The following is a 72,089-nucleotide window of genomic DNA, read 5'->3' as shown; positions in this document are numbered from 1 at the left end:
CACCACGTACGCTATCTTTTGATAGTGTGGGTACCGGGATTTGCATGGAGTTAGGATAGTGGATACGTAGTACACTGGTTTTTGAAGAGGGAATTTGTGCCCTTTTGTTTCTCGTTCGACGACGAGTGCGGCGCTGACAACTTGATGTGTTGCCGTGATGTATAATAACATGGGTTCGCCCAGGTTGGGCGTGGCCAGGACCGGATTTGTTGCCAATACGGTCTTAATTTCTTCGAGTCCGGCAGCGGCAGCATCCGTCCATTCGAAGCGTTCGGTGCGCCGGAGGAGGCGATAGAGGGGCAGTGCCTTTTCTCCCAGACGGGAGATGACACGGCTTAGAGCCGCCACGCATCCAGTTAGTTTTTGTATTTGCTTGAGGTCTTTTGGGATATCCAATTGTGACAGAGCTTGGATCTTGGCTGGGTTTGCTTCAATTCCTCTACCGGATACGATGAAGCCCAAGAGCTTTCCGGCTGGTACGCCGAAAACACATTTTTTCGGGTTGAGCTTAATGTCATATGCTCGGAGGTTGTCGAATGTCACCCTCAAGTCGTCTACTAGAGTTTCGACGTGTTTGGTCTTGACGACCACATCGTCTACGTAAGCCTCTACCGTCTTGCCTATCTGGGTAGCCAGACATGTCTGAATCATGCGCTGATATGTTGCGCCAGCGTTTTTGAGTCCGAAGGGCATTGTGTTGAAGCAGAATGGCCCATATGGAGTAATGAATGCCGTTGCGGCCTGGTCTTTTTCTGCCATCTTGATTTGATGGTATCCGGAGTATGCGTCGAGGAAGCACAATGAATCGTGCCCTGCGTAGCATCGATGATTTGGTCGATGCGAGGGAGAGGGAAAGGGTCCTTTGGACAGGCCTTGTTAAGGTCTTTGAAATCGATGCAAAGGCGCCAGGATTTGTCCTTTTTTGGTACCATTACTAGGTTGGCTAGCCAGTCCGGATTTTTATATCTCTAATGAATCCGGCTTCTAAGAGTTTGGCTAGCTCCTCTCCCATTGCCTGTCTTTTGGGTTCGGAAAATCACCGAAGAGCTTGTTTGACTGGCTTGAATCCTTTTAGGATATTTAGGCTGTGCTCTGCCAGCCTGCGTGGGATTCCTGGCATATCTGAAGGGTGCCAGGCAAAAATGTCCCAATTTTCCTAAAGGAATTCTCGTAGTGCGGCTTCTACATCGGGATTTAATTGTGCCCCAATGGAGGCCGTCTTTGTGGGGTCCGTTGGAAGGACCTGGAATTTGACTATTTCGTCTGCTGGTTTAAAAGAGGTGGACCTGGACCTCTTATCGAGTATCACATCATCCCTATCCACCATGGAGCGCAGCGCAGTTAGTTCCCCTGCCGCTAGGGCTTCGGATAATGCCTCTAGGGCCAGTGCGGCTGTCTTATTTTCAGCGCGGAGTGTTGTATCTGGATCACTGGCGAGAGTGATTATTCCATTGGGTCCGGGCATTTTGAGCTTCATGTACCCGTAATGGGGTATAGCTTGGAAGATTGTGAATGCCTCTCGCCCTAACAAGGCGTGATATCCGCTGCCGAATGGGGCCACTTGGAACATGACCTCTTCGGACCTGTAATTGTCCGGCGAGCCGAACACTACATCTAGTGTGATTTTTCCTGTGCAGCGTACTTCTCGACTAGGGATTATTCCCCTGAAGGTTGTGCTGCTTCGCTCAATGCGGCTCCAGTCAATTTCCATTTTTTGAAGGGTTTCTTCGTAGATGAGGTTTAATCCGCTGCCGCCATCCATGAGTACCTTGGTAAGACGAAAGCCGTCCACTATCGGACTGAGGACCAACGCGGCTGGTGCTCTAGCTGTTCGGAATTTAGGTTCGTCGTTGACATTGAAGGTGATAGCCGTGTCGCTCCATGGATTTGTTATTGCTACTTGGTAGACTTCGGTGAGGCTGCGGGTTGTTCGTTTCCGCATGTTATTTGATGCGAAAGTCTTGAAGACTGTTAATACCGTACTGGTACTGCTGGGCTGGTTGCCCGGGGCTAAAAAGCCTTCGCCACTTTTGGCCACCTGCCATAGTATCCAACATGCTCGAAGGCTATGTGTTGGAGTGGCGCCCTCCGTACTGTGGATTTTGCAGGGTCCGTTGAGCCATCCCTCCAGTACGGTTCCGTACCCTTTAGGGGGGTTTTGCTTTTTGGTTTTTAATCCAGGGGTTGAGTATGACGCACCCTTTTATTTCGGACTGGGGTTGTATTCAGGGCGGGATTGTCCCAAAACCTGGTTTCGGTTTTCTAGGCGCTCTCCATCGCACAGTATTTTTGTACAATGGTCGTTAGGTCGGCGAAGCGTGTAACTTCGCGACGACTTATGGCGTTTATGATTCCCTTGTCCGTGCAATTGTTGCAAAAAATTGAAATCGCGCTTTCTTCACGGCAGTCCTTTATTCTGTTCATGACCAGGAGGAATCTGGCCCAGTAATGATGTACTGTTTCATCGGGCTCTTGCCGTATTTGAGATAGATCGCTTATGTTTGGGTGGGTGGGTGGTATTAAGTTCGGAACCCCGCCCGATCTGAGGCTCAAAGGCCAAGAAGCTTCCGGATTTGGAAGCTTGGTCTGTTGGATGCCTTCCAACGAATCTGGTCTGATACCTGACTTTAGGTTCAGTATTTGATTGACGTCCGTCTCTCCGCGGGAATCCGGCATGGAGGGATCGGGAATCCGTACATAGCTGGTTTTTAACATAGAAGAAGAGTCGCCGCATTGTTCCTCTACCACAACCACGTGGTGGGTAACCTGGGGAGAGTTAATTTCTCTCAGATCGGTTTTAAGCCCAATCTGATCATAGTCGGTAGCGACTCCCAGGGCGGCGATGCGATCCAAGAGCCTGTTTACGGAGGAGAGCTCAATCGGATCTAGCTGCTCGGCGAATTCCGAGCTGACGTGAAGATCGCTTTTAATGACCTGAGAGGTCATTGTCGGAGCGGTGGCCGAACAGGCGGTCATAAGAAAACCGCCTAGACGGATAGTCTGGCCGGCGACCAAAGCTCCCTTAACGACGGCGCCGTCTTTAAAGACGGGAAAAGGCATCCTTCCTGATGGCGACGGCACAGAGGAACTCTCAATGAAAGCACCAATGTCGGTGTCAAAACCGGTGGATCTCGGGTAGGGGGTCCCGAACTGTGCGTCTAGGCGGATGGTAACAGGAGACAAGGGACACAATGTTTTACCCAGGTTCGGGCCCTCTTGATGGAGGTAAAACCCTACGTCCTGCTTGATTAATATTGATGATGTGTGTTACAAGAGTGGATCTACCACGAGATCAAGGAGGCTAAACCCTAGAAGCTAGCCTATGGTATGATTGTTGTTCGTCCTATGGACTAAAGACATCCGGTTTATATAGACACCGGAGAGGGCTAGGGTTACACAGAGTCGGTTACAATGGTAGGAGATCTACATATCCATATCGCCAAGCTTGCCTTCCACGCCAAGGAAAGTCCCATCCGGACACGGGATGAAGTCTTCAATCTTGTATCTTCATAGTCTTGGAGTCCGGCCGATGATGATAGCTCGGCTATCCGGACACCCCCTAGTCCAGGACTCCCTCAATCGTCGCGACAACTGAAGGCGGGAGCACCATCTCGGTATCATTGAGATGGACGAGGAAGCCATGGCGATGTGGTGCCAACGCTTCCTGCAGGACATCATCAACGAGCATGAGTTCTACGCGCAAAGGAGGGCGGAGAGGGAGAAGAGGAGTGCGGAGCGAGCCGCCTATCATGAGGACAAGCGTAGGCAAAAAGCGGATGCTCAATTCAACATGAGGCTAGGAGCAGCGTCACCCTGGGAATCTGTCGACGATCGATATCTTCATGCCTACATTCAGACGTCGGAGGAGGACATCACCGAGGAGGAGTCGGACGACAAGGAGTAGTTGAATTATCTATTTTTTTATCTATCTATGCTGAGAACTATCCTCTACTCTCTAGTCTCTACTCTCTATCTCTACTTCTCGATCTCAGCACTGTAAATGCTTTTTTAAAGCGCTGCGTGTTGCGATTCTGTTTGAGATGATCTAACATGGCAGATGAGTGCTTTAATGTTTCCCACAAGATGCGTGAGTATTACTAGTAGTATATTTTTCTTGCCGTGTTGATATTTTAAAACCACTAGTGCGAACATGCAGAGGAGCAATGAAGACCAAACACGGGATATTGGGGACATCTTCAAGGAGCGTGGCAAGTTAAAGAGGAGTTGCACCGAACCTGTAAAACGAGCTTTGGTAAGTAACACCCTTTCAATTACTTTCGTTTAGCCTCGTGTTTTTCGATGTGTATATGTTGTAGTTTCTGTTTCTCTTAGCCTCGTGATCTTCGATGTGTAACAAAAAGAGTCTTAATCGTCCTAATGCTGTCGTTTTTAGCTTGATGTAGGAAGTGGGTGTTCTCACCTTGTAGTTTGTTTTTATATTTTTTTCCTTTTGAATTCACTTCTCTGAGTCCTATTTATCTGGCTTCTACTAAATGGATCTGGGTTGCTTTGAGTATTGATCTAAAAAAGAAGTAACTTCATGTCAGGATGCAATTCCTGCGAGGAGGGAAGTATGGTCAACCTCGAGATCATGTTTTCAAAATGAGGCTAGATTACACACAAGGTGCTAGTTCCCTAATGATGCTGGATTAGACACAAGGTGCAAATTCCCAGATGATGTTGGGTTACACACAAGCCAGGTGGAGTCGTCAGTTGTTCGTGTCCTCGTGGCTCTAGTAAAGGCTGAAAGAAAGCGTGCAGCAACCCTTGAGAATGTAGTTGAGTTCCTGAAGAAGCAAAAAGAGCAATCAAATGCTCTCTTTACCCAAGCCAAAGAAGAGATGGAAGAAGCCAGAAATAAGCTAGCAGAGGCAGAGCAGGCTAGGCGTCTCCTACTATCTAAAACTGTTGTCAATACAAAATTTCCTTCATAATAGCTAGGTTCAAATGTTTATCCAGTCAGCATGCCTGTCGTGATGTCCATGCATCATGTGGCACAAAATAAAAAAAATCGGGTCATGTAATAACAACAATTACTTTCCAAACAATAAGAGACGAAGCATTGGACATGGTATAGTTCACGCGCAAGCCCAACTTTCCAAGTTCAACTTCCACATCAAACTCATGTTCACAGATATCTGCACATTCGTAGATAATGTCCACAACCATGATTCACTTCAAAGCCAAAAAAATGTGAGGAGATTTATAAATAAAGAAAAACCTCTAGTTCCTGCTACCAGTGCGAGCACAACAAGTCAAGACCATGCGTAATTAATTATATTTTGGCCATTTTTTGTGTTCTAAAATGTCGACCGGCTCGCAGAAGGACGTGTTGTTGGCACACGCGCGGATTCAATGGAGGCAGGCGGGGCAGTCTGAAGCTGGTTGCATGCGGCGAGGAGGAGTGTTCAGCCGGGCCTGCAGCAAGTGGGGCCCTCTTGGCTGGCGCGCCGGTTCAATGCCTGCGCTATGAGAGGTCGCGTCCGTGTCAGAGCAATCACTCCCTCCAGTCCTTTTTGTTTGGGTATAACAAAATCTCGTTTACTATTCACATTTTACAAGTAAAATTCGTGGACAAACTTTGACCCAAAATACGATGGGGACTAGTAAACTAGAATGGAGGTAGTAGTTTTTTTATCAAAGAAGGGTTTCCCCCTTCTGATTTTCATTACTGAAAACCAACATCTAAACCATAGTATTTGCCCTAGAACTACCAGGTTCAACATCTCGCAACATAAACCCATACAACCATATGCCAAGGAGGTACTAGTAGTTATGAATTCCATTTCCGCTCCATACCAATCGTTCTAAAAACTACTTAGTACTTATAATGCGCCATTGATAATCGGAACTCTTAACCCCGCTAAAAAATGATATTTTAAACGTGGCTACTCGATCTGTGGCAACTGGCAAGCCACCGCCTCTAGGTCATTCACCTGTGGTCCCGACCATCAACTCCTATGGATCAAATTATCACGCGAGCTAACTATTCCTACAAAGGTGCGCTCCACCATGTACCCGGTACCCGCGCATGCAGCAATCGTGCACCTAGGTTTTAGGGTTTATTTGTTAACGGTGCCTTTACGTAACTCTCATGTGTGCGAGACAACGAGAGACCGACTGCATGTGTGCGCCTCTTCTCTTCGTATATGTACTCCACCGTTTGTCTGGTGTCCAAAAAATTATACAGTGGTAATAACTACTAGCAATGTGCCAATGCGTTGCCGCACGATCAAAGTAGATTAATACATATTCACCGATTTGATAGAAAAAAGAGTCTAGTTTTGAAATACGTATATCACTAAAAATATGTTATGTTTCACTCAAAAATATTCCTTTGGCGGTTTTGATGAGATAAGGGAGGAAAGTTGTTGGTTTCAAGATTCGAGAAGTGGTATATGTCTAATTTCTACTCTTACTAGCAAGATGCCAGTGTGTTGCACGGAACATCAAGATCTTGTGGGAGAAAAGGATGAATGAGGGAAGGCCTTATCTGCAAATGTGGAGAGGAGTGCGTGTAAATTGCCATAGTTTCCTCCCTATTCGTCAGATATAAATCGGACGACCTATATTGCAGGATGGCAGGCCCACCATCATCACCAACTCTATTTTTTATCTCTACTCTTATAAAAAGCATAGCCAGTGATGATGTTGTGCCCGCCATCCCACAATATAGACCGTCTGATCTATATCTGATGGATAGGAAGGAAATTATGGCAATTTTGCAAAAAGATACCCACACCCCTCTCCACATTTGCAAATAAGGTCTTCCCTCGTTCATCCTTTTCTCCCATAGGATAAACTACTAATACAAATGCATCTTGATGTTCCGTGCAATGCATGGGCATCTTGCTAGTTGTTGCAAAAATCCCATGTGTGTGTGTGAGAGAGAGGGAGAGAGGAGGAGGACGGAGTGCATGTGTGACAAAGACACAAAGAGTGTGTGTGCAAGAGGTATCAGCTTAAAATGAGGTGATAGTGTGTGTGTGCACGATCGAGAGGGCGTGTCTCAAGAAGGGAAGAAAAAACTACATAGATACAAGGAGCGGGAGAGAGACATGTATGCGATAGTGGAAGCATGAGTGTGCGGGTGTATAAACCTATCTAGAGGCTAGTCGATAAATGTTTGTGAGAGAAATACGAGTCAGGGGTACGAAAGCGAGAGTTTTGTGTGTGAGAGAGAGACGGTAGTCGGGAAGGGGAGTGGAAGCAGGAGTTGTGTGTGTGAGAGAGAGAGGGGGAGTTTGTTTGATCGGTAAACAAATGAATAATGTCAGTCTGGGATGGAGACGGAAAGGAGACCGCAACAAATGTTGTGTCTGCAGGAGAGAGAGAGAGAGAGAGTAATTTTAGTGGTATGAGTCATATCTAGAGACATATAGGGTGTGTGAGAGAATCCCATAGAGAAAGATAAAGTGAAAGACGAGTGGAGACTGGGTGTGTGGCGGTGAAAAAGAAAGGTTAGGTACCTAGTGATACTAGAGAACAGTAGAGACGTGAGAGATAATGAAAACCGTGTAATGTATAATGATAGGGAGAGTGTGACACTTCTCAAGGGAGACGTCGAGAGACCATGTTTGCGAGGATAGGAGAAACATGAAGTGAGCGTGCAGGTGAGCTGGAGAAAGAAAGTGATAGCTACATGAAGGAGCATGCATGCGAGAGAGATGGGCGTGAAGGGATTCAAATATTTGAATTCGAGATGATGATACATGTAATCCATACTCGAACCAAAATTGATCTATCAAACATGCATACTCATATGAATTCACGCGCATCTATGTTATTTAATATGTAGATATTACTGATCCATACATTTTAGTAGAACATAATTTGGTTTAAATTTTTTGAATTCAACCTAATGATTTTGAGATCATTGTATTTGTAAATCATATTATACATATAAAGGAGCAGAATTCTTTCTTGTGCTTTTGAAAGTATAATTGTGTATATAGAATTTTATTCCAATCAAACATTGATCCTGCCCGAAAAAATAGAATACAAACGGGATTCGAATTGAGTTGGCACAGTAAATGTGCACTCTGCAAAATTTGAACGAAGCGGGGAAAGTCGCAGTAACCGCCCGAAACCAAAATCTATGAGATGGTCCTTTCAAAAAAATCTATGAGATGGAAATTACTATTGCCTATCCCTACCACGCAAAGCCTATCGGCTCGATTTCTATAGGTTTTGATAGGGGTAGGTTTGTAATTTCACTCAAATGTGACATAACCACCTCTCACCCGGATTCACACATGGTGGGCGCCAAAACACAGTGTCTCCTCGACCGAAATCGACTCCCTCCCCGATTCATACACGGTGGGTGCCAAAAACAAACTCTCGTTGGTAAATATTCGGTGTATGCGAGATTACCGTCCTATCCCCAACTGACTAATATTGTTGTGATGTAGGAAATTTGAAACGGGGGCTAAGTTTGTAAATTTCCTAGCATTTGAGACAAGCGCGCCCTAAGACATGGTTCCCCCCTTCCTCTCTCCCTCCATTTCCCCGTTCGTACTCCGTGAGCGCCAAAACACCCTCTCCACCCCAGCCTCCTCTTCCGCCACCCCATCCACCTCCGTCCTCCTCCACCATGCCGGAGTTGATACCCCGACACCGTCGTCCATTACAAGAGATCGACCTCTCTCATCCACGACTTCGGACCGGGATCCTTGCATCCCGTCCTCTCGCTTCATCCCCGCCGCCGTCCACCTTGCCGGTGCCGCTCCTATGACCGTCTCGTCCACCACGCCTTGCCGCCATCGTCTACCCTCCTAGATCTGCTTCCATGCTGCCGACAGCCATCGCTACCGCAGCACCATCATATTCTCAGCAGATGCATATACGGCACCGCACCAGAGGCGGTACTCTTTCGTATCTGCTCAACTTACTTATCATAGCAAGAAAATAGATCGCCACTGCTTTACTCTGATTTCTTGTCCATCACTTACTTGCTAGTTGAAAGCAAACATTGGTTGCGAAGTTGCCTTTGTCCGATTTGCACCTTCAGATCCGCTATGGCACGCTCAACACTATACTCGCCATGCTTATGGTTTTCCCCTTTTATATCCCACACTAGTCAAATCATAGTAGACTAAATTTCAAAATTGGGTCAGTCGATTTTTCAGAGCTCGCCGAAGTTCACCGGTGCGAAGGAAGGGGATCGGGTGGGGACAGTGGTTGTGGGGGTGGTGGTGGGGCCTTGCCGAACGAAGAAACTCGATGCGGGTGGGGGCGGGGTGGGGGTGGGGGTGGCGAAGGAACGCAGGTGATGGGGGCCGGTGGTCCGGCCGGCGGCCCGTGTGGTGCTCTATATGGGAAGAATCAGAGACGAGGAAGAAGAAGGGTTAGGAGATGTAGGATTTTCATCCAATCGCCTGAAATGGTCGACTGACCCAGATGACAAAAGTCACGCGACTTGCATGCAGACATGCCTTTATATTCAGTACCATCATCGTACCTGCTTAGGACTACTCCTGAATCCATCAAGCTAAACAACGTGCCACTCATAATTCCAAACTTGTTGCTCAAATACGAATTTGATATGATGTTGATATTACTAAAACAGATAACGTTTAATTGGTCAGCTAATGTTCCTACTTTACTTTCGAAAAGCACGTGCACCACATATAGAGCGACATCAGGGAGTTGCATTCTTAATGTGCTCTGGTTCATCATGTGTGGGCATTGCGCAACGAACATTTCATTATCCAAAATCTGCTTGCTCTTCTTTAGCATGTTCCTCTTCCGTTCTTCTTTAATAAGTACTCTCTCCGTTCCTAAATACAAGTCTTTGTATGGATTCCACCATGGACTACATATGGAGCAAAATGAGTGAATCTACACTCTAAAATGTATCTGGATACATCTGTATGTGATCCATAGTGGAAATCTCTACAAAGACTTATATTTTGGAATGGAGGGAGTATGATAGTAGTACAGTATGTTCCTTGTAGTGAAGATGAGCAGGGACATTTGTAGTGTAGAGGTCTATACGGTCGGTTGTGATGGACACTTTGAACTCTTCGGGCCTCTTTGATTCGTAGGATTTCGTAAACATAGGAATAGGATTTGTAGTGGCCTGCCCACTTGAATCCTAGAAGAATAGCAAGGAAATGTGGGGAGCTGTGTTGCCTTTGAGAGTTACACTAATATTAACAGTACCGCACCTTCAGTTGAAGAGAGCTGGTGTCGAAGCCTTTCTAGCCGTACCAGCAATACTAGCACATATATTCCAGCAAGTTCCACTTTGCTGATTTTACTCTGATGCTTATGGTTTTCCCATTATATCTACACTATGATCTTTGTAGCTACTTTGTGTCCCACTAGCAGCAGTCCACTCTTGAAGCCAAACACTACAATGACTTACAAAAGTGGCACCAAGGCATTGAGTGCCATTCGGGATGCAATGAAACTCATACGCTCCCCACCTGTTGATTCTTGTTCAGAATATGATCCTAATGACTATTCTAACCTCGAGGAGTCAAAGGAAGATGGCCTGTCCTGTTCACCCATCAAGGTGCTTGTTCTAATTTGGCAAGGTTTTATTGATTGCACGTATCTTGCATATGTTGTCTTGCATTTCTTCTACTTTGTTGCACCGCCATCTGCTTAGTTTACTCATCATATATGTCGAGATGCCATGCCCATCCATTATCAATACATATTCTATCTGTCATCATACCATGTTTTTTCACTCAAATATTGTTCTTGTGCATCAGACATCAAAATGGAAGAGGGTGATTGCCGAACCTGAAGGAGCACCAGCAAAGTCCTTGAAAAATGTGGTGGTGCCGGAGAAATCAGACAGCACCCCACTTATATTGGTTGTACAACCAGTGACACAAAACGTAGGACCGACTCCAGCAGACTATACCCATAATTCACTGGCCACACCACTAGCCCCACCACACAGGACCTCCACTCCAGCAAAAGGTATGCCGGTTTCAGTTGCCATAGCACCAGCCATACCACAGAAAAATCCCGCCCCAGCAAAAAGTATAGCAAGTCCACCGGCCAAAGACCTATCCCAACTGCAGAGAGGGCCAATTCTTGCAGATTGGAACCCCATTCCAGTTATTCCCAGTTTAAAAGGCAATGCTTTCAATGTTGTTAGGGACTACGTGCATATATTCCCATCATGGGAAGATTATAGTGAAGACAAACACCATTTTCACATCTTCTTGTCCCACTTACGTGTAAGTGCTATTATTCATGGTGATTATTTTCCTATTTTCTGCTGATTGAACACATCAATGATTTACATAACATTGTTGTAAGTAGGCAAGGGTCAATCTAGATAGTCATGACAAGCAAAGCTTGCTTGCACTTTTCAAGGAAGCATTGCAGCAGTATCGGTGTTACCTGAGGGAATCACACTTTAATGGCAAGTCTATAAACGAATTTCCGGTGAAGTCTCCTGTGCTAAATTTAGAAGACATTGAATGGAAAAACCTTGTTATGCACTGGTCTCGTTCCCAGGATGAGGTACTGTCTATGATATCGCATGACAATTTGAACTTCTACTTTTCCGCATGTGCCTTATGGATCTTTTTTGCAGGAAATCTGCTCGAAGAAGAATTCTGGTTTGAAAAGAATGACAAGATATCGCAAATATGTTGCCCGTTGCTTTGCTCTTGTTAGTACCTGTTGTCCTGTATCACTGTACTTGCATACATACCTGGTTCATTATGTGACAGTAGATGCATGATAGCTTGCTTATCAATTGTTCGCTCTAAATTATCTGATCTATATGAATGGTTACATTAGTGTAGAATATATCCAATGCCAATGAAATTTTTTAGCTCTGCATTGTTCTTGTAAGTACCTGTTGTCCTTTATCAGTGTACTTATATTGACATGTAGTTGTTCATGTACCATCACTCTGCAGCTTATTTTCCTTTGCCCTCCATTTTCTACACATCGGATCTATATTTACTCTTACCATAAGGTTGGACAACACCGATGGTACTGAAGAAGTTTAGCTCTGCATTGCTCTTGGTTGTACCTTTTGCCTGTATCGCTGTACTTACATTTATAGCTACTTGGTTATGTAGCATCACTCTTCATCTTATCTTAAATATTCTCTATTCTTTCTTATATTATCACATCTATATTTACTCTTAACAAAATGTAGAATAAAGGCAATGCTTATGAAGAAGATTATGTGGTAAACTTCTTGAATTGCCCCCCCCCCCACATCAGCATGGACAAGGGCTTTATAGAGCCTGTCTTCACCAATAATGTAAGTTTGTCCTTCTCAAGCCTTCAAACTTTGTTGTGTGTATTTGGTTAGGCATGACTGCAACAACTGTTTATTTTTGGTGTTTGCATCAAATTGCATGTTTAAAGTTTATTATGTAGTTCATAAACAAAAGTTTGTCCTTCTCAATTTAAGTTTTCAGTTGTACAACCAAGTTCCTTCTTCATACCATGTAAATTAAACTATACAGAGCAAGTGATCTTCTTTTGCGCTGCATGTATGCTTCTGTTCTTGATCCGTAATCCAGTGGTGTGGTGAAGCTACCCACTACAGCACAATGTCATATTCTGCAATGTCTTAACTATGAACAATGTCATATCATTCTACTATTATTTAAACCGTATCTTTATTTGCTAATCTGAAATGAGATAAATTGACAGCACACTAACCATTGATACTTATGAGTTCTTGATTTGTAATCCAGTGGTGTCGTGAAGCTACTAACTCCTTCACAATGTCATTTCCTGCCATGTCTTGACCTGAACAATACGATATTGTGTTAATGCTATTTTAAACTATGTCACTTTATTCGTTAGTAAGAAATGTGATGAATTGTCAGCACTGATACTTATATGTGCAAAACTTGTCATCTGTCTGCTTGTTTATCTTTCAGAGTGAGGAGGATATAAGTGTCAAACAAGCGCAGTCTCATCAGCTTGCTCAGCTGCTTGTGTTGTAGCTCCCGAGTAGGGCTAACCTTTCTTGAACTCTATTGAAGTGCTGTCAGTTTTGTATATTATTTTGTCAGCATGTTTATTTGCACTGGTGGCGATCTTTGATGCCCAGTGTATGTAATCTGCTATCTGCTTGTGCTTTATTATCATAGTGGCGAACTTTGATGCCCGGTGGATGTAATATGCCGTAATTTCTTTATTGTATAGTCTACATTTTTTCTTATTCATGATGTTGCAGTTATTTACTGTATATATATCTTGTCTTCGTAGTAAACCAGGCAAACCTTAAAATTGCGGTACATAATCGGGTCGTCATGCAAATCACTATGTATGATTCGCATCATGGGTCCCGTCATCTTGGTCCGTTAATAGGCCTAAATGTAAACTGGCCCACTAGTAGATTTGGGCCTTTAATAGGCCGAGTAAACCGTCAGCCCTATTTTCGCAAGAAACTCAATGGGCTTTTAGGAGGCTGAAAAGTAGGTTGGGCCTAAAACGTCTGAACAGCTCATGGGCCAGCAGGAGGCCGAAATAGACCCCGGACGATGATTGTGCCAATCAAATCATGGGCTTTTAACAGGACAAAATTTTCTCGACCCTTGTTTGGCCCAACCAGATTATCGGTTGTGAGCAGGCCGAATGCAAACCGAGTCGTAGTTAGGCCCAACTATATGACGGGCTTTTAATAGGCTGAAATAAATATAGAGCCAAAATGTTAAACGGGCCTTTAACAGGTCGAAACTAATATCAGGCTGAATTACTAAATGGGCCTTTAGCAAGTGGGCCCAAAAGCATAGCGTCCAGTTGACGGGACGAATCTAATATGGGCCATAATTTAGCCCAAAGCCTCTTAAAGGGCCGGACCTGATCTGGGCCGTAATTTGGCTTCGAACGTGGTAGGCTTTTAACGGGCCGGATCTCATATGGGCCTTTATTAGGCCCGGAACATGTTAGGCTGTTAATGGACCGGATCAAATATGGGTCGGCATTTGGCCCAAAACATGGCAGCCTGTTAATGGGTCGGCCTACTGGTGTCCTCAAAATCTTGTGGGCCTTCAGCTAGGCCGGCCCATTATGGTCGGCGAAATCTCGTGGGCCTTTAGCTGGGTCAGCCCATTATGGTTCGCAAAATCTTGTGGGCCTTTAGCTGGGCCAGCCCATTATGGTCCACAAAATCTCGTGGGACTTTAGCTGGGCCGGCCCATTATGGCCCGCAAAATCTTGTGGGCCTTTAGCTGGGCCGGCCCATTATGGTCCGCAAAATCTCGTGGGCCTTTAGCTGGGCTGGCCCATTATGGACCGCAAAATCTTGTGGGCCTTTAGTTGGGCCGGCCCATTTAAACTTTATGGGCCACTTTTTGGCCGATCCACGTGTCAACATATCATAGGCGCATCTTACCCATTGGATGAGTGACACCTATGCCAACGCGGAGCTGACACGTGTTTCCTCCAGCCAATGATGATTTTACACGTGGAAAATCCCCATTGGTCCGGGCTATTAACGGGTTATCGGATCCAAAACCGGACCCGGTAGCTTAACGACGTTCCGTTACGGTGGATTCCATGTGTCAGTCACCCTTGACGAAAGCACTTCTGTGACGCGAGATTTATCATCATGGAAGTGGACACTTCCGTGATGATAATTTTGGTAATGTCATGGAACACTTCTACGATAGCACGGGTATGACTATCTTGATTCTTTCATAAAATCGTCATGGATGTACATGCATGACAGAAAACGTGACCTACTGTGACAAGCATGTATCATCATGGAAGTGTATTTTTTGTAGTGTAATAAGTAATAGGTGTATATAACTTGCAAGATAGGAACAAGAACTCAAATATATTCATTAAAACATAAAAGGTTCAGATCTGAAATAATGGCACTCGGGGCCTAGTGACAAGCATTAAGCATAGCAAAGTCATAGCAACATCAATCTCAGAACATAGTGGATACTAGGGATCAAACCCTAACAAATTGACTCGACTACATGATAAATCTCATCCAGCCCCATCACCGTCCAGCAAGCCTACGAAGTAATTACTCACTTTCGGTGGTGGGCATCATGAAATTGGTAATGAAGAATGGTTGGTGATGATGATGGTGACGAATCCTCCGCTCCGGAGCTCCAAACGGACACCAGATCTGGCCTCCTGATGACGAACAAGAGGTGGCGGCGGCTCTGTATCATAAAATGTGATGAAACTTCTCTTATTTTTCTCTTAGGAAATAAGAATTTATAGGCTTGAGATTAGGGTTAGCGGAGCCATGTGGGCCCCACAAGGTACTTAGGCATGCCCGAGGGTGGTCGCGCCCAAGTGCCTTGCGGGTAGCTGGGTCGTCCCCTCCTGTAGGTCTTTGCTCCAGTATGTTTTATTTATTTCATAAAAAATCTACAAAAAGATTCTTCTGATTTTGAGAACTATTATTTCTGGACAAAACAACACTATGGTAGTTTTGCTAAAAACAGCGTCAGCTCGGGTTAGTTTCATTCAAATCATGCAAATTAGAGTCCAAAACAAGAGTAAAAGTGTTTGAAAAAGTAGATACGATGGATACGTATCACATGCATGCATTCACTAGATGATAAAAGACTGATGTCATCCTAGATTCTCTCTATTTTGAAAATTCAAAATGTTTTGTAAATCAAACCGTCAGTTTGATAGCAAATCTGTTTCACATAAAAATCACCACGATGAGACTTGCGAAACTATATACCATGTCAGCATGCTTCAATGACTTTTTTCTCAAAATTTACCATGCACTGGGCTACATAAGTTAACACGCCTATGGTATAACACTAACATCATATGCACATGCATGTATATATGCAATAGAAGGCAAAAAAGTGATGTCATCCTAAATTCTCTCCATTTAGAAAAATTCAATATATTTTGTAGGTCAAACCGTCAGTCCGATTCAAAAAACGATTTGCCAACAACAACAAATCGTTGTGGTGAGACCTTCTAAACTAGATCTCATGTTGATATGGTTTGCCGTCTTTTTTGGGTTAAATAGTTACCACACTTGGGCTAAGTGAGTTACCATGCATGTGGTGTGTATATTACCATATTATTTACACAAAAGTTACCATAGGTATGTTTTAAAAAAAACTAGGGGGTAAAAGGTTACCACGGTTTTCTTGCACTAGTTATCATATCTGTGGTGTGTGCATTATCAAGGTATTTACAAAGAAGTTACGACGGTGTTTGTACGTGAGTTATCAGCTCTGATGTGCGTATATTATCTTGTTATTCAGACATAAGTTTTTCAAAAATTTGTACCCCAGGTTCAAAATTTACCGCGGTGTCTATACATGTGTTGTCAGCTTTGCTGTGCGTATAGTACCACACTTTGTACACTCAAGTTATTGGGGTTATGTGTTCAACAATGTTTTCCCATGTCAAAAGTTATGTGGTGTTTGTACATAAGTTATGAACTCCATGGTGCGTATATTACAATGTTACTTACATAGTAGTTACCAGTGGCAGAGACAAAGTAGAAGCATTGGGTTTAGCTGAACCCAATGAATTTTTCTTCGTATGTGCGTGTAGGTGTATAGTTACCTGAGGTGGACCCATTAAAAATCGTGGTTAACCCCATCAACAGGAGGTTGTCATGTCAACGACGAAGTAATGGGCCCAAAAGTTAAAAGCCCGCGAAGAGAACCTTGACTCCTTGCCGAAGTCATGGTGATTAGTCACATTGCCGCATGCCTCATCCTATCTTTGTTTCACAATTCACATCTAATCTCTCCTCTTGTCTGTTCGTGTTCCCAGCGCCTCGCGGCCTCGGCCTCCGCACGCCAGCGGCAAGCAGGCCGCTACAGCCTACATATCATCAACAACAATAATAGTAGTCCAAAATTTGTGGTAATTAAATTACATTCCCTCAACTCCTCTCTTTTATGTATGTTCTATCTAGACTAATAACCTAATACGATAGTGATTTTTTTCCTAATTAATTGATTTTTTTGCGGGGGAAAGGAATATTTCATTAACTCGCAGAGGCTTCTCGGCCTCGGAAATGTTTACAATGCAGTCTAAATTGACCTCAACTAGACAGCCGAACAAGGGGTACTACGACCATACGTGGCTAGTGCATGACTGACATTGTTTTTGTGATCTACTAATGTGATAAAATGAAATCTCCCTAGATTCAGCAGTAATCATCCTGCTTATATCCTCTACTAGCGCTCGAACTTGTGATCGGTTCGCTGACTTGGCCGACAGCATTGAAACCGCTTCAGAGCAGTCCAACTCTACCAAGATGAGCAGGTTGGTACGATACAAAGCCAATTGCATTCCCTCCCTCCATGCTTCCAACTCCGCTTGGGGGCTATTATCACATGTGAGCAGCTGCCTACAAGCTGTAAAAATGAGTTCCCCTCTATCATCTCTAAGGACCATCCCTCCCCTTGCTTCTTGATGACCCACAAGTATAGGGGATCTATCGTAGTCCTTTTGATAAGTAAGAGTGTCGAACCCAACGAGGAGCAGAAGGAAATGACAAGCAGTTTTCAGTAAGGTATTCTCTACAAGCACTGATATTATCGGTAACAGATAGTTTTGTGATAAGGTAATTTGTAACGGGTAACAAGTAACAAAAGTAACTAAGGTGCAGCAAGGTGTCCCAATCCTTTTTGCAACAAATGACAAGCCTGGACAAACTCTTATATAAAGGAAAGCGCTCCCGAGGACACATGGGAATTATCATCAAGCTAGTTTTCATCATGCTCATATGATTCGCGTTCGGTACTTTGATAGTTTGATATGTGGGTAGACCAGTGCTTGGGTACTGCCCTTCCTTGGACAAGCATCCCACTTATGATTAACCCCTCTCGCAAGCATCCGCAACTACGAAAGAAAAATTAAGGTAAACCTAACCATAGCATGAAACATATGGATTCAAATCAGCCCCTTACGAAGCAACTCAAAAACTAGGGTTTAAGCTTCTGTCACTCTAGCAACCCATCATCAACTTATTACTTCCCAATGCCTTCCCCTAGGCCCAAATAATGGTGAAGTTTCATGTAGTCGACATTCACATAACACCACTAGAGGAAAGACAACATACATCTCATCAAAATATAGAACGGATACCAAATTCACATGACTACTTATAACAAGACTTCTCCCATGTCCTCATGAACAAACGTAACTACTCACAAATCATATTCATGTTCATAATCAGAGGGATATTAATATGCATAAAGGATCTGAACATATGATCTTTCACCGAATAAACAAACTAGCATCAACTACAAGGAGTAATGAGCACTACTAGCAACCCACATGTACCAATATGAGGTTTTGAGACAAAGATCGGATACAAGAGATGAACTAGGGTTTGAGAGGATATGGTGCTGGTGAAGATGTTGATGGATATTGGCCCCCTCTCGGTGAGAGGATCGCTGGTGATGATGATGGCGATGATTTCCCCCTCCCGCGGGGATGTTTCCCCGGCAGAACAGCTCCGCCAGAGCCCTAGATTGGTTCCGCCAAGGTTCTACCTCGAGACGGCGGCGCTTCGTCCCGAAAGCTTCCTTATGATTTTTTCCAGGGCAAAAGACACCTTATACTAGAAGATGGGCATCGGGGGCCTTCCATGTGGCCCACGAGGCAGGGGGGTACTCCCAGGGGGGTAGGGCGCGCCCCCCACCCTCGTGGATGGTGGGTGGCCCCCCTCTGGTGCTTTCTTCGCCCAATATTTTTAATATATTCCAAAACTGACTTTCGTGGAGTTTCAGGACTTTTGGAGTTGTGCAGGATAGGTCTCTAATATTTGCTCCTTTTCTAGCCCAAGATTCCAGCTACCGGCATTCTCCCTCTTCATGTAAACCTTGTAAAATAAGATAGAAAAGGCATAAGTATTGTGACATAATGTGTAGTAACAACCCATAATGCAATAAATATTAATATAAAAGCATGATGCAAAATGGACGTATCAACTCCCCCAAGCTTAGACCTCGCTTGTCCTCGAGCGGAAGCCGATATCGAAAAATATGTCCACATGTTTAGAGATAGAGGTGTCGATAAAATAAAATACGGACATGAGGGCATCAAGATCATTTTTAGAACAACAACATATATTTTTTCATCTGATTTCTTATGCTAAAGTAACAATCTATTCACAATGTAAAGTATGAATCAGAAACTTCATTGAAAACTCGCAAATTGTAATCTCAGTCATTGAAGCAATTGCAATTTATCATAACATCAGAAAGAGTCTGTCGGGGATATACCCCGCGGTGTAAACCGGCCGGAAGTTAACCCGGCCGGACTTGGCGGTTTATTTGAGACCCCGCTGACACTTGGCAGTTCACCGGCAACCCGTTTGGACCTGGCGGTTCATGACTCATTGGTAATTCAGCAGGCGGGTGCAAGGAGCGACAAGACCTGGTGGCCCAACAGGCGGTTCATGAAGGCCGGTTCATACTATGGTGGGCCGGTTTGAGAGGAAAGGCATAATGAATATTTGTCTTACAAGGAGTTAAGACCTGGACTTGTATCCGGTTTGTATTAGAGATAGACTAGTCCTAATCCTAATAGGACTCTACATGTAACCCGCCCCTTCAACATATATAAGGAGGGGCAGGGCTCCCCAAAGAGGGACAAGCAACAAGCAAGAGAAACAATCTTAGGGCTAGACACAAAGAGGAGAGCCGGTTTACGAAGACTCCCTCGTGATGATAATGAGACCTAGCCTCAAACAACATGTAGGGTTTTTATCGGATGATGTTTCCCGGGGACCGAAGCTGTCTAAATCCCTGTCTTGTGTTGAGTCTCTCGATTCCGCTCAACCCCTCTCAAGCTACCACATAGATGCGTTGGCCTCGCGACTAAGTCCTGACACTAAGGACATCTGACGTGACAACTCCGCGACAGTTGGCGCCCACCATGGGGCCCGCGCACGGTGGTGTTGAGTTCTTGGAGGGATCTTTTCCAAGGTTTGAGAAGATCGCAATTTTTCTGGTGAAGAATAATCAGTTTAGAAGGATCTACATGATCTCCGTGGCAACCAGCCGGAACGACGTACAAGATCGATTAAGAGGTTGCAATTTGCAATTTGTAAAGCCGCCACAGGCACCGTGGTGATCCGCCGAGTCCGATTCGCCAAGGTACAAGTTAATGGACACGAGATTACTGCTGCGGTGTTAGTCTCAAGGAAATTCCGTAGCGGAGGCGTCCAGCAAACCGAAGGAGTTTCGTGGCTGTTACTTTCTATGTGAAGATAAGGTTGACCAGTCAAATCAAAGGAGGGGTAATCCTACGTGGAACCATCCAACATCAAAAACTAAGTGATCACGACCCGGAAAAGGATAAGGCAGCAAACCGAACTCTTCCGCCGTACACACAGCGCCGCGGGTTATTGACTCGCCTCTTCCGCGGTGGCCCGTTTTGGATCCGACATGTCCACTTGCGGCAGGGGTACAGCTGAATCCATAACTGAAGCTCTATTTCTGTCCGCCTCCGCCTGCCTCAAGTCGCCGTGCCATCTCGAGTCGCCGGATCACCCCCATCCTGCCTGTCTGCTCGTGGCCTGTGGTCATCACATATTCGCCATCCCGCCAGCCTCCGCGTTGAGTCGCCGGCCGCCGAGCACAGCGAACCGGTGTCCGCCTCAACATCCGTTGCTGGTGGGCTGTCTCTTCGTCTTCAAACCGGCTCTGTGCATTTTCTGCCGCCTTAAAGCCGCGCCCGGCGGCCGGTGCCGGGCCACTTTGGACTCGCCTACCTTCACCTCCTGTGCCGCGCCTGCCGGTTCCTGAGCGCCTGACGTTAAAACACCGTCGTCCGTCGCCGGATTGTCCGTGGGCCGCTTTGCCACGGCTGCATCTCCGTTCGATCTCCAAAGCACCGCATCAACCGCCGCCTGGCCTTGGGCTCCCTCGCCCTCACGCGCCACTGCAGTCTTGAACCGCTGCAGCCTCGTGCCATCTCGAGTCGCCGCTTCCACACCGTAAGCCGCTGCTGGCCAAGTCGCTGCAGCCGCCTCGCTTGGCAAAAGTTTCAGCATCAACATGGACAGGCAGCAGCATGTGCATCATAAATCAGATCGGGCCCATATTCTACAGGTTGATCTGGTCAGAAAAGCCGCCAGAAAAGAGACCGAGTCCCGTTCCGACGCAAGTTTCCAAACTACCCAAAGCAATCGGTTAGCTAAAAGAGCTCTTGCCTACACAGTCCTCTCAAGTCGATACATCCGTCTGTGCCGTGGCTAAGCTGCAGTCTCCGACGAATTATTTCTCCGACGGCCTGCAGTGGCCCCAAGTCGCTGCCCTCAAGCTAATTCGGTCTCGAGTCACCTCTGCCCTTGCCGGAGTGGCTTCAGGGAACCCATCTCCGAGCCGTCATCGCTGGGGCCTCACTTCGTCCTGCGCGACCCGTACCGTGGTCTTGAGTTGCCGTCTCCAAACCGCCGTGACCCTTGGCCGCCTCAAATCGCCACCATCGTTGCGCTAGGCCGGCCTGGGTCTGTTCTAAACCGCCCGGCTCCAGGCCCCGTGACGGCCACAGTTGCCGCAACATGTTCCAGCATCTGTATTCACCGGACAAAATATACCAGGTGCTATCTTTTTATATACCTTATCAACACATATTAAATTACTTGAGAATAATTACTCTGGCATATATCTTCTTATACAGGACAAGTACTCACTATAAAAGTGATGCCCTACTGCGGACGGCGCGCGCTAGCTGTTCTACCCAGCATCTGCGTATATCACACTGATAAATCGGAACACAAACCGCCGCCCCGTAGTCCGGTTTACATCAACGCGCCGGCCAACTCGCCCGTCCGCACCACGGACGACTCGCCCGTCCGCCCTGGCCACAGGTTCATGCGTCCGCGCCGGTTTACAACACGAAAGACAACTTGCTCGTCCGCACCGGTTTACAACACCACGGCCGGACCATCCGTCTGCTCGTCTGGCCGACTCGGCTGTGATTAATTTTAGCATCACTGTGGTGATGATCAATTCCATGGCGGATAATTTCTGGCCTAACACATCAGGTGATATCCATCTAAAATATATTTTATTAGTGCATATTATTTTTGTCAAAGAACAGTTTATCTTTGCCTTGGTCTGCAATATTGTATGCAGGACAATTATTTATTATAAACGTGGTTTATACCATGGGTACGAAGCACGCGCTGGCAACGTCCTGCCCGGTGTTCGTCTGTGCCACATTACACGGTGGATGGACGCGTGCAAGACGCCGCCCTTACGGCCCGGTTTACATCAGCTTGACGGGACCGTGCCTGCGTTTGACTCGCCCGTCCGAACCGGTTTACAACACCGTGGCCGGTTCATCTGTCCAAGCCACCTCTAATATTGTGGACGTCTCTACCGTCTATTTATTGCGGCCTGGTCTACATCAACATACCAGGCCGCACCTGTCTGCATGAGCAAGTCACAGCTTGGGTAGCCCGATTTTCTTTCAAAATGGAGGCAAATTATCATATACTATCAACCGCCACCCGCACTGGATGGCTCAATGGGCAGGCGCACAAGTCGCCGCCACTACAGTTTGGTTAACTTCAAATCACCAGTTGGAAGGAACCATTGGCCGAGTTGCTGACACGGCTCATACGTGATCATTTATAACCCGCCGCAGTCATCACAACCTTCTGTGGATTCACATCATGCTATCAACACCAATGATATACAAGTTATGTCGGTTTATATCATGGTCAAATATGAAGAATTTCAAGCCAACTCCTCGAGTCACCTTGAGACTCGGGGGCTATGATGACATGACTCAGCAAATCTTGCTAGTTTCAGCAAATTTAAGAACCCCAGGACGATGGAGGGAAAGATAACCCGGTCCAGGAGGCTACTGTTCTTTGAAGGCCGTCAGAAAATTTCCGGCTTAGGAAGTATATGACAGTTACAAAATCCCGGCTCAATGAAGAAGATCCGGGTCATCAGAAAGGATTCCGGTTTAAAATCCGGCTCAAGGGAAGTCAGTCTCATTGAAGCTCTCAAATATCTGGTTTACAATCCGGTTCATGGGAAATCTGTTCTCCCACAAAGCTCTGAAGCGCCCAAATCCGGTTTAACAATGTCCGGTTCAAAAAGGAATTAACTTCTCGCAAGTTTGAGTTTAAAGACCGTCAGAAAATTTTCGGCTGAAAATGAAGATTCCGGTTTAAAACCCGGGTCAAGGGAAAGATGTCTCCCACAAAGCTTTGAAGCTCTCAATATCCGGTTCAAGATCCCGGTTCAAGAAGAATTTATCTCTTGCAAAAAAGTTAAAAATTGCCGAAGAGGACCTGCTGCCATGATGCGCGGTTCAAAACATGGGTATCCTGCCTTATTGGCCTAACATATTATTGATCACATGGGGGCTTCTGCTTCATAAAGCAGGGTCTCTGTTCTTTTTTACATCATGCGTGGTTACACGGAGGTTCTGTCTTAAAGCGGCTTCCGGTTTACCTCTTGGGTTAGCTTTTCAAAGCACCATGTTATGTCACTTGGGGGCTTGGTCGTGTCCGAACCAATGCAACACCTCTTGATAGGCGAAAGCCACCAGATCACTTGGGGACATGATCAAGTCTGAACCAGTCACGCCTCTTGATCGGCCTAAGGCCACAGAGTCACTTGGGGGCTTGGTCGAACCCGAACCATTGCCACGCCACTTGATCGGCATAATGCCACGGTTTCAGTTGGGGACCTGGCTGACTTGAACCATTGCTACACCTTATTGGGAGCTTGGTCGTGTCCGGCCATGGTAACACCATCTGATCGGCTCAGTAAAGCCTCTTTTTGCAAATGGTTTTATTATTGCCTTTGCTTCCATATTTTTTCATAACTTTTATTTGATTTTTGTTGCGTTTTTTTAAACCGACATTGTTAATCCGGTTCGACTGTCAATTGCAAATTGGCGGAACACGGTCAAATCTTAATCCGGAGACTATCTGCCTGGTTTGATTTTATGTTACCATCTTATTATGGAGTAAACCGGTGTTCATTAACCCGGCTTGACTTTCAATTACAAATTGTCAGTACATGATCAAATCATAATCCGGAGACTATCCGCCCGGTCTGGTTTGACTACGAGTCGCCAATATTATATATGGTTAAACCGGTGTTTATCACAACCCTGTACGGTTTTATCATAAACCGACATAGTATGAAAGGAGTTATCATTACTGAAGATTGGGGTTATCACCCTTACTACAAAAAGTTGGTAAACCAATGATGTGATTCAATGTCACAGGTATGATATATTTCATTGATTATTCTTAAGTGCAGCCTTGGTTATAAACCTGGGTTATATGTTGGGCATTATGACCCGTCCGGCGGTAAACCGCCAGGACACTTTAAACTTGTTGTATGCAGAGACAGGTTGAATAAGGCATGATGATAAATTATCCGGTGTTTATTAAACCGGCCTGGCTTTGGACTATAAGTCGCCAGTACATATTTGATTGCGCCATTGGAATCATGCGCTTATAAATCATTGGATTATATTATCTTGAATAGCCAACATGGCTGGATTTTTATTATGGTTTTTAACAACTGGTATTATTGAGGTTTTCAAAGTCGCTTTAGCGCAATGACTATTATTTTATCAAAGGATATGATTTATTTTGCAATGGAAGGAATAGTCCCGAGTCGCTGCAGGCTTACGACCCGGCACTTGGGGGCTACATTATTCAAGTTGAGATTATATCAAATATGCAAGTCTCATGTCGCTGCAAGCATGCACCATGATACTTGGGGGCTAATGCAAAGTCATTTCTATTGGCCTTATTGAAGACCCGACTCATCATATCATAATGAGCCGGCCCTTGGGGGCTACCAATTGCTCCTGTCAACAATTCAAGTTTTATGGGCATCAGTCAATTACAAGTCCCAGGTTGCTGCAAGCATGAGAACCCGGCACTTGGGGGCTACATAGTATGGAGTATTCAGTTTTTACTAGTCACTGGGATGAACAACATGGATTTCTTTGAAAGTGGCAGTATTTATACCGAAGCAAAGTCTTAAGCCACCACTTTGTTCTGCTCAAAGACTTGGGGGCTACAGGTATTATATTATTATCAAAGAAATATTTTCAAATTCTCTGATTGAGCAAAGTAGGTTAACCCGGTGTCACCAATCATTATGACCCTGTGGCTGCAACCCGGCGTCATTAATAATCATGAACTAGCATTGACAACAATCATGAACCGGTGTCTGCAACAATCATGACTCGAAATTATCAAGTTTATATAACCCGACAGTCTTTGGCAATGATAAAACCGGCAAGTTCTGCATCTTCAAACCGGTTGAATGTCAGATGAATATTTCAAGACCAATATTTCTTAAACCGGCGCTTTGGAAGCCGACTCAAGTGGATTATTCTTCACAATATTTTTCTATAAGAAGCCAACATCAGCAATTTGAGTATGAAGCTGGTTATTGACCCGGATTTTCTAGAAGGAGGAAATGACAAAGGACTTAAGGACGATCAGCATAAGTTTACCATAGATAAATCCAAGCTAAACTTGGGGGCTAATGTCGGGGATATACCCCGCGGTGTAAACCGGCCGGAAGTTAACCCGGCCGGACTTGGCGGTTTATTTGAGACCCCGTTGACACTTGGCGGTTCACCGGCGACCCGTTTGGACCTGGCAGTTCACGACTCATTGGTAATCCGGCAGGCGGGTGCGAGGAGCGACAAGACCTGGTGGCCCAACAGGCGGTTCATGAAGGCCGGTTCATACTATGGTGGGCCGGTTTGAGAGGAAAGGCATAATGAATATTTGTCTTACAAGGAGTTAAGACCTGGACTTGTATCCGGTTTGTATTAGAGATAGACTAGTCCTAATCCTAATAGGATTCCACATGTAACCCGCCCCTTCAACATATATAAGGAGGGGCAGGGCTCCCCAAAGAGGGACAAGCAACAAGCAAGAGAAACAATCTTAGGGCTAGACACAAAGAGGAGAGCCGGTTTACGGCGACTCCCTCGTGATGATAATGAGACCTAGCCTCAAACAGCATGTAGGGTTTTTACCGGATGATGTTTCCCGGGGCCCGAAGCTGTCTAAATCCCTGTCTTGTGTTGCGTCTCTCGATTCCGCTCAACCCCTCTCAAGCTACCACATAGATGCGTTGGCCTCGCGACTAAGTCCTGACACTAAGGACATCTGACATGACAATTCCGCGACAGAGTCAATATAAGAGCTTTTCAGCAAGTCCACATACTCAACTATCATTCAGTCTTTCACAATTGCTAACACTCATGCAATACTTATGGGTATGAAGTTTCAATCGGACACAGAGAAAGATAGGGGCTTATAGTTTTGCCTCCCAACCTTTTACCTCAAGGGTAATGTCAACAATAATGCTTTATGAAAACCCACATCCAATTGGATATATATATATATATACATAAACACTATTCTGATCACGGGATCAGAATAATATTCTGATCACAACCTGACCTGCCCCGCTAGTAGTACGTTGAACTTCCCTGTGAACTAGGTTGAACTTCCACCAACATTGTCGAAATGGGGCTTGCGATATACCGTTGGAAAGCTATGGACACCAATATCATGGCCCAACTTAATTTTTTGGCAAAATATAAGCGGTTTAAGAGCAGTTTTGAAAATCGTTTTTTCTTCGCGCAAAAAACATGAATCGTATTTTTGATCGCATTTCTAAACCGTTTATCGGAATGAGGCATATAATATGGCGTTGGAAATATTCTGCAAAACCGCTCCTTCCACATGTTGAAAGTTTTCTCTAATTCCCTATGGCTAAAGAGTAATTTGAAAAAACGTAAAATTTCATAAACCGAACAGCTGAGTTCGTTTTTTCAATGTCATTTCTAAACGGCTAATCCAATGGAGGCATATGATATGGCGTTGGAAAGCTTATGAAAATGTTCTACTTTTTCAGCTTGAAAGTTTTTTTCTAATTTTGAATGATTTAAGAGTAATTTAGAAAATGATTCAAGTCCTACCGAGTCCGTATTTTCGAGCTAATTTTTTAACCGTGCGTCCGAATGCAGCAAATGATATGGCGTTGGAAAGCTTGAACAAATGCGAAACTTTTTGGTATGTATTGTTTCTCCCAATTCTTTACGGTTTTAAGTCAGTTTTGAAAATGGCGAAAAACATATTTTGGCCGTGATTTCTACAAACTTTATCGGAATTGGGAAAATAATATACCGTTGAAAATCTACGGAAAATGCGAAACTTTTTCATGTTAATGGTTTTCTCTGATTCTTAGCCGTTTTCAAGTAATTTCGAAAACAGCGGGATCATTCGTTCTGCCTCTATCGTGAAACAGATTCTTCGAAAATGCACCGCGTGAAGAACCTGAACTTCCCGGCGCGTGTACCTGAACTTCACTCTGTTTTTCACATGATTTTTTTTCTTGTAGGTCTCCATCCACTGCTCGTAACTCTCCATCCACTCACCGGAATTGAGCAAGTGATATACCGGTGGAAAGCTGCTGTAAGCACATAACTTTCCCGTGTTGATCGTTTTTTCATACTCGCGATGGTTTTAAAAGTTTTTCATCTGAAATTCATTCAGCGTAGTAGTTGAACTTCATGCTGTTTTCACGTTGAACTTCTGTGACGTATTTTCCTTTGTAATTTTCTCATCCATTTCGTTAGTGCTACACAAATAATATTCCTTTTGTACAAACCCCTCTCACAATAATTTTTTTAACTTTATCCGACCGAGGACTTGAACTTACACAAATGATATTCCTGTCATTTTGAAGTAAATTAGAAAATGACGAGATCATGATTTCTGCCTTCATCACGAATGGAAATGCACTGCGTGAAGTAGTTGAACTTCTCAGGCATGTCTGTTTGAACTTCACTCTATTTTTGACGTGTTGTTTTTTGACGTGCTATTTTTTGCACTGTGTGAAGTAGTTGAACTTCTGGGGTATGTATGTTTGAACTTCACTCTGTTTCACTTTATTGTAATTTTATTATATGAAACACACACCATGCAGTACGTGAACTTCCGGTTATTTTGATTTTTCAACTTCTCTCTGGTTTGAGAGAATTAATTTAAAACACAAAAAACAGCATCTTTTTATGTATTTTGGACATCTAAATACATGGTAAACCTCTCTCACAAGATTTTTTGAACTTTTCCTTGCCGAGCACTTGAACTTCTAGCAACCATTTTTTCATTTATGAGTTGTTTTTAAATGTGCAAAAAATGGCGTTGTGTTTTTTATTTTTTTGAACAGATAAATCCTAGGTTTTAATAAACTGCGAACTTCTCTGTTATTTCAATTTGAACTTCACCTTTTTTATATTTTGAAAAAAGAATTGTTTTTTTAAATAATCATCAAATTTGACTACCTTCTCAATTTGAACTTCATAGTTGATAATTTAACAAAAACAGATATCTGTGAAAATCCTAGATTTTTTAATAAACATCAACACTGTGTAAACATGAAATTTTTGATTTTTCTATGACCTTCTCCGCTAGTCATCTTTGAACTTCTATGAAACTAAATTTGGTTGGAGCTGGAGACTAGTATATAAGCAAAGAAAGGGTACAATTCTCAAAAAGAAGTAAAGAAAGGTATGGTGCAAAATAAACTACATTACACCAAACATGAGTCTTAGCTCACGTACAAGAAGTACAAGAAGTACTGTACTAGTCAAGCTCACACAGACATTTCACCGAACATGAGTCGTGCATGTAGAAAATTGTTTTGCACAAAGCCAATGTTTTGCTCTTTTCATGGTCGGCGCTCAGGTCAACATCGCCATGCAATCCTGTGCTGACGCGCATCATATAAGGAGCAATCTTTTTTTAGAGTAGACGCATCTGGCTTGTACACAGCCATGGCGAGCAATCTAGCTTGTACAGACCTGTGCTGACCATTATGAGCTCACTCACGGCAGTGGAGTGCACGAGCCGCCACACGCACAAGTAGCAGCGGTGGAGGATGCATCTTTCTGGCCGGCACACTGCGACCAACAGCACAGCCGCATGGGACGACGCCTCCGCGCGGCAGGTGGAGCTGGCCAGTGAAATAGCAGTTCAGGCATCCTGGATGGTGGCCCACGCGCAGGGGAAGCTATGGCTCGCGGACGGAGATTAGCCGTGGCGATGGGTGCGGAACGTTGCGGGGTGGTGCAGGCGAGAGCAGGGAGAGGCGAGCTCAACGATGGTGGAGGGGATGGGAGCAGTTGTTCCAGGGACGAGCCATCCTCGGGAAGGTCGAGTTGGCCCTCTCCAGAAGGCCAATTAGTCCTCGGCGGTGGCGAAGCCGCGGGGGCTGCTCACGAAGATTCAGGGGAAGGAAGCGATCGGGGAGGTGGAAGTCCAGATTGAGGTGTAGGCGCCGTCCGTCTCCGGGAGATCTGAGTGGTGGAATGCGGCAGGGGCGAGCACGCCATTAGCGCCTGAGCTCGGGGCAGTGAGACGCATGAGCTTGGGAGCAGGCGGCGGCGCACAAGCTCTGGAACAGAGGCGGCGGCGCATGATCTCTCGAACAACCGCGGGGGCGCGCTGGATCGGGAAGTGGGCGGCGGGGGTGGATCTGGGGAGTGGGCGGTTGGTGGCGGTGGCGGTCGGCAGCGGTTGCTGGCAGGGCCGCGGCGGCGTCTCTGGTCGCCGGTTGGGGGCGGGGTGGTGGCGCGTCGCCCATTGGAGGTGGGTGAGTGAGTTGTGCGGGGAGCGGGGGAACGGGCTTTTTTTTTGAACGAGTTCGGGAGGATCTGTCGGCTCCTATACTGGTTGATTATGATCAGAATAGTTATTTTAATCCTGGAATTAGAATAGTGTGTGCGTGAGCGTAGAGGGCTAATTCTACAATCCGGCCAAAAAAGCGCACCCAACCAATGAACCAACATGTGTGCGGCTGGTGTGTTTGGTCTCCACTTAATGGTAAACTCCTAAGTAACTGATAGTAAAGCATGTTAACCGTTTTACTACACATGCCTGGACGCCTGGTCATGCACTATATGGTAACACCCCATCTAACATCTATTAATACAAGTTATGCTCTTTACTACGCATTCATGCAAGAACAATCAACGGTGACCATAGTAGCCTTAGTAACATCTTTACTGCAGGATGCATTTTTTATTACACATGCCTTGTCAATAGTTCGTCGTAACAGCCCATGCAACATCTAGTAAAACATGGTAACCTCTTTACTACACATTCCTGGGAATGTAATTGGCAGTAGAAAATGTAGTAGAATTACTAACCTCTTTACTATCGATGCATGGACATAAATTATTAGTAAAGACTCGGGTGAAATGTAGGAAATACGTGACATCTCTAGTAAATTAGATTTCAAATCGATCATAAAATTAAGTAAGCGTGTGAAAACAAATTATGACCATGATCTAGTTATACAAAATATAGTTATTATAGATAGATTTTACCACATGCTATAGCGATAGTAAAAGAATGCTACATATAGTAATTTGCCAGTATGTTTTACTAGTTGAAGGGACTTGTGTGTCAGAATAGTAATGCCATGGTCATGTGTGGTAATGTACACAAAAGAATTACTATCAGGTGGGAAGCGGTGTGTTGGTACGTCGTTGATGAATTAGCGAGTTCGATCGTGGGTTGGATGGCCGGAGCGCAGAATAAGTAATTATGCGCTCAGGCTTAGTTTAGCAACCTATATATATATATATATATATATATATATATATATATATATATATATATATATATATATATATATATATATATCAGGATCTTTCAAACACATAGTGTTTGCCAAAGGATAAAGTGTAAAAAGGAAAGATGAAGATCACCATGACTCTTGTATAAGGTATAAGACAATAAAAAAATATAGGACCTTCACAGAGGGAAGCAGAGGTTGTCATGTGCTTTTATGGTTGGATGCACAAAATCTTAATGCAAAAGAATGTCACTTTATATTGCCACTTGTGATTGGGACCTTTATTATGCAGTCCGTCGCTTTTATTTCTTCCATATCACAAGCTCATATAAAGCTTATTTTCTCCACACTAATAGATCATACATATTTAGAGAGCAATTTTTATTGCTTGCAACAATGACAACTTACTTGAAGGATCTTACTCGATCCCTAAGTAGATATGCTGGACTCTCATGGCAAAACTGAGTTTAGGGATATTTGCAAGCACAAATGTATCTCTACTTGGTGCAAACAATTTGGCTAGCATGAGGGGGAAAGGCAAGCTCAACATGTTGGATGATCCATGACTATAATTTATTTCGGGTATAAGAAGACATAACCCATTACGTTGTCTTCCTTGTCCAACATCAACTTTTTAGCATGTCATATTTTAATGAGTGCTCACAATCATAAAAGATGTCCAAGATAGTATATTTATATGTGAAAACCTCTCTTTATTTATTACTTCCTATTAATTGCAACGATGACCAAAACTATGTTTGTCAACTCTCAACAACTTTTATTCATCATACTCTTTATATGTGAAGTCATTACTCTCCATAAGATCAATATGATCTTTTTGTTTCTTTTTGTTCTTTCATTTTCTTTTATTCCCTCAAGATCATAGCAAGATAGCAAAGCCCTCAACTCAAAACTAATCTTCATTATATATAGCTCTCGGACCCGATTACATAGATAGGGAGCAACACAAAAACTCAAAGCTAGATCATACTAAACTTTATTCTACTAGATCAAGATATAACCAAAAGGATAGAACTAAGGATAGAAGTGTGATGGTGATACGATACCGGGGCACCTCCCCCAAGCTTGGCAGTTTCCAAGGGGGGTGCCCATACCCATGTGTTCATGTCTCTTTCTTCATAGGTGATGATGATGGAGTGTCTCACATCGAGCGTAGGAGATCCTCCATCTTGCGGATAATGCCCTTGAGTGCGATGATATGCTCTTGCAACAAAATATTTTCACGTGTGAGATACTTGTTTTGTATGCGAACTAGCTCAATCATCTTGAAAGATTCAATTTCAGTAGGGGTGAGATGATTGTAGTAGGTTTGGAAGAAGCCTTCTTCTACTAATGCCGGGACTTGCTCCTCTGCGGCTTCCTTGATCTTGTCGCCTTCCTTGATTTCCCTGATTTCTTCTCGCTTCGTCTCTATCTTCATTAGCCAAGCATCGTCGCCCACGTTGTTGGAGGAGGGAGACGACATGATGCCTGGCCTTAGGAAACTCTGACAGAAAACAGATCAAAACAAAAACAGAGGATTTCGTCGTGGTACCATGGTCAAAACCTTCGGGAGATTATATAATGAATTTTTACCGACCAAAAGAAGTATCATGCAAGAAAACGGAGTCCGGAGGGCACACGAGGTGCCCATGAGGCAGGGGGCGCGCCCTCCCCCCTCGTGGATGCCTCGTGTCCTTCCCGTACTACTTCTTATTTTCCTATTTTCTTAAATATTCCAAAACGGAGAAAAAATGCTATTAGAACTGTTTTGGAGTTGGTTTACTTACCGTACCACATACCTATTCCTTTTCGGAGTCTGAAACGTTCTCGAAAGTGTCCCTTATGTACTCCTCCGGGGTTACGGTGTCAATAACATTGGTTTCAACATTTATGGGATTACCTGAGATATAATGTTTGATTCTTTGAATGTTCACCACCTTCGAATTCGTGCCTTCGAAGTTGTTGATTTTTATGGCACCGGAATGATAGACCTCCTCGATAACGTATGGCCTTCCCATTTAGAGAGAAGTTTTCCTGCAAAAAATCTTAAACGAGAGTTGTATAGCAAAACATAATCACCTACACTAAGCTCACGCTTTTGTATCCTTTTGGCATTGCCATCTTTTAACTTTTTCTTTAAACAGTTTGGCGTTCTCATAGGCCTGGGTTCTCCATTCATCAAGTGAGCTAATATCAAATAGCCTCTTCTCACCAGCAAATTTGAAATCATAATTGAGCTCTTTAATAGCCCAATATGTCTTATGTTCTAGTTTGAGAGGTAAGTGACATGATTTTCCGTAAACCGTTTTATATGGAGACATACCCATAGGATTTTTATATGCAGTTCTATAGGCCCATAATGCATCATCAAGTTTCTTGGACCAATTCTTTCTAGATCTTTTGCAAAATTAATTTAATCTCTCTATTACTCAATTCTACCTGACCACTAGATTGTGGATGGTATGGAGATGCAATTCTATGATTAATATCATACTTAGCAAGCATTTTATGAGAAGCACCATGAATAAAATGTGAACCACCATTAATCATTAAGTATCTAGGAACTCCAAACCTCAGAAAAATAACTTCTTTAAGGATCTTAATAGAGGTGTTATGATCGACACAACTAGCTGGAATAGTTTCTAACCACTTAGTAACGTAATGAACAACGACTAAAATATGTGTATACCTATTAGAGGAAGGAAAAGGTCCCATATAATCAAAGCCCCAAACATCAAATGGTTCAATAACAAGTGAATAGTTCATAGGCATTTCTTAACGTCTACTAATATTACCAATTATTTGACATTCATTGCAAGACAAGACAAACTTACGGGCATCCTTGAAGAGAGTAGTCCAATAAAAACCGGATTACAATACCTTATGTGCAGTTCTATCTCCCGCGTGATGTCCTCCATATGCCTCGGAGTGACACTTGCGTAGGATCTGTTCCTGTTCATGCTCAGGTACACAACGTCTAATAACACCATCTACTCCTTCTTTATAAAGTTGTGGGTCATCCCAGAAGTAATGTCTTAAATCATAGAAAAACTTTTTCTTTTGCTGTTATATGAAACTAGGTGGTATAAATTTAGCAACAATGTAATTGGCATAATCAGCATACCATGGAGCAGTACGAGAAGCATTTATGACAACTAATTGTTCATCAGGAAAGCTATCATCAATAGGTAGTGGGTCATCAAGAACATTTTCTAACATAGACAAGTTATCTGCAACGGGGTTCTCAGCTCCCTTTCTATCAATAATATGCAAATCAAATTCTTGTAGCAAGAGAACCCATCTAATAAGTGTAGGTTTAGCATCTTTCTTTTCCATAAGTTATTTAATAGCAGCATGATCAGTGTGAACAGTTACTTTTGAATCAACAATATAAGGTCTGAACTTATCACAAGAAAATACAACTGCTAAAAATTCTTTTTTAGAAGTAGCATGATTTCTTGGGGCACTGTCTAGAGTTTTACTAGCATATTGGATAAAGTTTAATTTCTTATCAACTCTTTGTCCTGGAAAAACACCTACATCATAATCACTAGCATCACGCATAATTTCAATGGGTAAATTCCAATCAGGTGGCTGAACAATAGGTGCAGAAATCAAGGCTTTCTTAAGTATTTCAAATGCTTCTACACAATCATCATCAAAGAAAAAAGGAACATCTTTTTGTAAGAGATTAGTCAGAGGCCTAGAAATTTTTGAGAAGTCTTTAATGAACCTCCTATAAAAACCGACATGACCAAGGAAACTTCTTATACCTTTGATGTTCTTGGGACACGGCATCATTTCAATAGCATCAACTTTAGCTTTATCAACTTAATTACCTCTTTCAGAAATCTTATACCCCAAGACAATACCTTCATTAACCATAAAGTGGCACTTCTCCCAATTCAAGACAAGATTAGTTTCTTCACATCTCTGCAAGACTCGATCAAGGTTGCTTAAGCAATCATCAAAAGAAGTTCCATACACGGAAAAATCATCCATGAAAATCTCAACAATCTTTTCACGAAAGTCAGAGAATATAATAGTCATACATCTTTGAAAGGTAGCAGGTGCATTACATAAACCAAAAGGCATACGTCTATAAGCAAAGGTACTGAAAGGGCAAGTAAAAGTGGTCTTATCCTGATCCTCTTTTGACACAGGTATTTGAGAGAAACCATAATAACCATCTAGAAAGCAAAAATGTGTATGTTTGGTTAATCTTTCTAGCATTTAATCAATAAAAGATAGAGGGTAATGATCTTTTCTAGTAGCTTTATTTAATTTGGGAAATCAATTACCATTTCATAACCTGTAACAATTCTTTGTGGGATCAATTCATCCTTGCCATTAGGAACAACATTAATACCTCCCTTCTTAGGGACACAATGGACAAGACTTACCCACTGACTATCAGCAACAAGATAAATTATACCTGCCTCTAGAAGCTTTAGTATTTCATTTCGTACCAGTTCTTTCATCTTAGGATTTAACCTTCGTTGGTGATCAACAACTGGTTTAGCGTCTTTCTCCAATTTTAGTTTGTGCTGGCATAGAGTGGGATTAATGCCCTTAAGATCATCAAGAGTATATCCGATAGCAGCACGGTGCTTCTTCAGAGTTTTCAATAATTTTTCTTCTTCCTGCTTTGAAAGGTTAGCACTAATAATAACAGGATATATCTTCTTTTCATCAAGATAAGCATATTTAAGAGTATCAGGTAAAGGTTTAAGCTCAAACACGGAATCACCCTTGGGTGGAGGAGGATCCCCTAGGATTTCAACAGGCAAGTTGTGTTTCAATATAGGTCCCTATTTAAAGAATACTTCATGTATTTCCCTTCTTTCATTCATAAACATATCAGTTTCATGGTCTAGAAAATATTGTTCTAAAGGAACATTAGGAGGCACGACAATAGAAGCAAGACCAATGATTTCATCTTTACTAGGCAATTATTTATCATGGGGTTGTCTACGGAATTTAGCAAAATTAAAATCATGAGACATATCCCTAAACCAGAAGTAACAATATCCTTTTTGCAGTATATCTTAGCATTAACAGTATTCAAGAAGGATCTACCAAATATAATGGGACAAAAGTAATCTTGTGGGGAACCAAGAACAAGAAAATCAGTAGGATATTTATTTTTCCCACACAAGACTTCAACATCTCTAACAATCCCAATTGGTGAAATAGTATCTCTATTGGCAAGCTTAATTGTAACATCAATATCTTCTATCTCAGCAAGTGCAATATCATGCAGAATTTCTTTGTATAAGGAATGAGGTATTGCACTCACACTAGCACCCATATCACATAAGCCATGATAACAATGATCTCCTATTTTAACAGGAACAACATGCATGCCAACAACACGTCTATGTTTATTTTTAGTATCGGGTCTAGCAATTCTAGCAACTTCATCACAGAAGTAAATAACATGCCCATCAATATTATCGATCAAGAGATCCTTAACCATAGCAATGCTAGGTTCAACTTTAATTTGCTCAGGGGGTGTAGGTGTTCTAGCATTACTCTTATGAACCACAGTTGAAGCTTTAGAATGATCCTTTATTCTAACAGGGAAAGGTGGTTTCTCAATATAAGCGGTAGGAACAATAGGATCAACATTATAAGTGATAGTCTTTTTTTCAACTTTAATAGGTTCTACTACTTTTACTTCAATGGGAGGATGATATTTAAACCACTTCTCCTTAAGGAGATCAACATGAGTAGCAAATGATTCACAGAAATAAGCTACTATCTCAGAGTCAAGTCCATATTTAGTGCTAAATTCACGAAAAACATCGATATCCATAAAAGATTTAACACAATAAAACTTAGGTGTTATACCTGACTCCTTACCTTCGTCAAGTTCCCAATCTTCGGAGTTGCGTTTAATTACTTCCAATAAATCCCATATGAATTCAATAGTCTTTATCATAAAAGAACCAATATAAGAAGTATCGAGCATGGAGCGATTATTGAGAGAAAGTCGAGCATAAATTTTTTGAATAATAATTTCTCTTGAGAGCTCATGATTGGGGCATGAATATAACATTGACTTAAGACTCCCCTAAGCTTGAGCGATACTTTCTCCTTCGCGAGGCCAAAAATTATATATACAATTACAATCACGATGAACCAGATGCATATGATAAAACTTATGATGAAATTCCAATTTCAATCGGTTGTAGTTCCATGATCCAATATCATCACATAGCCTAAACCATGTCAATGCCTTTCCCTTCAAAGATAAAGGGAAGACCTTCTTGATAACATCCTTGGGCATACCTGCAAGCTTAAATAATCCACAAATTTCATTCACATAGATTAGGTGCATATCGGGATGTAATGTTTCGTCTCCTGTAAAAGGATTAGCTAGCAGTTTCTCTATCATACCTGAAGGAATTTCAAAGTAAACATTTTTAGTAGGTTCAGTAGGTTGAGGAGCAACTCTTTTCTCTACCGGTCGGGGTGAAGATACTCTGAACAAGCCCCTCAAAGGATTATTTTCCATAGTAACAAGTGATAGTAAATTTCAGCACACTATATAAATTTTTCCTTACCAAATTCCACCTACCAAAGGCGCTTCACTCCCCGGCAACGGCGCCAGAAAAGAGTCTTGATGACCCACTAGTATAGGGGATACATAGTAGTCCTTTCGATAAGTAAGAGTGTCGAACCCAACGAGGAGCAGAAGGAAATGACAAGCGGTTTTCAGTAAGGTGTAGCAAGCATTGAAATTATCGATAACAGATAGTTTTGTGATAAGGTAATTCGTAACGGGTAACAAGTAACAAAAGTAAATAAGGTGTAGCAAGGTGGCCCAATCCTTTTTGTAAGAAAGGACAAGCCTGGACAAACTCTTATATAAAGGAAAGCGCTCCCGAGGACACATGGGAATTATCGTCAAGCTAGTTTTCATCATGCTCATATGATTCACGTTCAGTACTTTGATAGTTTGATATGTGGGTAGACCGGTTCTTGGGTACTACCCTTCCTTGGACAAGCATCCCACTTATGATTAACCCCTCTCGCAAGCATCCGCGACTACAAAAGAAGAATTAATGTAAACCTAACCATAGCATGAAACATATGGATCCAAATCAGCCCCTTACAAAGCAACGCATAAACTAGGGTTTAAGCTTCTGTCACTCTAGCAACCCATCATCTACTTATTACTTTCCAATGCCTTCCCCTAGGCCCAAATAATGGTGAAGTGTCATGTAGTCGACGTTCACATAACACCACTAGAGGAAAGACAACATACATCTCATCAAAATTCGAACGAATATCAAATTCACATGACTACTTATAACAAGACTTCTCCCATGTCCTCATGAACAAATGTAACTACTCACAAATCATACTCATGTTCATAATCAGAGGGATACTAATATGCATAAAGGATCTGAACATATGGTACTACTATGAGGTTTTGAAACAAAGATCGGATACAAGAGATGAACTAGGGTTTGAGAGGAGATGGTACTGGTGAAGATGTTGATGGAGATTGACCCCCTCTCGATGAGAGGATCAATGGTGATGATGATGGCGACCGTTTCCCCCTCCCGGAGGGATGTTTCCCCGACAGAACAGCTCTGCCAGAGCCCTAGATTGGTTCCGCCAAGGTTCCGCCTCGAGATGGCGGCGCTTCATCCCGAAAACTTCCTTATGATTTTTTCCAGGGCAAAAGACACCTTATACTAGAAGATGGGCATCGGGGGGCTTCCAGGTGGCCCATGAGGCAGGGAGGCGCAGGGGTAGGGCGCGCCCCCACCCTTGTGGACGGTGGGTGGCCCTCCTCTAGTGCTTTCTTCGCCCAATATTTTTAATATATTTCAAAACTGATTTTCTTGGAGTTTCAGGACTTTTTGAGTTGTGCAGAATAGGTGTCTAATATTTGCTCCTTTTCCAGCCCAGGATTCCAGCTGCCGGCATTCACCCTCTTCATATAAACCTTGTAAAATAAGAGAGAAAAGACATAAGTATTATTGTGTAGTAACAACCCATAATGCAATAAATATTGATATAAAAGCATGATGCAAAATGGACATATCACTGCTCCTATGGCCTGTACAAAGCTACCATCGTTATTCAGCTTTGTCCAGCCAGCTGGGGGAGGTATCCAATGGAGCAGTTGTGCCTTCCTCTTACTGGCATAGTCAGCCGGGCCTCCCTCTTGCACCACCATTTTCCTTTCTCCAAATCTGCATCACCATTGATTTGTTTTTGTCCATGGACTTTGGTTGATCTAGGCTATGGAGTGGTATTTTTCGAAGAGAACTCACTCACCAGATCCAGATAATGATATAAGTACATCAAGATCAGCCATTAGACATAATCTTTAATTTTCCAGAGTCGTATAGCCACTTCACGTGGTACGCTCGCGGGTGCCGTCACATGGACAAACCGTACGCAAAGTGCATCGAATGTCACTATAGCTTCTACCGAAGCCTACTTACTCATACAAAAATTAGCTTAGATGAGTTGCCTTATGTTCCGACTCATCAGAAGAGAATTTCATAGTACACAAAAAAATCCAAAGAAGAAAGATGAGATTAAGCGCAAATATTTAACAGGGGACCTTACAAGCCACCGTATAATTTTGCACTTCACATATTAGTATCAAGTTCTCCGAAAGAGTCATCGAGTGAACCCAATGACCAAATATTCTGGCTCCACCCCTGGTAGTTACCAAGGTATGTCTTCAACAACTTTTTTCCACATGTCAATGTTACCACGGTGTTGTACGAAACTTATCAGGTCAAGACGTGTATATTATCATGCTATTTATACAGAAGTTATCGAGGTTATATTTTCAACAATTTTCCCCTGGGTCAAAGTTACCACGGTGTTTTTGCGCAAGTTATCATGTCTGTAGTGCATGTATTACCGTGCTATCTGTATAGAAGTTATATCGAGTTTGTTTTCCAAATAACTTTTTCCACTAGTGCTAAAAACAAGCTATGCTAGTGATCTAGTGACCAGCACCCACCGAAAAGACCCAAACCCCATATTCATATCCTTCCTCCCCACTGCACCACCACCCACCGCCGACACTCGTCTTCCTTGGACCTCGGCACCCACCGTCGTTGTTCCCACCCTTTCCCTCCCTCCCCTCATCACAAGACAATGAGAAGACGAGAGGGAGATCCAACGACCAGGTTAGCCGCCGACAACCATGGTAGCTCTCTTCCTCACACCAGATCCAACATGCTCCATCTCAACCACATCCATCCGTCGTTAACGGTTGGGCCTCACGGAGGTCGCCTCCATCCTCTCAAGCATAGGATAGGAAGCCCTATGTTTCTGCTCATCCGCGAGTGCTCTTCCCCCTAATGACTACTGCTGCTACCCATCATCAAGAGAGAAGAGAAGAGTAGAGAATATAATATGGAGGGAGATCGACCAGGTTGGGTGCCACGACAACAACCAACGACCACACCTCCTCTTCAACTTTCTCCGCGCCTTCATCTAAGACGCGATGGACAGAGGCCATGAGGTCGACAAAGGCGACTTCGATTTCATCTGTCACCACAGGGATGTCTCGCCCTATCTTCGAGGGAGGGGGGCACTTGGAGGTGGGTGGTGGACGCGGTGATGCTGGGCGCGACGGTCCCCGAGGCAGTGGCCTTGCGTGCGTGGAAGTGAGGAAGAAGTTGCGCGCTGGGGGATTTAATCGGGGATCTAAATCGGACAGCGACGAAACCGTTCGTAGTTTTGCAAAAATGCAAAACATTGGGTGTTCCAATTACAAATTTCGTTATCATAATTAATAAAAATCCTAAAGTGTGGATGGTGTGCTTTTTATGTGCCCCATGATGAATTCGGGTAAGTAGACCCGCAAAAAAGAATCGGGTAAGTAATAATATATCTTGCTTTTGGTCCGTACGAATCTCAAGGAGTCCATCGCTGGTCCGTGTTGCGGCGTCACCATGATTGGTTGCAGCAATCGTCCATCGCTGGTCGTAGCATCCAGTAGGCCTAATGCAACTTTTTATATTTGCCAGCTCCTAGCTATGGCATTCATGGTCACATGGGAGGAGGCGTCGGCGTTGGTAGCAAAGGTGTTAGATGATACAGCGGGTTTGAAGACGATGGAGAGACGGAAGCTGACGCGGCCGGAGAGAAAAACGAGTGGAGGAGGTTGCATGCGGGAAGAGATAAGGCTGAAGGAATAAACTAATCGCATGGGACCACAAGGCAGCGATGCGCTTTGGATGCGACCGACGGAATTTCTACCAGTCGACCGGGCATCAACATTTACCTTAATAAAAATCCTAAGCGTGGATGGTGTGCTTTTTATGTGCCCCATGATGAATTCAGGTAAGTAGACCCGCAAAAAGAATTCGGGTAAGTAATATATCTTGCTTTTGGTCGGTACGGATCTCAAGAAGAGGGTGAAGGGTGGAGATAGCCTTGGCCATGGTTGGTGATTTATGGAGTACTTATCCCTTTTGAGTTCTACACGTACTCGTACTACTCGGGGGAGCATTTCATCAGCAAATAAAGAGGGAAAAAAAACCTCGAAAAGGCCATCAGTTAGATTAGGGTTTCTGGTCGGCTAGTTCATACGGCGAGGAGCACGGGAAGGGAGGCGGAGCTCGGGAGAAGAGATGGGTGCGCCGAAGCAGAAGTGGACGTCGGAGGAGGAGGAGGCGCTGCGGCGCGGCGTGCTCAAGCATGGCGCTGGCAAGTGGCGCACCATCCAGAAGGACCCCGAGTTCAGCCCCGTCCTTTCCTCTCGCTCCAACATCGACCTCAAGGTACCATCCATCTCCTGAAGCACCGCGCCGCTTCCCATCTACTACCTCACACAAGCGTGCCTGCGGCCGCTCGTCGCCCTGGTAGATTCGGTATGGCCAAACGCTTGTTCCGCCAGGCGAGCCTCCCGTGGCGCTGCTCGTGATGTCGCCGCCTGACTTGTGTGCGTTGCTCTGTTAGCCCTTTGGCCATCGTAGGATGCCCGGACCGGGGATATGGTGGTAGATTTAGGGTCGGGTAGACGAGAATCTGATCCCGATACCTCAAGCTTGAGGGGACTTGGTGTAGCTTAGTTGCCGTGATGTGATTTTGCCCAATGGTATGTGGTGCTGCGTTGGGAGGGAGGGTGAATGCTTTATGATCTGGACTGTACAGTAAAAGGTAGTCTTTTTTCTCATTTCTGTGAACATTGAAATAGTTGAATTTTATGTTGTCACTGATCATGGGATGCTGCTGTGTCTACAGAAAGAATTGACTTCATGAAGCATATATCTCGCTGATGTAATTTTGTCATTTATGCTGCTCAGAGTGCAGAAAGGAAGTAAGGTAATGCCATTGGGTGTGCTTGTGTCATGGGGTTTTGGGGGTGTAGGAGGTTGGAATTAGTGGAAAAAAGAGAGGCATTTTCTTCTTTGCCAAAGGTGCTGGTAAAATAGTTGGATTTGGTTTGTGATGCTAGCTTGCCTGCTCATGGGACAATTGCTTATTTGCTTTGCAAAAGAACCAAAGAAGTGATTTTTATGCATCCCTTGCTTGATAGGCAATGCAATTAGCTAAGCACATAGGAGTTCTAGCGTAAGAGCTGTGCAGTTACGTGATGCCTGCAGAGATGATTCAGATTGAGTAAGTTTTGATGGACAGGATTCAGCCTCGAGTAAGGCGCCACATGGGGAAGGGAATAACTGAATAGGGCCCTCAAGAAGTTGCTTTTAGAACCACATTTAACCAGTAAACCACTTCACTAATAGGACAACTTCTCACAGTTGAATTATTTCCATGGTTTTAGTTCGGAGTTTGTTTTTCCTCTGTTAGGTACCCTTTAGAGTGTGTTTTAGAGTTGTACTCCTTTAGTTACAAAACAAATCTTACTGTAGGTCTTTAGCAAGTTGAATACAGATAAAAAATCAGAAACTATTACCACTGACAATTTTTTTAACAATTTCCTCCAATGTAATCGGCAATCCAGTCCCAACCAGTTTAATTGAAACCAGACCCCCCTCCCTTCCTCTTACCAGGTCTTCGATAAAAGCAACCCAGCCTCGTAATCTGCCATATTTATGGTTTTTCCAAACACTGGACCGACCACTAGGAATAGCTTGATGAAATGTTAGTACATGGGCAAGTTTGAAGACGGGTATAAATATTTTTTGTTTAAAATCTAAAACATCATCTATGTTGTAACAGTGGTGAAATATGTTTTTGTTTATGTTTGAATGATGATTGACGAATGGATTCTTAGCAATAGAAATAGTATTCTAAATTGTGCCCATCCTTATAGTCTATCTGTAGTTATATTGGTCTGGTCCTGTTTCCTTCACTGGAACAGAAAGTACCTGGCATGTCAATATACTAGGCAAGCTAAATCTTGAATTAAAGTACTGCACAAATTGTATACCATATTCATGGAAGCCATTGGAGTCCTAGATATAGACATAATCTACTGCTCAGATTGAGAAATTGTGTTGTATAATTTGATCTATGGAAATTTATGCAGTGGGTAAAGTACATGACCTTACTCCTAGATAACTGTCCTGTTCTCCAGATACATTGTACGAATAAGCCAATAGATAGACTTAGAAAGCACGAGGAATTATATTTTGCTGTTCCAGTGGTCCAATTGTTTCTTCAAGTAATATTCATGAGGTGCTGCAAATTGTTACACACCTGGCAACTTTGTTTTTTTCTGAAGCAACATTTATGTCTTTTTCCTTTCATAAGGGCAGAATGGGGAGAAAAGTACATCAGCTTCCTTTATGAAATGGGTTGATAACGTCATGGCATGAAATGTGGTGTGTACCTTTTGGTGGTATACTGAGAGGAAACTTATTTATTGCAATCTTCTCCCATGCATACAGTCCAAGGCAGTAATACTTTTAAAACTTTAGATTGTTTGTTATGATAGTTCTGCCATTTGAGGAGCATGAGGATAGTATGTAAGTTCAGTTGTACCTTACAGATTTTACCATGTTTAATGACACTGCTCTAGCTTACCTGATTGAAATTAATCTGCCACTTTCAGGACAAATGGAGGAATTTGAGTTTTAGTGCAAGTGGACTAGGTTCAAGGGATAAACAAAGGGTTCCAAGGCCGAAAGCACCTTCGTCCTCCCCATCACCTAGCCCGCAGCTTCTGCTTCTCCCAGCAACGAATAATGTTGCTGAGGCTTCTCCACCAGAAGATTGTGAAAAGAGCCCACAGGATGACAAGACTCCAAGTCCAAAGTTGTCTTACTTAAGCCATATGCCTTTAAACTTTGGTTACAAAACATATACTTTTAAGCGTCTGCTTATCCTGGAAGACAAGCATAGTACTATAAATTCTATACTTCTATTCAAGAGTTAGTGCATGATCACGTGATACATCTAGGATGTTTCTACTCATCGCATGTTAGATAAATCTACTTGTATATTCCTTTCTATTAGAGGAATATGATTCTGTCTAATGATCACAAGATGAATTTTCAAAGGAAGCAGTAGGAATGACCAACATAAGGATATGCCAGCTAAAAGTATGATATTGGTAAGATAAATACAAACAAGTAGACATAGTAAGAATGTAGTTAAATAACAAAAATGTGACAGACTCAGTTCAACAAGATAAAAGTCTTGTCAGCATTATTAAGCATTCTTATTGTTTTTCGCATTGAGAAATATAACTGCATCATTTCTCCCTGACACAAGTATTTTACTTTGCGATCTGATTACGTCTACCTATTTGCATACTAGGTACAGTTCCATGATCCTGGAAGCTCTCGGCGAACTGAAAGAGCCAAATGGTTCAGAAGTTACTACAATTTGCAATTTCATAGAGGTTGAGCATCTTTTTGATTTCATTCTGTTGTACTGTTTTTTTGGTCTCATTTTTTGAGTTCATTAAAGTTTTGCTCAGATATACAGCTAACATCATACAAGTGAAAATTATAAGCATTTTCCATTGCTTGTTGCTTGCAGGAGAAAAGTAATTTGGCTTTAAAGTATTCTGAAAATATTGGTGGTAATGAGAGCTAGTGAAGTATGGGGCTGTTTGGTTCCTAGCCACACCTTTCCACACTTTGCCACACCTCACCTTTAGGCAAGTTTGACCAAGTTAGGTAGGTGTTTGGTTCTAGCCACACCTCAGGCAATAATTTATTTATAAGCAGTGAACCCCACATGTCATAGAAACAAAAAGTCTGGCAAGATTCCCTTAGGCAAGCCAAGTGTGGCTAACAATTTGAGCAACTCAAGTAAGGCAAGCATGGCAAGTGTGGAAAAAAAAAGTGGCAATATATGGCAAAGATAGTCACAATCCAAACAGCCCCTATGTTAGGTGAACAGATTAGGGCTCCTTTGATTCGAAGGAATTTTATAGGATTTCTGGAGGATTGAAACTCTTAGGATTTTTTCTATGTTGGTCCTTTGATTCATAGGATTGGATCCTTAGGAATTTTTCCTATGGAATCTTTTGTACTACATTTCATAGGATATCTAACATCCACTCCAACCTCTTTTTACAATTCCTTTGTTTTTCCTGTGGCATCAAACACTCATTGTTAATCTTATAGGATTCAAGTGGGCATGCCACTCCAACCCTATACTTTTTCTATTCCTATATTTTCAAAATCCTACGAATCAAAGAGGCCCATCTAGCCCTTTTTCACATAGATATTGCTATAACCTGATCTTTGACATGGTGAAAAATATGTGAGCCCATGTCTCATGACCTGTTTTATTTATGAATTATGCATGATATATTATCTATTGTTAAGCGTCCTTTACATCAAGGATGCTCCGAAGATTGCCTTGACTGCTACAGGAATATTTTGTTTTTGTGGTTTGCATGTGTCCTGGTTTGTTCTTAGCAGTACTTATGTTTCATAATTATGTTGCATTGCTAGAATGATGGTAGGTTGCTGATGTTATCTTTGTGCCATACATGCAGCAAAGGCATGAGGTGCAACCAAATTTTAGAAGGTTGCTTTGTGCGAAATTACGAAGGCTTATAGGCGTGAACAAAGTTGAGAAGGTGACAATATTTTCATTATTACGAAAACGAGACTACCAGAATTATGAAAGCTTATGAGTGCTGAAGTAGTTCTTCTGTTAGCTTGTTGGGGGTCTGAAGAAATGGAAGGGAACTTGCCTCGACTAACCACTGTCAGGGCTCTCTTCCCTGCCTTGGTAGAGAGGCTCCTAGGCTTAGTTGAACTTCTAATTCTTCATTGCTTAATTGCAAACTGGGTTCATGGTGTCTCTTTTATAGGGAAGACTGACCTGCCCTCCTAAGAATATAACTCACCTTCCTAACTCATTTCTTTCTCTTCCTAACTAACTACCTGGTCGACTACTGCTGGTGCGACTGTTATGTGTCTCATGCTTGTTTGAATCCACTCCATAGGCCACAACATCTCCAATTTTCCTTTTCATTTTTTTGCATATCTTGCTTACTATTCTCCCTTCTAACTACGGCAGGACTCTTACCAAATCCACACGATTCTTAATTCTCCGCATGGATTATGCTGGGATCCCACATTCCTTACCAAACCCAAATCAGAATATTCATATCTGCTGGGTAGAGTATTGGTGGGAATACAGGGGGTATAGGAAGTCTCGTTGTGCCAACTTTGCAGCAGATGTTGTGATTTGCACCTCTTCCAATTTAAGCATTGACGATATGTGGAATTCAGATTCTTTAGTTTGGCTGTCAAAATTGGCACGCTGACAAGTTATCTTATGTGGAGCTCGACATGAGGTTCAAGTTTGTATTGCAATTTTAATTTCCTAAAGAGAATTTTAATTCAAAATTGAGAATGATATATTTTTGTAGGAATACTTTGGTGACTGGATCCAAACTATACGTTTAGTTTACCAGACATGCAATATCCTGGACTCCCCAACTTTTGAGCTTGTTTGTACGTTTTGAATTGAAGATGTGAAAAGATCTTTAGATGTAACTAACGATAATCTTTTCTTTCTTAATGTGAACAGATTGATAAGTCCTATAAGCTGACGGATTCATATGCAAAAAGGGCTCTGGCTCCAATGAAAGATCCATCTCTAAAGAAGAAGGATTCAGCCAAGTCATCCAAGGCAGCAAAGGGTCAAGGCCTGTTTACCGCTGCGAGCCCTGCACTGGGCGCGGCTGAAGCTGCAGCGACGAAAGTAGCCGATGCGGAGGCCAAATCGCACCTCGCAAACGAGCACATGATGGAGGTTGAAAGGATCGGCAAGATGGCCGAGGAGACCGAGTCTCTCCTCGAGCTCGCCTCAGAGCTCTACGAGCGATGTATGCCATACTCATCCTCCAGCAATTTTTAACCCTTTCACCTTGCCATAGTATCTTTCCCATCATCATATAACCCCCGGTGACGTTTCAGGTTCAAGAGGAGAGGTGCTCACAATACTGCAAGTGGCGCACAGGGAGTTTTGATGGTGTTGTCGACCCCCGTCAGCTGCGCGCCGACATCTGCTCTCTTGTACATGGATGGATGGAAGCGTTGGCCCAGCCTGTTGTCTTCTTGCCCGCGTGTTGTCTCTGTGTTGTATCATAACTCGAATCAATTCGTTGGTTGTACCTGAGAGGCCATTCCTTTCATTGCCTAGGAATGATTTTAAGTTGGTGCATTTTGGATGCTGTCCTGTGTTGAAATCAGGGAATAATGTGTATCTCGCCCTGCTGCCTTTTCCTGTATGTACTCTAATGAAAGTTTGGTCATATGCACCCTCCTTGGCAAAATCAAAATCTTAGGCGCCTTGATGGTGTTGTCGACTTGATGAACTCACCGATCGAGTGGGCGCTTTTGCATGAGGTTCAGCTTGATGAACTCACCGAGGATGACATTGTATGAAAGCATACGGCTAGTGGGACCTACACAATGTCCGCTTCGGGAGTATTACTGGCAGTCATGTTTCTGTCCCGAGGACAAGCAACTTGTCTCCTGGGTGAACAGAAGATTCGAAAAATAGAAATTAAATTTAAAAATTCTGTTTTTTTGGGTAAAATTTAAGGAATGTTTGTAGTGTATGCACAAATTCATCACCAAATCACATTGGTAGAAGGCGTGGTAAAAAAAATCAATGCTCTGAAAATGTCACTTTCAAATGCATTTTGGAGCTCTATTTTTTTTTTGCCATGACTTTCACCAATGTGATTTCGTGATGAAATTTTGTATGCACAGCGAACATTTCTTAAAATATGTCAAAAAAATTCAGAATGTTTTGAATTCTTTTTCTATTTTTTTTATTTTACTGTTCACACCAGGAGCATTTGACCTGGGGTGCAGAATGGTATTTTCGCTTGTTTGCTTCGTCCTTTGTAAATTTTGTTATCAGTGCCTCTGTTTCGCAATTCTTGTCGTAGTTTTAGTTTAAAATAGAACGGAGGAAGTATTTTTTTGCCGAAGTGAGGGCTGCTTTTGGTGGATGCTTAACGTACAGCCTGTGATCTGAAATCATGTGACGCTGCTTTTTTTTTGACAAACATGTGACGCTGCTCTTTTTTTTTGACAAACATGTGACGCTGCCTTCTTTGTATTACATGGCCCGATGGTTGGCCTTTGTCGAAAGAAGGCACCTAAAAGCAGATTCGCCCATGGTTTTGTCCTCTGCGATGCACTATGCTCCGTCGGTCCAACTTATGAACACTCATCTTTCCAAGTTTTTTCCCCTAAGGCCCCGCTTGGAATGTCTGTGAAATTTTACAACTGTAAACAATTACCCCCGGATATTACTGTACGCCAGTAAAATACAAACGGATATATTACCCCTGTAATTCGCTGCCGCCGGCTCAGTCAGAGAATGAGGGCAGCCCTGCACGTCCAAGACCGATGCTGCACAATCCGCACTGGCACATCGGCTGGGGAAAAGCCCCGCGTAATGGTCGCCGGAATCCAGTTCGGCAGCCTCTGGACGACGAAGTCGCCAAATCTGCTGTCGTCCGCCACACACTAGACATGAGGCAAATCCGGCGGCCATGACATGGTGGCCGTCTGAGATCCGCCGCTTGAGATGCGTCAAGGCGATGGTCGCATGATGCGAGTCGCTTCAACCATGACTGACCATGGCGGCCGTTTCGCACAACTGGAGCAGCTCTCTTCCTGGCCAGGACCTCGGGCCGCCTGCTCGTCGTCGTCTGAACCCGTCGGCCGACACGAACTCCTCCGTGCGGCGGTGCCCAAACAGGGAACCTGCTAGGCAGCTCCTCGCCGGGCCGGCGGTCCTCGGCCCGTCCCCTGTTGCTCCGGCCTTCCGACGTAAAGCAGCTGTCAATCGAGAAGAGAGAGATACGGAGCAGAAACGACGGACCGAGGTGTGTTTCAGAAACCGGCGAAATACCGTTGTAACTTGGAAATAGGGTGTAAAGTTTACAGCCCAGAAACGACGATCCAAGTACCTAACAGAAGACCACCCCGTTTTTTTATACGGAGGTATGATTTCCGGGTGTAAGTCGCTGGAAAACGATGATCCAAGCGGGGCCTAAAACATATTTAAAAAAACTGTCCAAGTTTTTGTGAGCGGACGACAAGTTCAAACATTTGTGTTATCGAGAGCGTTTTTCTCCCTCTCTCTCGACGGCTATAAAATTATATTTAGTATCTTATGGATAGGTGGTTAGAGCATCTACAAGCGGACCTAACTAAATTCGTTCCCAGACATTTGCGGAAATGTCCAGAAGCATCAGGACGCGTCCATGGACAACGACCGGTCAACATTCAAATATTCGATGTTATAATCAGATACCTCATTGTAAATCATCAAATACATACAATCAAATGCAACGTATAATCTAGTCTAAATCTTCGTCGCGGCCGTACTTGTCGTTACCTCCGTGTCCTTGTTCAACGGTCGCCAGTGAGGTAGGGTAGGACATGAGACACAGACTGGCCCACATGGGGCACGAGGCCCCACCATCTTACATGCCCTGCTCTTCCTCGTCGGAACCCGTGACCTAAACGTCGCCGGTTGAGGTGAGATATATGATAGACATGGACGGGCGTGGCTCATCCAAGGTGGTTGTGCGACTCTGGCTCCGCGCCCTCTGTCATGAGGGCTGCCGTGGCCTCCCTCGTCCTTTGCCTCGCACTGGGGCATGCCTCGCGTCCACAACACAACGCCTCGACTCCACAACGGACGGGTCGTGAGGGAAGTCACTATTGACCTCTGACTCGGAGCCCAACGCCGTGGGAACACCGCACGATTGGAGGGGTTGCGGCACCAGGCAGTGGTCGTTGCCTTCGGCGAAGCCGCATTCACGTGCCTCGAGCCTCTAGTGTCGGCGGATCCAAGCGCCATTTGAGAGGTCGGACGCACTCCTTCCGGGAGCGACGGAGAGCCATGTGGACAACCATCTCCTCACCGGCCACGCAAGGGACAAGACCCCAGTTGATGGATCGAGGGATCTCGGAGTCAGATCCACTGCCCGACATGTCCGAGACGGTCGGAGTTCGCCGGAAAGGAGCTTGGGGATGAAGATGATCGGAGCGGAATGGAGTGACTAGGGTTTGATCCGGAGTGCGGATATGGATAAATATATGTGGGATCGTAGTGAGTCATGGTAGGCCTGATCCGACGTGACGGACACATCTGAGCATTCTTTCCAGTTATGGACTGCATACAAGAGGTGCCGGTCAGCCCAGGCGTTTGGGCCAGGTTTGCCATATCCGAATATGTGACATATTTTTGTCCAGGCCGAGTCCGGGCGTCTAGGACCTTCACGAAGAGTTCGGTTGCAGATGCTCTTAATTCAAAGTGTCTTCACGAAGAGTTCGGTTGCAGATGCTCTTAATTCAAAGTGTTGTATAGGGACTCTTATTTGTGGTTTTCTTCCGGTTGTAATATCGCGTGATGCAGAGAGAAACCATAAATAGAAGGAGAGGAGAAAATAAATAAACGTATCTTTGGTACGCTTACGAATAGCTAGCCCAATAACAGATCCGATCCGCCCCCTGGCCTCGCGTTCCACTACCCGGCCTGTCGCCTAGTCTCCTCCCCCAAATCTCTCTCAAACCCTACAGCCGATCCAGCCCTCCCACCGCGCCGATCGCCATGGCCGCCCCCAACAACGACCCCGCCGCCGCCAGCGCCAGCGCTTCCACCAGCGACGCCGCCCACGCCGCGCCGGAGGACACCTCGATCGAGGCGCTGGCGCGGCGCGTGCAGGAGCACATGACCCTCGCCTCCAACCCCACCGCCCGCCGCCACAAGTTCTGGGAGACGCAGCCCGTGGGCCAGTTTGGCGACGTCGCCGACGTCTCCCTCCCCGACGGCGCCATCGAGCCGCCCTCCCCGCTCTCCGAGGTCCGCGCCGACCCCTACCCGCTCCCCGCGGCCTTCGAGTGGTTCACCTGCGACCTCGACGACGACGCCCTCCTCGCCGACCTTTACGCCCTCCTCGCCCACAACTACGTCGAGGACGACGAGAACATGTTCCGCTTCAACTACTCGCCGGCCTTCCTCCGCTGGGCGCTCCGCCCCCCCTCCTTCTTCCGCGCCTGGCACATTGGCGTCCGGGCCAAGGAGTCCAAGAAGCTCGTCGCTTTCATATCCGGCGTCCCCGCGCGCATCCGTGCGCGCGACGACGTTGTCCGCATGGCCGAGATCAACTTCCTCTGCGTCCACAAGAAGCTCCGATCCAAGCGCCTCGCGCCGGTGCTCATCCGGGAGGTCACCCGTCGCGTGCACCTGGAGAACATCTGGCAGGCTGCCTACACTGCGGGCGTCGTCCTCCCGACCCCCATCACCACCTGCCGCTACTGGCATCGATCCCTCAACCCGAAGAAGCTCATCGACGTTGGCTTCTCCCGTCTTGGTCCCCGCATGACCATGAGCCGCACGGTCCGGCTCTACAAGCTGCCTGATGCGCCGCTTACCCCTGGGTTCCGCCAGATGGAGTTGCGGGATGTTGCAGCAGTCACACGCTTGCTCAGGGCATACCTTGCAAGGTACGTGGTGGCTCCAGATTTTGATGAGCTTGATGTTGAGCACTGGTTGCTGCCCCAGGAGGATGTAGTGGACAGCTACCTTGTGGAGAGCCCTGAGACGCACGAGGTCACAGATTTCTGCAGCTTTTACACTCTGCCCTCGTCCGTGCTGAACAATGCCAACTACTCAACACTCAAGGCCGCATACTCATATTACAATGTTGCTGTCAAGACCCCATTGCAGCAGCTGATGAATGATGCACTGATTGTGGCCAAGCAGAAGAACTTTGATGTGTTCAACGCGCTCGATGTCATGGAGAACGAGGGGTTCCTCAAGGAGCTCAAGTTTGGCCCTGGAGATGGGCAGCTGCACTATTATCTCTATAATTACCGCATTCGCAATGGAATCAAGCCATCTGAGCTTGGGCTTGTGCTTCTATAGGTTGGTCGAGGCTCAGGATGGTGTTTGGGTTATACTCTTTTCAGCAGGTACTCCTTGTGTGGCTGGTTTAGTATGCGTCTTTCCTGGTTGCTACAGGCGATGGTTTGATTTCCGTCATGCTGTATGTTGCCCAGTGTGTGATCCGTCATAGCTCTTTTGTTTATTGTGGTAGCAAATCTTCCATGCCTTTTCATGGGAATCCACAGTGTTTTGCAAATGAGACTGGAATTAGAAATTCCTTTTCAATTTTAAGACTGTATTTTCAGTTAGTTACATTCAGTGTGCACGGTTCAAAGCATTTTATGATGGCACTCAGTTTACCAAGGAATTTTGATAGACTTGTGTTATGCTAAATCATTTAAGTGCGCTTGTGTTTTGAGGTTATAACTATGTGGCTTTGTCGATTTGTTTCATCAAGAATGCTCAAAAATTTGATGTCCTTGTGGTATGCAAATCTGTATTAATTGTTTTTATGGATTGTAGCCTAATGCTGCTATCATGTGAGGTGGGTTTATGATGCTCGATGACTTGGATGAACAGCTAAAACATATTCTTATTAGGCCATTTCTGTTTTCTATCAGTAACGTTTGGTGCATCATTGCATCAATATGCCACTTTGTCAATCTTGTGGCATCCTCTCCCTCTCCATCTGTGCACTTGCTGTTAAATTCCTAGCTTTCTCTGTTCGAGACACACATCGTCATCTTTGGTCATTCTGACATTACATAGTCTAAGGCACCTTGTTATATGTTAGCTGATGTTCACATCATTTAGTTGCCCAATTAGATTGTGTGCCTAAACTCATCGTATTTCTGATCTGGAATCATAAGTGAAAACAGCCCAATAAAAAGGTTAATTGGGTTTCGCATCCAAATTACTCCCTCTGCAAGGAAATATAAGGTCGTTTAGATCAAGTGATCTAAACGATCTTATATTTCCTTGCAGAGGGAGTACCATTCCGTCAAATGGTATTCATGGTTGTTGCAAAAGTGCCTGTCAAATGGTATCCATGGTTGTTGCAAAAGTGCTCCAGAGTTCCCTTGCGAAATCTGGAGCTCTTCCAATCTGTAGCCGGACACTAATGACTGCAATTTTTATCATGGGTTTTACACAGTTGTTAAGTACGGTATGGTTTGTGGATGCCCTTCATGCAACTTTCTCTGATTAGTGAAGTGCCACAGTCCTGCGGCCTGATTGAAATGGATAACAAGCCGTGGACCGGCTCCAAAATCTTGAGTTCCTCCATGCCTTTTAGTGAAGAGTCTCAGGAGTCCAGCTACTGTTTTTTTTGGATGTGAACTCATCCAAAAGCTAGATGAATAATCAGCCGGATTTGGTTTCCAAATCTTCTTTCCGCCGGCAAGCTCTTTGCTTCAAATCTTGCCTCCACAGGGTTGTTGCGGGTTGGTTCAAAACCGAAACATGCATTCCTTTCTCATCTTTTGGCATCGGTTGTACTCCCTCCGTTTCTAAATACAATACTCCCACCGTTTTTAAATACAAGACCTTTTAGAGATTTCATTATGGACTACATAAAGATGTATATAGACGCATAGTGTAGATTCACTCATTTTGCGGCGTATGTACTCCCTCCGTCTCAAAAATAAGTGTCTCAATTTTGTACTAGTAAATTTGTACTAACACTTATTTTTGGGACAGAGGGAGTAGTATGTATTGGAATATCTAAAATGGCTTATATTTATGTAGTATATATTGGAATACCTAAAATGGCTTATATTAGCTTTGTGCTGGTAAATGTTACTATTGCATACTCCATCCGTCCGAAAAAGCTTGTCTATATCAGTATGAAGCCCACTTTAGCCGTGCTCCCCAGATCTGTAGCGTCGATGCCTTGGTTGCTGAGCAGTTCAATGCCTCGAGGCCACAGGCAGAGCGATGGCAGATACTTTTATGCTCGGTTGCAAGCAAGAGAGAATTCCTTATTTGGCCTTTCCTTTTGAAATTTGCTTTCTGTATCGGTCCTAAGAATAATTCTTTTATCTCAAACTTTATTTTGTTCCCTACATGACACTCCCGCTAGTTTTTGATTATTAACGTTGTCAAGTTTGACCTGAAAAGACAGTTTTACCCCTAGTATGTGACCAAATTATATGACAAAAAACCTAGAGTTCACCTGATATATTTTATCATGGTTGCATGATCAATGAGATGTCAACCAAGCATTTTTATCAATTCAAAAACTTGCACAAACTTCTGTAAGATTGATGTGGAACTGCATGAGGTTTATTGTCGATGGCAGGAGCCCTGTCGTGGCTTACAAGCAACGCCCGATCGCAGGAGATAAATGCAGTTACAGAAGATAATACGAGAGGTTTAAGAGAGGAGATAGAGATATATTAGAGTTGAGATTACATGCGTATAGGGCTCTAAGTCTAACATCCTCCCTTAATCTCAACTATCCTAGATTAAGATTGTTCTTGAGCTCTACAAATGATTTGACTGGCAAAGCTTTTGTAAAACCATCTGCAGCTTAATCGTTAGAAGGAATGAATCTTATCTCCAATTTCTTCTCTGCAACCCTTCTTCGAACAAAATGAAAATCTATCTCAACATGTTTGGTTCTAGCATGAAAGATTGTGTTAGCAGATAGATAAGTTGCACCTAAATTGTCACACCATAGACAGAAAGTGCGCTGCTGTTTTATCCCAACTCTGCAAGCAAGTATTCCAACCAAATTATTTGAGCAGTAGCATTGGCCAAGGATTTTTACTCAGCTTTTGCCCTTGGCCTTGACACTGTTGCCTGTTTCCTGGCACCCCAAGAAATAAGATTAGAACCAAAGGAAGATTGCATCGTCACTATAGCATGTCCAGTCAGCATCAGAGAAAATACTAACAAGAGTAGAACTAGAACGTCCAAACTGAAGTCCCAAACTCACAATGCGCTTAATATACAGTACAATCCTTTTGACAGCTACCCAATGAGTGGAGGTAGGAGCATGCAGGTATTGACAAACCTTGTTCACAACAAATGATATGTCTAGCCGTGTCAAAGTCAAGTACTGTAGAGCTCCAACAGTACTTCTATACTTTGTGCTCTCCTCTTCCTTAAGTGGTTCTCCTTCATGTGTCGAAAGTTGTTCAGAAGAAGACAATGGTGTGGGTGAAGGCTTGCAGTCCTTCATTCCCATACGAGTCAGAAGTTCAGTGGCATGTTTTTCTTGATTCAACATTATACCATCTGGAATCTTCTTAACCTCAATACCTACGAAGAAGTGTAAGTCACCAAGATCCTTTAATGCAAATTCTGAGCTCAGATCATGTAAGAGAGCATCAGTAGCATTTTGTGAGGAGCTTGCAAGCATGATGTCATCAACATATATGAGCACAAATATAACAGTGTTTGCCTTGTTATAAACAAGGAGAGATGTATTGCATATCCCGGTACACCGCCGGAGGCATTCACATAGAGTCATGTGCTTTTGATGGAACAAAACCAAGGTGCTTCAACTATGAACTCAACCTTGAGAATCATGCTTTAGGTGACTGTTTCAAACCATAAAGAGCTTTACCAAGTTTGCAAACATGATGAGGTGTTTGTTTGTTTTCATACCCTGGTGGTTGCCTCATATAGACCTCCTCTTTCGGAACATCATGTAGAAACGCGTTCTAAGCATCTAGCTGTTTAAGGCTCCATCCCCTTGAAACAACAATGGCTAGCACAAGTCTAATAGTAGCATCTTTTACAATGGAACTGAAAATATCCTCATAATCAATACCACATCGTTGCTTAAACCCTCTTGCGACTAGACGTGCTTTGTACCTATCAATGGAGCCATCTGCTTTTCTTTTTATTCTATAAACCCATTCACAATCAATAATATTTTTGCCTCTCTAACTTGGTACCAAATGCCATGTTTTATTCTTCATGAGTACACCATATTCTTCATCCATATGGTATAGTGCATCACATAGTTTCGCTGGTTCACTTGAAATACATAACATGCCATATGGTATAGTGCCATCCATTCTTATTCTGGGATTTCGAATACCTTTTGATTGTTGTCGTGTTTGAACAGTAGGCTGTAGCGGTTGCACATGAGGCTGCATAGCCTGGCTAGTCGTAGAGGATCCAGGGGACCCTTCCAGGTTTGGAGGTTGAGAGGATGCACCAGATCATGTGACCATGGTGTGGCTGAACCCAGACCGGAGGCGCCCGGAGTAGTAGAGTCCGCCGACGCAGAAGATCCTGATGGCCCTGGCGACCTTGCGGCTGCATGCGCGCGAAAGCGAGGGGGATCCCGCATCCATTCCTGTCCCACGCATGCGTGATGACACGACGAGCATTGAGTGGGCCGGGGACGTCACGTAGTCCTCCTATCCCGTGGTGGACGTGTGATCCCATGGAGATCTTCTCCCGTGATCCGAGGCAGATCGGCGCGCATGTGTGGCACGCGCCGTTGAATCCTCCTCGGGTTCCGCGCCTGTCGCTTCTTCTGCATGCACATCAAATATAGCCCCATTTTGCACCGGATTTGATCATTTTGACCGTTTTGAATTCTGTTTTCTTCAGGCACCTGCACAAGCATAACACCAATAGTAGAACTTGAAGGAATATTAGCACATTGGTCAATACAATTGTTATCGCCCCCTTGATCAAACTCTGGAAGAAGAAGAATTTCTTTACGAAGAAGGCACCGACATTTGGATGAAGTGACTCAAAAGGGAAAACTAATTCATCAAAGACAATATCTCTAGATATGCAGACTCTGCCAGTAGAGACATTCAACGTATTTGACTCCTTTGTGCATAGGGCTATAACCTAAAAAGACACATCGTTTGGAACAAAACGCAAGTTTGCATGTGTTATATGGTTGAAGATTTGGCCAACACGCATAACCAAATATGTGGAGAGATATATAATCTAGTGTGATACCAAAAAGGCGAGTTATGGGACTCTCAGATTTTATTACTTTACTGGGATGAATATTGATAAGATATGTTGCAGTGAGAAAGGCTTCATGCTAGAATTTGAGAGGCATGGATGCATGAGCTAGCAATACTAGTCCTACTTCAACAACATGCCGATGTTTTCGTTCGGCAGAACCATTCTATTGGTGAGCATGGGGGCAAGATACATGACATGAAATTCCAATCTTTTGGAAGAAGGAATTAAGTTTCTCATACTCACCACCCCGGTCTGTTTGCATGGCAAGGATTTTGGAGTTTAGTTGGCGTTTAATAAGACTTTGGAAATTGCTAAAATCTTGAAAGACATTGGATCGTTTCTTGAGCAAATAAATCCAAGTAAACTTGATATAGTCATCCATGAAGCTTATATAGTAAGAAAATCTACCAACTGAAGTGGGGGCTGGCCCCCAAACATCTGAAAAGATATGTCGCAAAGGAGCAGTGGATACATTGGTAGAGATGGGATATGGTAACTGGTGACTTTTAGCTTGTTGACACGCATCACAAACTGACTCAATACTAGACTCATAAGGGATTTTATTTCTAAGGACATGCTCAATAATGACTGAAGATGGATGACCCAAGCATCTATGCCACTTTGCTGAAAATGGTTTGGTGAAACTACAAGCTTGTTTATTTGACCATGATGAATATGATGATATGATTGGGTAGAGGCCTCCCTCGCATCTCCCTCTAAGGATGACTCTCCTCACTGCCAAGTCCTTAATAACAAAAGAATAAGGATGGGATATTAGGAGAACATTGTTGTTAAGTGTAAAACGATGAACAGAGACAAGATTTTTTTATGCATGAGGAACATGTAAGACATTGTTTAGATGCAATTTTTTCTGGGAGTTTTAACAATTGAATTATCGATGTGAGTAATACCCATACAAGTTCCACTTGCCGTATGCACTTAGTCACCTCCGTGGTACCTTTCTCGCATCGTCAACTTGTCGAGTTCCCTTGTGATGTGTTCGGTAGCACCCGAATCTGCGTACCAATTTGTGCCAATCCCGTAGGAGTTGGTCATGAGGTTAGCTTTCTTCTTCTCTTCATGGTCCTCCTCATAGCGATGCTAGCAGGCTCTAACTCCATCAGCGTGGTACTTGTAACATATCTGGCACTCAGGATAATCTCCCTCATGCTGCTGCTGCTGCTGCTTGACACGTCTCCATCGCATATACTTTTCCAAACACTTTTCCTCTTGTTTTAGACTCTAATTTGCATGATTTGAATGAAACAAACTCAAGCTGACGCTATTTTCAGCAGAACTACCATGGTTTTGTCTTTTGTGTAGAAATAGAAGTTCTCAGATCAGACGAAACTTTTTAGAGATTTTTTATGAAATAAAAGAAAAATACTGGAACGAAGATCCATCGGAGGGGGCCACCTGTTGCCAACAAAGGAAACAGGGCGCAACCACCCCCTAGGGCGCGCCCTGTTACCTTGGGGCCCACAGGCGGCCGTTTGACCTAATTCGAGTGCTATAAAATCTGTTTTGTCGAGAAAAATAAATAAGAGAAGAAGTTTTGTCATGTTTTACAATATGGAGCCACTGCCACCTCCTGTTCTTCATCGGGAGGGCTGTTCTAAAGTCCGTTTGGGGCTCCATAGAGGTGGATTCGTCGCCATCATCATTACCAACCCTTATTCATCAACATCTTCATGATGCTCACCATCGGGAGTGAGTAATTCCTTCATAGGCTTGCTGGACGGTGATGGAGTTGGATGAGATTTGTCATGTAATCAAGTCAATTTGTTAAGGCTTGATCCCTAGTATCCACTATGTTCTGAGATTGATGTTGCTATGACTTTGTTATGCTTAATGCTTGTCACAAGGGCCCGAGTGCCATGATTTCAGATTTGAACCTATTACGTTTTCATGAATATAAGTGTGTTTTGGATCCTATATTGCAAGTTGTATGCACCTATTACGTGTTATGATCGCAGACCCCCAAGGTGACAATAATTGGGATTCACTCTGGTGATGACCGTAGTATGTGGAGTTCATGTATTCACTAAGTGCCAATGCTTTGTTGAATCAATAAATTTGGGTGAAATACTACCCTCGAAGACTGTCGTGATCCCCTATACTTGTGGGTTATCAAGACTGTAAGTGCATCTAATGCCCCTTAGTGATTTTGGTGTATTGAAGACTTATAGGTTAAGGGACCGATGCGTTTGTGAGTGTACACAGGTCTATAAGTCTATGAAGAGTTTGATATTTACAGAGAAAGTCGACCCCTAAAAATGAAGTTCTTCAACTGAAGACTTTGGTTTTCTGAAGACTTTCTGAAGACTTTGAAAGTGAAGAAATTGGTGTGACCTTGAAGACTTGGCAATCATTCGAGGAACATGAAGCGTGAAGACTTTTGTTTTTATAGTTTCATTTTCTCTTTCTTGAGTCATAGGAAACACCGTTCTGTTAAAGGGGGTCGAGGAAATACTAAGGAAAAAGTTCCATGTGACACTCAACTCAAAATCCTACACCTACCAATCCCTTCCAGTGAAGCCATTGGAAATCTCATACAGTTCAGTCATATTCTTCAGTGACAGAGATGAAGTTCTTCTGGTCTCTGAGGAATTTGTTCTGACCGAAGAGTTAGGAATTTGCCAGTGCGGATTGCCTACACAGTGAGAAACATGATAGCCCTGAAGAATTTGAGAGTCAAATATTCCGACCATTGCTGTGCTATGCGCCAGCTGTCCCAAAATATCTACCCACCTAACGGTCATATCAGACAAGGGCATTTATGTCTTATCATGTCGGGCTGCTCCCTAGGCTATAAATAGCTGCCCCCCTACAACCACTAGCTGGTTGGCTGCTCCGAGAGAAACTGACACTTGTCATTTGAGAGCATCCCATCCTCCGAGGACTTTGAGCGAAAATCATTAAGTGAGGAAAACCCAAACCCAACACCTACAAACCCAAAGTGATTGAGCATCACTGAAGATATTGATCTTGCGTGGATCCGACGCTTGTTACCTTTGAAGACTGTGCTTCTTCCAGACGGTTAGGCGTCAAGGTCTAGAGCATCCAAGAGGAATTGTGGATCACCGAGTGACCAAGTTTGTGAAGGTCCGGAAGTCACCTGAAGACTTACCACCAGTGATTGGGCGAGGTCTGTGTGACCTTAGCTCAAGGAGAATACGGTGAGGACTATGTGTCCGGGACTGTGTGTCCTCGAGTTTAAATACTCAGCCGCTCCAACCAGATGTACAACTGAGACATCAGTTGGAACTGGTCTACCAAATCATTGTCTTCACCGAGCCTACTGGTTCTATTTCCTCAACTCTTTCATTTCCTCATTTCTGTTGTTGTGTGCTTGTTCATATCTGTTTGAAGACTTTGACTGAAGACTTTCTCAATTTCCTCGGTTCAATTTTTTCAGTCTGTCCGTCTTCTTTCTGTGTTATCCTGTGTTTACGCTTTCTGTACTCTGTGCTGGTCTTCATTCCATTATGATGACCATGCTTGTATTCTGTTATGTTTACATTTGAGTACTTATTCCGCTGCTAGTAGTTCTTCATTTAGGAATTTCCTCACCAACAAATTCCTCAGTGAAGAATTCATAAAAATCGCCTATTCACCCCCCTCTAGTCGATACAATGCACTTTCAATTGGTATCAGAGCAAGGTACTCCCTTGTTCTATGTGATTTTGGTTTAACCGCCTGGAGTTTTAGTTATGTCGACCGCAGGTATGATCAAGATCTCTGCTGGGTGTCCTACCTTCGATGGAACGGACCACCCCTACTGGAAGAATAAGATGGGAATGCATCTTGAGGCAATTGATAACGATCTCTGGTACGTTGTGGAAAATGTTGTTCCCTCAGTCACACCTTCTCTGAATGCTGCTGATGTGAAGAGATTCAAGCAACTCGATTCTCAAGCGAAGAATAGCATATGTGGCCATCTGAGCAAAGGACAGTATGAAAGAGTGAGTGCTTTGGAAACTGCTAAGCTTATATGGGATAGGTTGTCCAAAGTGAATGAAGGAGTCTCAACTCAACGTGACTCTCGTGTTGACGTTCTTCGCAATCTCTTCAACCGCTTCAAAAGACTCGACAATGAAAATGTCCAGCAAACCTTTGATCGCCTCACTGACATCTCAAATGAGCTTCAAGTGCTTGGCGCCACTGACATCACCGACCATGAGGTGGTGAAGAAATTGCTGAGATCGCTCGATTCTTCATTTGATATTCTGGCACTGATGATTCAAGAATGTGCTGATTACAAGTCTCTTGATCCTGCTGATATCCTCGAGAGGCTAAATACTCATGAGTTCCAGCTTGCCGAGAAGAGAGATCTCTATGGTTCGAGCTATGGCTGATCACGTGCTCTGAAGGCCAAGGCAGTCTCTGAGTCTGAAGATGAGGACTCTGCTAGCAGCCTTGATGACCCTGAAGAACTGAGCCAGGAACTAGCACTGCTCGTGAAGAAATTTCAGAAGTTCTCAAGACGTGGTCGCTTTGGAAAATCCTCAAGGAGCAATGATTCCTCATCCAGTGACTGCAAGAAGAGGCTATGCCACAAATGCAAGAAACCTGGTCACTACATCCAAGATTGTCCTCAGTGGGATAAGGAATCAAAGAAGAAGAAATACAAGGATTACAGTTCTAATGACGCAAAGAAGAAGAAGAAATCTTCAAATTCTTCATCATCAAAATCCTCGAAGTCTTCATATCATAAGAAGAGCAGCTCCAAGAAGGCTCGGGCATTCATTGGCAAGGAAATGGACTCTGAGGCTGAATCTGAGGAACATGAGGACGAGGAGGCATCTGAGGAGTCTGAGTCTGGTGTGGCGAGCCTAGCTCTCGCTACTGCATTCATCAGCAAGTATATCTTCAACTCTGAAGAAAATGGCTTCACCAACAAGGCTGATGAAGGCAATGATGACTACGCTCCCACCTATTGCTTCATGGCAAAGGGTGCCAAGGTAACTAAATACGCCTCCTCTGAATCTAGTGAGGATGAATCTGATGAAAACCTCAAGCCCAGCTACTCTAAACTTGCTAAGATTGCTGTGAAACAACAAAAGGCTTTTGAAAAAGTTCAAAACATGCTAGATAAAAGTGATGATATGTTGGGTGAAGAAATGGATCGCACTAAAACCTTGACTGAAAATCTTCAGAGACTTCAGTCCAAGTTTGACAACCTTCAAGGTCATCATAACACTCTCTTATCTGATCACGAGAAGCTTTCTTATGAATTTCTTCAAAGAAAGCAAGATCTTGAGAAGCTAAGAGTGAGTTATGAAGATCTCTAGAAGGAGCGCGATTCATTAGTTGCTCAACAAATCAGTGCTACTCAGGAAGAATTTGTTCCTCCATGTCTGAAGTGCATTGAACGTGAAACTGCTAATTCTTCACCTAAATGTTCAAATGCTTCTAATGCTACAAATTCTTCATCTGTCTCTGCTGTCACTAATTCCTCATCTGAGGACAATGCTAGTATCACTAATGATGCATGACTGAAGGAATTGTACATGACAGGCATGTACAAAAGCCTCAAAGGGCATCAGACTCTTTGTGATGTGCTCAAAAAGCAGATCCTCAACAGAAACCCTAGGAAAGAGGGTATTGCCTTTGAGAGGAAACTCAATGCTGATGGAACATATTGGAAGCCTGAGTAGTACCCCTAAACCTCATGGGTTGCTGCAAAGGGACCTCCAATTGATCCATCCAACTTATCTGGCTTTACATGTGAATCTGCTCATTCTTCTGATGAGTCATTTGACTCCAACTATAAACTGTTCAAAAATCAGAATGGTGAAGTATTTGCTAGATATGTTGGCACTAACTGCAGGAATGGTTCCCCTATGAAGAAAATCTGGGTTCCCAAAAGTTTTCTTGAAAGTCTTCAGGTGAATGTCCTCATGACACCACCTGTGAAGAATAGGAACTCCAGATCAATTCTTCATATGGATCCAAGTCCTCATACGGACCAAATTCCTCACGTGGATCAAATTCCTCAAAAGGATCAAAGTCCTCATATGATCATCATCATGCTAACCCCTCTGTTTCGCAGGGTAGAGCTAAGGGCTATGAATATGAGCATTATTCTTCTAATCATTATGTTCTTAAGTCCTCGAAGAATTTCTCTGCCTATTCATATGCTTACCCTAACCCCTCTTATGTGAAACAAAGCGGACTGGCTTCTATACCACCTTTATCATATGGTGCTCGCAGAGTGATGAACTCTTTTCCACCCCTTTAGATGTGGGTGGTGAAGAAAAAGAACTAATCTCTTATGAAGGGTCAGGTCTCTAGACATGCTCAAGACGTCTGAAGAATTTGCTGGATACTGAACAATGCCTGAAAGGACGCAAGCTAATCATGATGAAATGAACTTTCATTTCACACGTCCTCATACTGTTTATCTGTTCTATTGCTCGATGAAATTGATCTGATGATATTGATGTCATATTCTTCACTGATGAAGTATATGAGTTCGTAAGTTGCACTAATTCATCTGCAGGATGATCAACCCAAAGCCAATGAGTGGGTCCTCGATAGTGGATGTACAAATCACATGACTGGTGACAAGACTCTATTGATGGATGCTCCTTTATCACCGTCACATCTGAAGCATATCATCTTCGCTGACAAAGGCAAAAGTTATGTATTGGGTCTAGGTAAGGTTGCGATCTCAAAGGATCGACACATGGACAAAGTCATGCTTGTCGAGTCCTTAGGATACAACCTCATGTCTGTCTCAATGCTTTGTGATCTTGATATGGTTGTTGTCTTTGGCAAATATCGTTGCATTGTGATCATGGAAGCTGACAATTCCAAAGTCTTCGAAGGCTTTAGGAGAGGAGACTTGTAGATTGTTGATTTCTCTATAGGACCACAACCGGCCGTATGCCTACTTGCAAAAGCTTCAGAAGGCTGGCTATGGCATCGACGACTTGGTGATGCTGGCATGAGGAATTTGCACACGCTTGCGAAGAAGAAGCATGTCATTGGCATTGAGAATGTCAAATTCCTCAAGGATCACTTATGCGGAGCCTGTGAAGCTGGAAAGATGACCAAGGCCAAGCATCCAGCGAAGACTATCATGACTACCACCCGACCGTTTGAATTGCTTCACATGGATCTCTTCGGTCCTAATCATTATTCTGCTGTTACAAATGATGCATCTCTATATGGTTTTGTTATTGTTGATGATTATTCTCGTTATACATGGGTGCACACTGTCACTTACAAACATGAAGTGCAGGAAGTCTTCAAACAATTTTCCTCGAGGGCTTCAACCAACTTCGGTGTGAAGATCAAGCACATCAGAAGTGACAATGGGACTGAGTTCAAGAATTCTGGTCTTGATGGCTATCTTGATGAACTTGGTATTACTCATGAGTTATCTGCTCCTTATACTCCTCAGCAGAATGGCGTCGTGGAGCGCAAGAACAAAACCCTTGCTGAAATGGCTCGCACTATGCTTTATGAATACAAGACACCTCATCAGTTCTGGATTGAGGCTATTGATACTGCGTGCCACATCATCAACAGAGTATATCTTCACAAATTCTTCAAGAAGACTGCCTATGAACTCCTCACTGACAATAAACCCAATGTGATTTACTTCAAAGTCTTCGGTGCTAAATGTTGGATTAGAGATCCTCATCACAATTCTAAATTTGCATCGAAAACACATGAGGGTTTTATGCTTGGTTACGGAAAGGACTCGCACACCTACAAAGTCTTCAACAACGTTCTTCACAAGGTTGTTAAAACTGTAGATGTGTGGTTCGATGAAACTAATGGCTCTCAAAGAGAGCACCTACCTTCTGTGATAGATGAACCAGCACCTGAGGATTCTATCAAGTTCAAAGCTATTGAGGATGTCATTCCCACCGAAGAATCTGCTGAAGAATTCATTTCAGAACATGATGAACGTCGAGCTGGCGCACCTGAAGAAAATGGTGCTGAGGAAAGTTCTCCTTAAGAGAATGCGGATCAAATTCCTCGAAGACAACCCGCTCATCCTCGTATTGCAAATGAAGTGCAAATTGAGAAGATCATCGATGACATTGAAGCACCAAGTCCTCTCACACGCTCAAAATCTTCACATTTATCTAACTTTTGTGGGCACTTTGCTTTTGTCTCTATCACAGAGCCCACTAAGGTAGATGGAGCATTTCTGGAGCCTGAGTGGATTCAAGCTATGCAAGAAGAATTACATCAGTTCGAGCTCAACAACGTCTAGGAACTGGTCAAACGTCCAGATCCTCGCAAGCACAACATTATTGGCACAAAGTGGATCTACCGCAACAAGCAAGATGAAAATGGCCTTGTGGTGAGCAATAAGGCACGACTTGTAGCTCAAGGCTACACACAGGTTGAAGGAATTGGTTTCGATGAAACTTTTGCACCTGTTGCTAGACTTGAGGCTATTTGCATATTACTTGCTTATGCTAACCATCATAATATCACCTTATATAAAATGGATGTGAAAAGTGCATTCCTCAATGGTAAGCTTGAGGAAGAAGTATATGTTGCTCAACCCCCAGGTTTTGAAGATCCAAAGAATCCTGACAAAGTCTTCAGACTCAACAAGGCCATGTATGGCCTCAAGCAAGCCGCTCGGGCATGGTATGATACTTTGAAGGAATTCCTCACGAATAAAGGCTTCAAACCTGGTTCACTTGACCCAACTCTTTTCACTAAGTCTTATGATGATGAATTGTTTGTGTGCCAAATATATGTTGATGATATCATTTTTGGCTGTACTGACCAACGATACAATGATGAATTTGCCTATATGATGAGTGAAGAATATCAAATGTCTATGATGGGAGAATTGAAATTCTTTTTAGGTCTTCAAATTCGTCAACAGCGCAATGGCATATTCATATCTCAGGAGAAATACCTCAAGGACATATTGAGGAAATTCGGCATGCAAGATTGCAAAGGGGTCAAAATTCCAATGCCCACAAATGGCCATCTATGCACTGATGAAAATGGTAAAGACTTCGATCAAAAGGTATACCGCTCCATGATTGGCTCTTTAGTGTACCTATGTGCATCTAGGCCGGATATTATGCTTAGTGTTTGCATGTGTGCCCGATTTCAAGCTACACCAAAGGAATCACACCATAAGGCTGTGAAGCATATTCTTCGATACTTAGCTCACACACCAACACTTGGATTATGGTATCCCAAGGGCTCTTCATTTGATCTCATTGGATATTCAGACTCTGACTATGCTGGCGATCGCGTGGACTGCAAGTCAACATCAGGCACATGCCATTTCCTCGGACGATCTTTGGTCTGTTGGTCCTCGAAGAAACAGAACTGTGTATCACTCTCCACTGCAGAAGCTGAGTACATTGCTGTTAGATCATGTTGTGCTCAACTACTATGGATGAAGGAAACACTCAAGGACTATGGCATCAACATGAAGAATGTGCCTCTCTACTGTGATAATGAGAGTGCTACCAAGATTGCTCATAACCCAGTTCAACACTCGAAGACCAAGCACATCCAGATTCGTCATCATTTTCTTCATGATCATGTGTTGAAGGGCGATATCTCTATCAACCACGTTAGCACTGAAGACCAACTGGCCGATATCTTCACTAAGCCCTTGGATGAGAAGAGATTTAGCAAGTTGCGGTGTGAGCTAAATATCCTAGAATCTTAGAATGTTCTCTGAAATGGACACACATCCTAACACTTATGCTAACTTGATGACTCAGATATGCAACACACAAAGTAACGTTTTTCTTCAATCAATGAAAACTAACCCTCTAAATGTGAAGAAATTAATGAAGAAATTGATTCTCAAAGCCCTACGACAATTGTACGCGGTGTCTGAAATCAGCTTTCTTATACGGTGGGTTACGCCACCACCCAAAGTTGGAAATCTTCAATTTGAGTTTTTCTTCTTTTTTGAAATTCCTCAGTTTTTCAAATTCTTCAACTTTGCATTGTCTTCACTCTTTCCGGTGTTGTTCTTCATTTGAATATATATATATATATATATATATATATATATATATAGGACCTTGAGAAGAGGTGTCTAGAGGGGGGGTGATTAGACACTAAGTACCAAAGTTGCAGTTTTTAGCCTTTTAAAAGTTTAAGTGGAGTTTAGGCACAATTTTGACATTCACAACACATAGCAAGCAAGCATGCAAAGAGTATATGAGCAGTGAAAAGTAAAGCATGCAACTTGCAAGAATGTAAAGGGAAGGGTTTGGAGGATTCAAACGTAATTGGAGACACGGATGTTTTTGGCGTGGTTCCGATAGGTGGTGCTACCGTACATCCACGTTGATGGAGACTTCAACCCACGAAGGGTAACGGCTGCGCGAGTCCACGGAGGGCTCCACCCACGAAGGGTCCACGAAGTAGCAACCTTGTCTATCCCACCATGGCCTTCGCCCATGAAGGACTTGCCTCACTAGCGGTAGATCTTCACGAAGTAGGCGATCTCCTTGCCCTTACAAACTCCTTGGTTCAACTCCACAATCTTGTGGGAGGATCCCAAGTGACACCTAGCCAATCTAGGAGACACCACTCTCCAAGAAGTAACAAATGGTGCGTTGATGATGAACTCCTTGCTCTTGTGCTTCAAATGACAGTCTCCCCAACACTCAACTCTCTCTCACAGGATTTGGATCTGGTGGAAAGATGATTTGAGTGGAAAGCAACTTGGGAAGGCTAGAGATCAAGATTCATATGGTAGGAATGGAATATCTTGGCCTCAACACATGAGTAGGTAGTTCTCTCTCAGAAATAGTAAGTTGGAAGTGTAGGTTTAGTCTGATGGCTCTCTCTATGAATGAAGAGGAGGTGGAGGGGTATATATAGCCTCCACACAAAATCTAACCGTTACACACAATTTACCAAACTCGGTGGGACCGATTCAACAGACTCGGTTGGACCGATTTAGTAAACCTAGTGACCGTTAGTGATTTTCGGTGGGACTGATATGCAACTCGGTGAGACCGATATGGTTAGGGTTAGGGCATAACGTAATCTCGGTGAGACCGATTACACAAACTCGGTAGGACCGATTTTGGTAATTATCTAACCAGAGAGTTGGTCAGGCAAACTCGGTTGGACCGATTATCAAACTTGGTGGGACCGATTTTGGTAATGAGTCAACCAGGAAGTTTGCATTGTAATCTCGGTAGTACCGATTGCTCAAACTCGGTGAGACCGATTTTGATAATGGGCATACACAGAGAGATTACAATCCCATCTCGGTGAGACCGAGATCCCTATCGGTGAGACCAATTTGCCTAGGGTTTGTGGCAGTGGCTAAGACATCAAAACTCGGTGGCGCCGGATAGAAAGAATTAGTGGGGCCAAGTTTGACTTTAGGTTTAGGACATATGCGGATATGAGAAAGTGGTTGAAGGTTTTGGAGCATATCACTAAGCACATGAAGCAAGAGGCTCATTAAGCAACACCTCATCCCTCCTTGATAGTATTGGCTTTTCCTATAGACTCAATGTGATCTTGGATCACTGAAATGTAAAATGAAGAGTCTTGAGCTTGAAGCTTGAGCCAATCCTTTGTCCTTAGCATCTTGAAGGAGTTCCCACATCCTTTAGTCCATGCCACTCCAATGTTGAACTTATCTGAAATATACTAGATAAAAGTGTTAGTCCAACAAGAGATATGTTGACATTAATTACCAAAACCACCCAGGGAGCACTTGTGCTTTCAATCTCCCCCTTTTTGGTAATTGATGACAACATACATCAAAGCTTTAGATAAGGATATAAAGAATAGCAAGTAAAAGCTTCGGAAAGACACGTAACAATCATAGGCTCCCCCTACATGTATGCAATCATGTGAATATGAAATATAGAAGCATGTGAGAGCATAACCATGATAGAGCAGGCAATGTGTTACATGTATCTTGGCCCTATGCATCAGAGCAAGAAAATATTAAAGGAAATACCTTCATGCCCATGAGTCCTTCTTGCAAACAGTATGTACATCAGCAAGAATTCCTCATACACATGATTGTGATGCATATACTTACCTTGTAGTCTTGAGTAGGCTTAGGATGGAATGAACCTGTGTAAACAAGGTTAGATAACACAAATACATCTACTAGCCAGAGCAAATAGAAGAAACCACAAGAATACCAAGACTGGGATGACATGTAGAGAGTGAGTACTAGGTACTACAGTTGATTAGACATGTCCCCAAGAGTAAAGATATGCAATGAATTTAAATGATTTCTTTCCCTTAGATGTCTTGCTCCCCCTGAATCTAGCATGGAATACTGGGAGAAGATAGGGAACAGAAAATCAGAGCTGAAAGATATAAAGAACAGAGCTAATGCAAATAAGCACATATGAACATGCCTTTCCCCTCAAGAAGACATGTGGCATCTCTCCTCTTGAACACCAAGCATCTGGGATCCTTGAGAAATACTTTCTACTAGTATTCTCTCCCCCTGGAGATCTCTCTTTCCCCTTGAAGGATCTTTTCTCTCTCCCTCTGAGATGTGATCTCTCTCTCTAAATGATAAGCTTTGATGTGATCTCTCTCTCCCCCTTTGACATCAATTTCCAAGAAGGTCTTGATAAAGATGTAATCTCTCTCTCCCTCTCTGGAATTTGACGTGAATGGGTTTGATCCTTGAGTCACAACATAAATCAATGATAAAAATGTGATACTTGTAGAGGACAAGATTCATTGAGTGGAGCTGGATCAGAAGAAACACAGAATAAGTGGCAAACTGTTTTTCCTGTTGTGAAATCGGTGGCACCGAGTGGTATGCTTCGGTGGTACCGAAGGTGTTCGGTTGGACCGAAAATAACAAATCGGTGTAACCGAGTTCATCGCAGGGAAAACACTTGTCACCTCAGCTCACTAGACTAGAAATATCTCACAAAAATTTGCAAAGAATTTACTGAATGATATGCAAGGAATTGGATGCAGAAAATGCAGAGCAAATAGAAAGAAATCTAGATGAAGTTTTTTTTGAAAGGGGAAACACATATGCATGAATCAAATGCAAAAACACAGAAGAAAACACAAGGGAACTTCATCTAGAGATGGTCGGCGACGAAGTCACCTATGTTAGAGTATATTGACTTAGGAGTCAAGTGAGATCACTTGATCATAATTCATACTCATCGTTTAAGCTCAAAATGGGGTTGCCATTTTTCGTTTAAGCATCTTGATGTATTCTCATCTTGTCGAGTTGCTTTAGCTCATAACTTGGAGTAAAGCTTCTCTAGGATGGAATAACATACCTTGGTTGGTGGTGTTGTCCATGTAGTTGAACTTGTGTGAGTTGCTCAAGGTTGATGTAGCTTATCAAGAATTTGGAGCACCACTTGGAATTTGAGTCCATCTACCTACATGGGTTAGTTCTTGCAAGGAAGAGCACTTGTGTATCCAAAAAAATGACAATCATGAAGTTTAACATAGAATTTGTCAAAGGATATGTTTGAATGGTTTCGTGCTCCCTTGTCTTCAACCACCTTTGTGGAGACTTGGTGATGTAGAGATTGCTCATGATATGAGTAGATTACAATCTCATGGAATTTGATTCAACCAAGTACCTACATGGGTTAGATAGCATGCAAGATACAAATATATCCAAGACATATGATTTTCATCATAAGAGAAATATCAAGGATTAGTCATAAGCTCATGTCTTGCATGTATCCAATGGAGTTTCTACTCCAAGTTTGAAGCATCAATGATGTTCAATTCTCCTCTCAACCTGCAAAACACTTTCTCATCAAGAGGTTTAGTGAATATATCCGCTAATTGCTTTTCGGTGCGAACATGCTTAAGGTCAATGTCACCCTTAGCAACATGATCTTGAATGAAATGATGACGAACTTCAATATGCTTAGTTCGAGAATGTTGCACATGATTATGACCAATTTTGATAGCAATTTCATTGTCACAAAGCAATGGAACATGTTTCACATATATCCCATAATCTTTAAGAGTTTGGGTCATCCAAAGTAATTGAGCACAACATGAACCAGCGGCAATGTATTCCGCTTCGGAGGTGGATAAGGATACTGAGTTTTGTTTCTTGGAGGACAAGGACATAAGAGATCTACCAAGAAATTGACAAGTACCTGAAGTGGACTTTCTATCAACCTTGTCTCCGGCATAGTCTGAGTTAGAGTAGCCAACAAGATCGAAAGAGGCCCTCTTAGGATACCAAATGCCAAAATTGGTGTATGGATTAAGTATCTCACTATCCTTTTCACAGCCTTAAGATGACATTCTTTAGGAGCAGCTTGATATCGTGCACACATGCACACACTTAGAATAATATCGGGATGTGAAGCACATAGATATAACAATGAACCAATCATAGAGCGATAAACCTTTTGATCAACCGGTTCACCATCTTTGGTCAAATCAAGATGTCCACTAGTAGGCATGGGTGTAGACATACCTTTGCATTCTTGCATATTGAACTTCTTGAATAAGTCCTTAGTGTACTTCGTTTGAGAGACAAAAGTACCTTTCTTAGTTTGCTTGATTTGCAACCCAAGAAAGAATTTGAGTTCACTCATCATTGACATCTCAAACTTCTCCGACATTAGCTTTCCAAACTTCTCACTAAAATGAGGGTTAGTTGAACCAAATATAATATCATCAACATAGATTTGGCACACAAATAGTTCACCATTAACCCTTTTAGTAAAGAGTGTGGAATCAATTTTCCCAATTTCAAAGCCTTTTTCAATAAGGAACTTGGTCAAGCATTTATACCATGCTCTAGGAGCTTGTTTAAGACCATAAAGAGCTTTGTGAAGTTTGTAAACATGATTGGGTTTCTTAGGATTGACAAAGCCGGGAGGTTGTTTAACATAAACTTCCTCCTCTATTTCACCATTCAGAAAAGCACTTTTAATGTCCATTTGGCACAATGTGATATCATGGTGATTAGCATAGGCAAGTTAGATGCGAATAGACTCAAGTCTAGCAACGGGAGCATAAGTCTCACCATAGTCCATACCTTCGACTTGTGTGTAGCCTTGGGCGACGAGACGTGCTTTGTTGCAAACTACTTGTCCATCTTCATCTTGCTTGTTGCGAAAAACCCATTTGGTACCGATGATGTTGTGGTTGTTGTCGGGCTTCTCAACCAATGTCCAAACTTGGTTCCTCTCAAAGTTGTGTAGCTCTTCATGCATAGCATTTATCCAATCCGGATCTTCCAATGCTTCTTCAACCTTCATAGGTTCAATGCTAGAGATGAAAGAATAGTTTTCACAAAAGTTAGCTAAACGAGTTTTAGAGCGAGTG

At 43.5% G+C, this 72,089-nt stretch overlaps 2 protein-coding genes across 7 annotated transcripts; both read left to right on the top strand.

The window, feature by feature from the left end:
* Positions 1 to 41,050: 41,050 nt before the first annotated feature.
* On the top strand, positions 41,051 to 47,277 carry LOC119276578 (single myb histone 4-like). 6 transcript variants are annotated; one of them, XM_037557682.1, is made up of 6 exons: positions 41,051 to 41,338; positions 43,576 to 43,778; positions 44,283 to 44,367; positions 45,478 to 45,561; positions 46,524 to 46,821; positions 46,913 to 47,277. In XM_037557682.1, exons 1-6 carry the CDS (start codon positions 41,189 to 41,191, stop codon positions 46,963 to 46,965), a joined length of 873 nt encoding a protein of 290 aa, XP_037413579.1. In that variant the 5' UTR covers positions 41,051 to 41,188; the 3' UTR covers positions 46,966 to 47,277. The 6 variants fall into 6 exon arrangements, with proteins under 6 accessions (XP_037413579.1, XP_037413580.1, XP_037413582.1 ...); XM_037557683.1 differs by having other exon boundaries at positions 43,576 to 43,781; positions 44,289 to 44,367; XM_037557681.1 differs by having other exon boundaries at positions 41,052 to 41,338; positions 43,576 to 43,781.
* A 3,186-nt stretch (positions 47,278 to 50,463) lies between these two features.
* LOC119276577 (glycylpeptide N-tetradecanoyltransferase 1-like) lies at positions 50,464 to 52,230 on the top strand. The gene has a single exon (XM_037557680.1). It carries the CDS (start codon positions 50,580 to 50,582, stop codon positions 51,894 to 51,896), a length of 1,317 nt encoding a protein of 438 aa, XP_037413577.1. The 5' UTR covers positions 50,464 to 50,579; the 3' UTR covers positions 51,897 to 52,230.
* Positions 52,231 to 72,089: the final 19,859 nt, after the last annotated feature.

The sequence above is a fragment of the Triticum dicoccoides genome, chromosome 3B, assembly GCF_002162155.2.
Source record: "Triticum dicoccoides isolate Atlit2015 ecotype Zavitan chromosome 3B, WEW_v2.0, whole genome shotgun sequence".
NCBI classification, from domain to species: domain Eukaryota; kingdom Viridiplantae; phylum Streptophyta; class Magnoliopsida; order Poales; family Poaceae; genus Triticum; species Triticum dicoccoides.
The sequence above is the reverse complement of the archived record's forward strand: the minus strand, read 5'-3'. Positions and strand labels throughout refer to the sequence as shown.

Excerpts from the sequence above, each read along its gene's own strand:
- LOC119276578 (XM_037557681.1), top strand. The coding sequence starts at position 41,189 with ATGGGTGCGCCGAAGCAGAAGTGGACGTCGGAGGAGGAGGAGGCGCTG. Across the intron at positions 43,782-44,282 it reads AAGACTCCAAGTCCAAAGTT|GTACAGTTCCATGATCCTGG; the intron begins GTCTTACTTAAG and ends TTTGCATACTAG. Across the intron at positions 46,822-46,912 it reads CTCAGAGCTCTACGAGCGAT|GTTCAAGAGGAGAGGTGCTC; the intron begins GTATGCCATACT and ends GTGACGTTTCAG.
- LOC119276577 (XM_037557680.1), top strand. The coding sequence starts at position 50,580 with ATGGCCGCCCCCAACAACGACCCCGCCGCCGCCAGCGCCAGCGCTTCC.